Source organism: Chenopodium quinoa, unplaced genomic scaffold (assembly GCF_001683475.1).
Source record: "Chenopodium quinoa cultivar QQ74 unplaced genomic scaffold, ASM168347v1, whole genome shotgun sequence".
Classification (NCBI taxonomy): Eukaryota; Viridiplantae; Streptophyta; class Magnoliopsida; order Caryophyllales; family Amaranthaceae; genus Chenopodium; species Chenopodium quinoa.
Window position 1 is genome coordinate 3566540 of NW_018744662.1, and position 72089 is coordinate 3638628.

The window sequence follows — 72089 nt, forward strand, 5'->3', positions numbered from 1 at the left end:
TGGAGGTGAAGAAGGAGAAAAAATAGCAATCACTGACCGGTGAGCGGTCAGATGAGCTCCGTTCCCAACCGGCTGGAGAAAGCATTGATCTCGTTGTGTATAACAGCCGTCCAGAACGTACTGTTAAGGTTGGGACGGTTGCTCATGCTACTTTGGGTGCAAACTTGCACCTTCTGCTGAAGGAATTCAAAGACATCTTTGCCTTTGAAGTGGAAGAGATGCCAGGCGTCAGCCCGGATCTCGCTGTCCACAAACTCGCCGTGGACCCCAAAAAGAAGCCCATCCGGCAAAAGAAAAGAAACCACGGCGAGGAAAGAAGTCAGGCGGCAGCTGCCGAAGTAAAAAAGCTGCTAGACGCCAGGTTCATTCGGCCTTGTAATTTTCCCGACTGGGTGGCCAATGTGGTCCTGGTTAAGAAACCGAATGGGACCTGGCGCATGTGTGTTGATTACACAGATCTCAATAAGGCGTGTCCAAAGGACAGTTATCCGCTTCCAAAGATCGACAGTCTGGTCGACTCTACAGCCGGTCACGCCTTGATGAGTTTCATGGACGCCTACTCCGGCTTCCATCAGATACCCCTGTGGCAGAAAGATCAAGAAAAGACGGCCTTCGTCAATAATCAGGGGCTATTCTGTTACACGGTGATGCCGTTTGGCTTGAAAAATGCGCCGGCTACATTCCAACGGATGATTAACACTGTCTTTGTTAATCAAATTGGGAGGAATGTAGAGGCATACATTGATGACATGATAGTCAAATCCAAACAGCAGACGGATCACCTTGCTGATCTCCGAGAAACCTTAACCACACTCAGGCGGCATAAGGTCATGTTAAATCCTAAGAAATGCGTCTTTGGTGTTGAGTCTGGGAAGTTTCTCGGATTCCTGATTGATCAAAGGGGGATAGAGGCTAACCCTGAGAAGATACAGGCGGTGATTGACATGAAGTCACCCCGCACTGTCAAAGAAGCACAGAGACTAACCGGTTGCCTGGCCACTCTGGGGAGATTCCTCAGCCGGTCAGGTGACAAATGCCTTTACTTCTTCCAGGCAATCAGGAAGAAAACCAGATTTAAATGGGGGGATGAGGCTGAGGCGGCCTTTCAACGGCTGAAAGAACACCTCCACTCTTTGCCAAGACTTGTTAGTCCATTGCCTAGGGAGGTGTTATACATGTACTTAGCTGTCTCTGATCATGCCCTCAGTGTCGTTCTCCTTGCTGAGAGAGACGGTGTTCAGCTTCTGGTCTATTTCATTAGCCATGTCTTAAAAAATGCTGAGCTCCGGTACCCCATGGTAGAAAAATTTGGCCTTGCCCTGTATATGGCTTTCAAGAAATTGAAGCCATACTTCCTGGCCCATGCGGTGGTAATCTACACCGACCAGCCCCTCAAGCGACCAATGTCTACCCTGAAGCGGCCAATGTCTACCCTGGAGTCATCCGGAAGAATGTTGAAATGGGCTATTGAAATGCAAAGTCTTGAAATCACTTTTGAACCTAGGAAAGCAGTGAAAGGTCAGGCGTTTGCCGACTTCATTGTTGAAATGACCCGACCGGTGCAACCGGAAAATCTTGACCAGGTTTGGAAAGTGTATGTAGACGGAAGCTCAACAAAGAACGGCTGTGGTGCAGGAATTATATATGAGTCCCCATAGGGGGACAAATTTGAATATGCACTGCGGTTTAAGTTTCAAGCCTCAAATAATGAGGCAGAATATGAAGCCCTGCTAGCTGGAATCCGCATGTGTAAGGCGGCAGGGGCAATGAAGATTGACGCCTATTCTGATTCACAGTTGGTCGTTAGCCAGTATGAGGGAACATATGAGGCAACTCATCCGGCTATGATCAAATATCTTCAGGCAATCAAGGAAGAGAGTGGGGCACTTGAGGAATTCCGTCTGAATCAAGTGCCCAGGTCAGATAACAACCAGGCGGATGCCTTGTCCAAATTAGCTTCATTCGCCTGCTCTGATACTCCTCGGTCAGTTTTTTGGGAAGTTCTTGAAAAAAGAAGCATACATGAAGAGCCCATTGGAACCTTAGACCGAGGATCCACTTGGATGGATGCCATTCGGGCTTACCTTTCAGACGGCAAGCTCCCTGATTCACCACAGGAAGTAGCCGTCCTGAAAAAGCGAGCCGCAAGCTTCGAGTTGAAAAATGGAGAACTCTTCAAAGCAGGATTTCTTAAACCCCTGTTGAAGTGTGTCACCCCAGAAAAGGGGAAGGAAGTTCTCGAAGACTTACACTCGGTATTTTGCGCCTCTCATATAGGCGGCAGGTCCCTAGCCGTCAGAACCAGACGACATTACTTTTGGCCCACTCTTGAGGCAGACGCCAAAGAGTTGGTGAAGAAATGTGACAAGTGCCAAAAATTTGGCAAACTTATTCACCGACCGGCTACTGATCTGACGGCCATCCACAGCCCAATCCCGTTTGCAAAATGGGGAATGGACATTCTAGGTCCTTACACGCCTGCTCCAGGCGGAAAGCGCTACATCTTGGTGGCTGTGCATTACTTCACCAAGTGGGTGGAGGCTAAGGCGGTCAAAAACATCAAGACCTCAGACGTAATTTCCTTCATTTGGAAGAACATTATCACCCGGTACGGGGTACCTATGTCTATGGTGTTTGATAATGGTCCTCATTTTGAGATGCCTCAGCTAAAAACTTGGTTGGGAGATCAGGGGATCTCAAGCTATTTTGCATCTGTTGGCCGACCCCAAGCAAACGGCCAAGTTGAAGCCTTCAACAAACTCATCTCAGACGGCATCAAAAAGAAAATAGAAAGAGCCGGTGGCTTATGGGTAGAAGAATTAATCCATGTCTTGTGGGCCATCCGGACAACAGCGAAGGGGGCAACTGGCGAAACCCCATTTCTCATGGTATACGGTGCTGAAGCCGTTTTGCCTATTGAGCATTATGAGCCGACTCTCAGAGTTCTGCTCTATGATGAAGAGGCAAATTGGGAGGCCATGCGGCTGGCATTGGACTCCCTCCCGGAGCGTAGGGGCAATGCTGTCCTGCGCCATGAGATATACCGTCTGAGGATGACCAGAGCCTATAACAAGAGAGTGCACAAGCGTCCTTTGAAAGTTGACGACTTAGTGTTACGGAAAATGGAGGCAACCGGTAGGGCCAATGAGTTGGGAAAGCTAACTCCAAATTGGGAAGGCCCCTACCGGATCTATGAAGAAGTAAGGGATGGCACCTACCGCCTGGAAACTCCAGAAGGCAGGCGCCTGCCTAGAACTTGGAATGTAGACAATCTAAAAAAGTACTACTTCTGAGAATGTAAACTTTTTGTAAAAAGTGAGTCAATTAATGAAGATTCAGACTTTGTTTGCAAAATTGAGTTATCGTTTAATTATCCTTCCGGGTAATATCCAGGCGGATTCCCCATCTACCTAACTAAGTTAGACACTTAGTGAAGGTTACATTTGTTTATCCGCCGGGGTAATACTCGGATCTCTTGTTTATTTAAGTTTAATACTTTGTTTATTCAACTGCCTGACTATCCGCCTGGGTAATACTCAGACGGATTCTCTATTTATCTAACTAAGTTTGATACTTAGTATGATCAAACATTTAAAAACTAAGTTCAATACTTAGTGTAAATTCAATACTCTGACTAAAAACTAAGCGCAAAAACGTTTAGTGGCTATACAACCGGTCTCAAACAAGGCCAGAGGCCAAAATGGTCGGATGGTTGCTCATTTTATAAAATCGCCTGTCCCAACATGGACAAAGGCGTCCGGCGACACCCCTCCGGGTGTAATCGTCGCAGAGAATGGACTATTTGTCGGTTCTACCCATGCAGACGACAAAAATTGAACGACCAAATTGGTCAACTCATAGCCGTCTGACCAAAATAACCTAGGAAGAACGAATAAGTTTCCAGATACCGGATGCCCATAGGCATCAGTATGTCATTGATAGAGATTCTTGGGTTATTTATTCCAAAGTTGCACTCACTTCCCCTATTGGGGCAAAGGATTGTGTAATGGCTACGCGTTAACCCCAAACGGAATATAACTGTCTGGGTAAGAAGCTCAAAGCACCCGCTTTTATGGCCGGCTGTGCACTTGGTTTGGGGCAATCACCATTGTGATTGATTGGCCTAAAAACACTCCATACTTCTCCAAGTATCAAGTGTTTTCAAGCCAATCAATAAGCCTGACATAAAACCAACCACACAGCCGCCCAGGGGCAAGAGCACCCGGATTGCAAATTGCCGCATGCTTATTTAAGTTAGGCAAAATACTATAGAATTGCAAACAGAGGAATAAAAATTCAAATCGAAAAAACTCAAGACGTATATAAAATCCAACTAAGTCTATACTTCATTTATATTTGAAATGGCACAAAGGCCAGAATAATTGTTAACCGGACACATCCGATGAAGGAAGAAAGTGGAAATGTTAATCCAACCCCATGGTTGGTAAAAAGATAAAACAAAACACGGCATGCAAGCCGATAAACAACATTGATTGGCATATTGCCGCAGAAAGGTGGGAGGCTCGCCTAAGGTTGAGGCGGAGTCTTCTCCGGCTGAGTTTGGCTGGCTTGGCCCTCTTGATGATCATCCGCCGACTCCTCATCATCCGAGACTTCATATCCCTGCTCAGCAGCCCAGTCTTGGAAGCGAGGCGGAGGAGCATCACCCAGTTGCTGGGCATCATACACCTCAGTGGCATAATCATACCTCAGCTTATAGACCTCAAAGTCTATTTCTGGGTAGAGGAGGCCCCAGGTGATCTTCAGCCGGGCCAAGTTGTCCCGCTCATTCTCCTCGGTCAGCCGGGTTTTCTCCTTGGCCAGCTCATCCGCCTGCTTGTTGCGCAGGGTCATGAGCTCGAGCTTCAGGCGGTCATTGTCAGTCCAAAGCGGGCATTCTCTTTGTCAGCATCCTCTAATGCCTTGAGATCAGACTTGGCATCCTTCAGCTGCTTGTCAAGGTCATTAGCCCGGCTGTTAGCTTCATCGTTTGCAGCCGTTAAACTTCGGATCAACTCCTCCTATTTCAAATCTACTGCTTTAATCTTTAAATTACACATATAATCAGAATGTTTAGCAAAGTTGAGGTTTTCTAGGGCCCTCCGTTTGGCGTCATTTACCTCTTCCTGTTTCCGCCTGAAGGGGCCCCGAAGACTGTCCACTCTCACCATGGCCTGAATCAATAACAGCTGGTTTATGAGTTAGTCAGAATAAAGATTAAAGGCATCAAGGTAGAGGAATCATGTACCTCAGCCAGAGAGCCCATTATCCGGTCAAAATCCACGACCTGTAGATCAGGTATGGAGGCCTTCTCAGACCGGGTGAGGGTCCTCACCATCCGCTTTGCGAAGCCGGCGAGATCCGGCGGGTTAGGAAGCAGATCTGCATCAAAAGTAGTTCTTTGTGAGATAGAAGCAGCGTAGCTGGCATTCATCCGTTGCCGGCTGCTGGCTGACCCTTTTGAAGAATAAACCTTAGCCTTAATTCTCATAAAATTAAGTGGCCAAGGTATTTTAGTTCGTTCCTTACCCTGAACTTCCGGATGGGTCTCCGGCTTGTCCTCCCCCCCAGCGGTTGCCGCACCGCCTGCAACCTTAGGTGGCTCGCCACCCTTCGAAGCCGTAGAGGCCTCCGGCGCTTTCTGCTGTTCTGAGCTTTCACTCAGTTTCTTCAGAACAGCAGGGGATTTGCCCCTAGTCGTTGGACGACCAGATTGGGCAGAACTTTGCTTCTGGGGGGGATCCTTCCTTGCGGCTTTGGCAGCCGGAGCCTTCTCCAGATCATCTCCCTGCCTTTTGAGAAGCTTGGAGAATGATCGAGGGATTTTCTTGGCGGACTCCTGAGAAAGAAGCAAAATATAAGTATACCCAACCGGTATGTTTAATATATATATATATATATATATATATATATATATATATGCAAACATAAAGTCAAGCGGTCTTACCCCGCCTTTCTTCGTAGCCTCAACGGCTGCCTTTTTGACAAGGGTCGCCTCCTTGCGCAGTAGCGCCGCAGATTTAGCAGGAGTCTTATCCTGGTCAACCATCCTCAGGGCTTCTTCTGCAAAAACAAGAATGTCAAGTTAGAAAGAATTAAGGCAAGTTTGCAATAAAAACAAAATGACAATCATTCTGTATGAGAAGTATTCTACCCCTGGAAAACATCGTACTCAGTCCGCAGGCGGACAAGAAGCACTCATCTTTGAAGAAGTCCGGATGGAGGATCCAGTTCTTGGGAACTATGATGTGAGTCCCATCCCCCATGGGCTCAGTTGTTGTCTCAAAAAATCCCGGCTCCATGATTTGCTCCCGGGCTTTAGTAGATAGTTACGGGAGAGGGCATTTATGCCAAGAAGAGCCGGCTCAGTGTTGTACCGGCGTAGTGTCCGGTTGTGTCTTAGGGTTGGAGAGGAAATCAAATAGAACTTGTCCTTCCACCCGGACCACTTGGACACTTTGTCCAAAGTCATTAGATATTGGGGCAGGGTAGTCAGCGTATACCATGCCCCATGGCCGCTTGGAGCCTTGCTCAAGTAGTGCATATGAGCGAAGGCAGAGAAGCTGGGGTTCAAGTTTTGGAACTCGCAGGCGGCAATGTAACTCAATATGTTCACCCACGAATTAGGGGTGAGCTGCCAAACCCCTAGATCATACCCCTTAAGGATTTTCCTAATCCCGGGGTGGAGGGGGAACCGGAGGCCGGCTTCTATTTCCGCCTCATAGCAGATGAAGTAGTCATCTGCATGGTCAATGTCATTCCCCAGGCCATCACAACATCAGCCGGAGGGACAATAACTTCCCAACCCTTTCCAAATGGATGTTTCTCTTTAAAAGCCCTGAACCCGCTATTAAGAAGGGCAATGTTACTCGGCAGCATCCGGGTTCTTTTGGGGTTGGGATGGTCAGCAACTTTGGGCGGCTGCTGATAGTTAGCCGCGAAATCTCCTTGGTCAGAGCCGGAGGATTCTGCTCTTGGACCCTGGCCGGCTTCAGCGTCGCCGACTTCATTTGAGGAGGCGGCTCCTTCGCCGTCCACCTCTCTTACTCCCGAGCTCCCGGAGGTAGAGGGAGCCTCCTCGTCAGATCCGCTCTCCTCCAAATTCCTCGGATCCCCTTCCGGGAAAACCTCATCGGCAGGCACTCTCATGGTGCGCCGGCTCTTAGACCGCCTGGCCGTTTGTTTCGTTCTGGCCATTGTGTCCTGCACAGACACAGAGAGGGAGGAATTCGGAGATGAGCATATTGGTTCCGACAGTCCAGAAAAGGCACCCCCTGTCCTAGACTCAGCCGTTCCTGGGGATCGGCTGAGTGTCCTAGGCAGTGCCGAGTGGGTGGATTGGGAACTCATTTATGTTCTATTAAGAAAGCTGGGTATACAGGCAAAAAACGGTATGCAAATTGAAAGGGAGAAAAGCTAAAATGGTACAGGCGGTTACCTTGCTTTAACTCTGGAAAATCTGAAAACCGCTACAACCGGTGAGCCGGGTGATGAACTTCTAGCACTCGGAAGCTTGAAAACTCGTTGATTATGCAGGCGAGAGCAGAGAAAAATCTCTCTAGAATCTCTCTTTTTCTCTCTCTAAAAAGTCAATGTAAATGTTAAGTGTGAAAAGGAGGGGAGGTAACTTTCTATTTATATAAAGTAAAAGTGGGGGGGAAATTTTGATTTGAAATTCAAAATTTTACCCCGTTACTGCTCACCTATGAGAGGTGGACACGTGTCACAGGCCCCACGTGACATGCACGTGCGACCTGTGAGGGGCAAATGTTTAGGGTATTTTTACCCTAGACACGTGGACCAATGAGAGGTCGCCACGTGTCGAGCTTAGGATGGCCTATGTGGCTCAACATCCTCTTGACACTTGGCTCCCTCAGATATGTTTCCAAAATGGCGACCTTCATAGGCCCAGATTCCTAAGCACGCCGTAAAACGGCGCAGCCCACTAAAATCTAGGTCAAGTGACCTAGATAGGGGCGCATTTTCCAACGACCCTATAAATAGGGAGATATTTCCCCACTTTGGGGGACACATTGAATCATTAATTACACCCTTGTTCTCTTACATCAGAGAAAGACCTGAGCTTGGAATCCGAGTAGATACCCACCTAAATTTCCGTTCTCTCTATTCCGTTTCAAGTTACTGACTTGTGCGTCGGAGGCGGAGCACCACCCAACCGGTGTCTCCGTTTGTTTTGCAGGTACAGCTCACTGCGGACCAGTCTTCGTGTTGTAACTCTCCCAAGGGACAAAAACACCCAAAACACCTTGTTTTTCTGATATCTCTCTTAAGGCCATGTGTCATGCTCTTAATGGCCTTTATTTAGCTGAGCATGATGCCACGTGTCGGCTTACTATTGGGCCATTAGTTAGCCTCTCATTTGTCTATAAAAGGGGGTAAAAATACCCCGAAACAAAAGTGGCCCTAAAGAGCCAAAAACACTACTAATTATGACCAAGGGACGGGGGTAAAATACTATATAAAATAGACATATCAGTAGACACGCCCCATATTCGCCCTGCCCCGTACCCACCTTATACCCGCACCATATTTCTTTTAGAAAAGTTGAGAATTTATGAAACTTGATACCCATAAGACTCAATAAGCTTGAACAGTGAAAGCTCCAATTTTCTTAACCTAATTTGATATAATTGTCATTAATGTGATACAATAGAGCATCATGGCAAAGGGTTTGGGACGATTTTGAGGCGGGTATGAGGTGGGTATGAATATCCAAGTGGGTGATGGGGCGAAGATGGATCCTATCTTGTACCCGTTGGGGCGGGTATGGATGTGGATATTGTACCCGCCACGGGTGGTGGAGCGGGGATGGGTATAATATTTTTAGCTGGGTATGGGTATGGAGGTACCATCATCCGCATCCGACCCGCCCTATTTCCATCCCTACCATGTTCTTTTGAGATTCTGGGCAGAGCAAATTGCAGAGCAGGGCTAGGCTTCCACACACTGTAGAGCAAAGCAGGGCAGGGCAGATTTTAGCAGAGTAGGACAGAGCAGAGCAGAGTAGCTCTAAAAAACAGGGCATCATTTAGCCAATTTTGACTTATGTTTGTAACATATTCAAGTACTTCTTGAAAAAACATACTCTGTCTTAGACCATCTTCAATGTTGAAACTCAACTTTAAGTTTTAAAATACAAAATGAGTGGTCTCAAAAAAAAATACAAAATGAGTTGTTTTTCATACCCAATAGTGATACCCAGTCGGTTTGTCTACTTCTCAAATTGAGTATCTAAACTTATGGCATGTTCAGATTGATTGAGCTGAACTAAATTAAATTTATTGGAGTTGAACTGAACTAAACTTATTAAAGCTAAATTGAATATTTTATGAGAAAAGAAAATTAAAAACTAAACTGAAAATAAGCTGAAAAGAATAGTCACTTTAGTAATTTTTTGATATCCTCTACACATAAATACTCTTTTTCTTACCATAGAAGATGGTCTCGTGGTCTTGTGGATACGAATTAGAATCAACCGTGATTAAAAAATAGAGATAAGAGAGATGGGGCCCATAAAGACAATGGGGTCCAGTAAGTACCCCACCACCCATGTGCCCTCCTTCCTGTCTCCACCAGCTCCTGCTTCCTACTCTCTCTCTCTCTCTCAATCATTTCTTTCTCTCTCTTCATAACCCCAATATTCCTCCAATTCTTCCTCCCCCACTTCACTCCTCTCCCTTCGTCGGCGGGCTCCCCCTCCTCCTTTCTCCCCTATTTCTTATTATTTCCCTCTTTTTGGGCCCCCTTTTCTTATTTCTTTTTTTATTTTTTCATTATATTTTCAAATTTTACACTCCTTCATCTTTCCCCCATGTCGGCGACAGACGGAGCAACCAACGGCGGCGTTGGCGGCGCTTTAATCGAACACCCTCACTCTCTCTCCTCCCAACACCAACAACAACACCAGCAACCCCAGCAACAACAACAACAACAACAACGGCAGAATAATTCGACAACAACCGCCACAACAGCGCTAGCAGTTAAGAAAGCGCCTGCCAAAGATAGGCACAGTAAAGTTGACGGCAGAGGTAGAAGGATAAGGATGCCTATTATTTGCGCCGCACGTGTGTTCCAGCTCACACGTGAGTTGGGTCACAAGTCCGACGGTCAAACCATCGAGTGGCTTCTCCGACAAGCGGAGCCGTCGATAATTGCTGCAACCGGTACAGGCACAACACCCGCCTCGTTCTCGACTTCTTCTCCTCACTCTTTGGCTTCGCACCATCATCTTCGCACTGCGGGGCTTTCCGCTTCTGTGGACAATAAAACGTCGCCGTCTCCGTCTCCGACACCGTTTTTACTAGGGAAGCGCCTCAGGACTACCGCCGAGGAAAACGAGGCTCAAAACGGCGTCGTTGATAAGGAAGATGTTGTTACAACGGCTTCACTTGGGCCGACTGCTGGGTATTGGGCTATTCCGGCCCGGCCCGATTTCTGGAGCTTTGCTGCTGGGCCTGAGATGGTTGTGGGCCCGGGTGGTTCTCTTGGGCAACAAGCGGCGGCTGCGGCTGCGATGGCGGGGAGATTTCTTACTCATACGCAGCAGCACCAGCACCAGCAGCAGCATGTTACGCTTGGAGAAGCTTCTAGAGTTGGGAATTACTTGCCGATTGCTCAGGGACATCATCTTAATCTTCTCGCTTCGTTGTCGGGAGCTCCGGCTTCTGGTGCTGGTGGGTCTTCCGGTGGTCGGAGAGATGATGATCCTCGTTAATTTGTGGATGAATTGGGAGATTGTATTGTAAGTAAACCAAAAAAAAAATTGTGCATTTGCTGTTTAATTTTGTGTGTTGAGAAGAGCAGGGAATTTTTAGTGAATTTTGTTTAAAATTAGGGTTTATGTTTATTATCGAGTGTGACTGTGTGTTTTCTTTCTCGAAGGGGAGGAAAGAAGAACAAATTAGGAAGTTTGCTGTTTGATTGATTAAATTCAATTTTAGGGTTTTGATTTTTAGGGTTTAGGAATCTCTTTCCCTTTTTTAGGGTTCCTTGTTTTTTTGCTCTGCTGCTGCTGTTCTGTTCAAATTGGAAGGGGGAGGAGAGAGATTGAGGATGAAGAAAGACTGGGTGGTGAATTGAAATTCAATGTAATTTGTCAGCAGAGTTTTTGAATTTGTTCAAATGAAAAACTAAAAATTAATGGGAAAAACCTATGGGAAGGTTTTTTTCCTGTGAATGTCAAGTTGCAATCTATTTGTAATTCTATCTTCCTTGATCAATTGCATAAATCCTTAGCAACCCTTTTCGTTTCGCCTCAGTTCAGTTGAATTTATGGTGTGGAACTCGTTGTGCTTATCGCCATTGGTGTGGCGAATGCCCGAGTTTCTCAGCTGTAGTAGCTCTAGCAGCATGTTTGGGGACTGTTGTGTGGTTAATATGTAAATTTTCTTCTGTTTTTGAGCTACTTAGTGAAGTATTAGAGATTGATTAGATGATAGCCTTGTGCTCTGCTGTTGTGCATGCATGCATTGAGTTGTGGTGGACTTATGCTGTGGATGTTCTTCGCTCTCAATCTGCGTCGCCGTGATACTAGGCTGCTGAATTTACCTTGTTCAGTGATTAATCTGTTATGTTCTTGTTAGCCTATTTCATTTTGTGCAATCAAATTAGCTTGTAGCTAAATTATGTATGTATCTCTTGTATGTAATTGTCTGTAAATTGTAACTTGATTGCTTAGCTTTAATTTATTTTGGTGTGAAAGTAATAAAGGAACCCATCTTTTGCTGTTCCACAAGCAATGTTTCTTATTTCTACTGTTTTTTTTTTTTTTTGTTGTTACTCAACACGAACTTCATATGTTAAGAGAAACCCGAACTCCTACAAAGCATGAACACAAATCAACCCGAGCTGTTATTATTTCATTTTCTTACATAGTCTTAGACATATTTGATGAACAAGTTGAAATTGGCACGAAATCAATCACAAACCCAACCTATCTCTTTGTTTTGCCAGCTTTTACTTTTATGCGAGTTTGTATCATCATCAGTGTTATGAGCTGTTGGGGAAAATGATTGTCATTCTTAGCTCTGGTTTGAGGTAACTCTGTTCCCCCAGTTCTAGTAAAGCTTTAAAGAAAGTTGTGGTTGTTTTCTTGGAAGTTTGTTTCAGTTTAATTCAGCGATTGTTATCGCGTTCTCATTTAGGCAGATTCTATATTGATGGAGAGGACAGAATTGTTGGTAAGATATTACGATTTCCTCTTTTAGGTGGAGTGATGATAAATTGATGATAAGGAACGCTTGGATGCTGTAGTTTCAACTTGATAGTGTGTTGATTGAGTCAACACATATTAGCTGTCAGGTTCAGGAATTGAATGACCTTGTTCCTGGTGGGGTTTTTTGTGGTTGCTGTGATTCTGAAAAATGACACCCCTTTTCTTGCTTCCTTTGAGTTTTCATTACCTTCACTGTACGGGGTAACCGACTTTTAAACCCGAATGTAGCGCGTTCCAACTCTCCGAGGGCCCTGTCCATGGTGCTGTTAATCTGTAATACCTTAAATAGGCTAAACAATGATATATAACCATTTCTGTTTAAGACAATGTCACTGCAATTTACATTGTCAGATGACTTCTACCTCAATATTCGTCGATGACCACCCTCTGGTGGGATCGACGCTTAAAATGGCCAACTTTGATGGATGGCAACATACTCAACACATAAACACACACCCAATATTTTTTTTAATGATTTTAGAGTTAGTAGGAATAATAATGAAGTTGCATGGAAACTTCTTCATCTATCAACTTTTGACGACAGTAATATTGTAGCTTTATTTAGGAAATGTTCATATTATGATGTGACCAAATCCCTAATGAACCCAATAAGTGGCTACTAATTATATGCCAGATTTGCACTATGTGTGTTTATATGATTATATTAATCATGTCATTAGAACCTTTTGTGTCCTGTCAATTTGTCTGTTTCAATTAATGTTATCTTGCAGTTTTAAGAGATTAGTGCTGTACTTGAGCCTAATTATACTAGTATACTATTACCAACATTCCACTGTAATTGATATATGCCAGTTTTTAAAACCATATAGCAGCAACATCTACTAAAGTGATCGTTTGGTTGGCATGAAAAGCAAAGTTAACACATTTTTCCGTTCAAAATGTATAAGTGCTTGATTGAGAGACATCTGCACTATGATTCAATCAAGGCCAAAACTGAGGGAAGTTATTTACCTAATCCCCGACCCTCTACATTTACCATCGAACAAACTAATTTTCACAAAGCGGAACTCAGCTCGTTACAAGAAATTCTTAGAAAACGCAACTTCTTAAATTTAATCAAAGGATCACTTACTAAAAGGATCGACGGTAGGGTATCTATCAATGGGTGTAAGTGTATAGTCAGTGAATGAATGGTATGTTTGATTCAAAAACACGAGGCATGCCAAGAATGAGCAGGCAGAAAGTAAGTTGAAGACTAAACTCTGCAATGTAAGTGGCAAAATTTAGTGGTGAAAACTGAAAAAGAGAAGGATGGGAGAAGAGAAAAGACATACATGCAAAGATACAGTACAAGTACTCCATACTCTGCCTTTTTTTTTTACTTAGTTTATTTATTCTGGGCTCCTCATAATCAATGCCAATGATTTTTCACCAGCTCATATTACTTAAGTTGTTGGTTCCCCTTTTTCCTACTTTTGGATCGATTTTGTATTCATTTCTTTTCCCACTCTTTAAAGTTTATACTAAACTTGGAAACAGAATATGAGAAGAATAAATTTGACTAGTTTTTTGTGCTTTTAAGCAAGAAAAAAAAGAGTTCTATTCAAACAAAAAAAAGGAAATTTTTATTAGAAAATAATGTGCATGGTTTTTAAACATAGGATTTTGAATAATAAATAAATTCTGAGCTTCTTAACATGTTAATTTTGATAATTGATTTGATGATTCTACCATACATAATTTTTTTTTTTAAAAAAAATACCATATAGCACATATAAAGAATATGATTACAAGTTTTGATAAGCCTAGCTGTGTATAAAATTAAATTATACTCTTAGTGTTTTCTTTTGGAAAGTAAGATGGTAAAATTTGTTAAAAGTAATTAGAATAAAGTAAAATTAAGTACGTCAAATAAAAGCACCTCAAAACGAAAATAAAATACATCAATAAGAAAACGTGAGGGGTTATATGAAGTAGGTGTCATTATGACGTTGCTTGACAGTTGGTTGAATGGTGATTGTTCTTTTTATTAGTTAAATGTACCCACTAACCTCAACCGACTCGATTGTCTATCTCTAATAATTTTATGAGTAACACTCAATAGTAATGAATAATATACTCAAATATGAAACCAAATTAGAGTTTGATTGGATAAATGGAGCTTAGCAATAGAAGAATTAAACTCTATGGCACGAAAGCACACTAACAATCACAATGAGTGGGGCAGTAGTAAAGAGCAGAAAAACGTCAGTTCTCTATCTATCCCAATACAAGTTGGCAGTTGGCAAGCACTTTACTGTGTACATTTAGTGAGTACTTGTAACTAACATGTGTTGTGTACTGGGTCTTATGTCTTCATGTTTGTCCTGCTTTTCACATCTTTCTTGGCTGCTATCATGCATCACAGCCACACACACCCATCACTAACGCGTACCATCAGGATTCAGGAGACGTTGGTTCGTGGCTAAATTGACTAAATTGATTTGTATCCGATAATTTAGCTCAAGCTAAGGGTCTGTTCTGTTTAGCTTAATTTTAGTTCAGTTCATTTCCTAATTTTCTTATATCATAAACAGTTCAGTTCAGTTCAACCTCAATCAATTCTTTTTAGTTAAGTTGCTCGAAAGAGGCCCTAACTCAAACCCAAATGAGCAATTATTTTAAGAGTTACACGATCCGAGCCCGAGAATTAAAGTGACTTAAATTGTTCATTAGTAATGGACCCATACAACATAGATAACATAAAACTCTAAATGACTCATCCATCGAATACAACTAGAGTACAAGAACCACAACACCAAACATCTTCGGGGTTTTTACTAATTTTGTCTCATATAATTTGCAGCTAAGGGTATTAATTGTGAGATATAAAATACCTTTGTTATAAATAATACGAAACGAGGTAGTATATATGAAAAGTGGAGTATGGGCTTGGGTTTATTTAGTCATGGTATATGGATTGATACCTTTCTTTGACTTTTCAAAATTATATGAAATTGTAATATCCAAATCCAAAGGCTGATAAAATCCAGATATATATGGGCCTAACCCAATCAATTAGCATCTTTTTCATTCTAAAAAGAGATGTGGAGTCTAAAGTTTCAAAGACGAGGGAAATTGTGTGCGCGTGTGTTTGGGAGCGAGAATTAAATGACAGTGCCACAACAAAGTTTATTAAGAATAACTAGTTTTGTGCCCGTGCGATGCCGGGTTGTTTATTGAATTTAAAGATAAATTTTTAATCTATATTTCAAATTTTAAAATATACCATTGATACAAAATTAGTTTATTGATGTGGTTTTGTAACGATTTGCTATCTAGTAGGCATGTAATGACTAATACTAATATTGGTGATAATGTTCGATTTAATACATTAAAAAAGTAAACAAATAATAATTTAAATGTTCAAAACCCGTTAGGTTGACCCGAAACCAAAACTTTGGGCAAGGGTTGAACATTTCTTGACTCGTAACCTAAAGTAACCCAACTCGAGATGACTCATGACTTAACCCTAATTGACATGTCTATGTAGTAATAAAATTCTATTAGTTGTAAATTATATTATTTTAACTGATTAATATATATTATAAGTACATTTACACTTTAAACTAATTCTTTCGCTCCAAAAAAAATTATGACATAAAAAATTAAATTTATATGATAGTTTTTGAGAATTATAATTTAATATTTTTTTTGAATAAAATTATAAATCATTTTGTATATCTGAAATATTGGTCTTTTATAGAAAATAAAATTCTAAACTTAAAATTTTATCCTAAATTTTTTTTTTTTTTTTAATCTTATGAAATCTATTTAAATCGCTACAATGTAGCACAACACTTGGCGAAAAGTTGGAACGCCAAGTGTCGCAACGTCGTGACCTGGCTAAAAGTTTAGCTTTATATATTAGTTATATGATTTTCTTTTTGGGGGTGCAATCCGAAGTTCCATTGAAGAAGCTTCTGAGGTAAGATGTTGGTTTCTTTTTTAATCATCGAATTTCTATTTCACAATCTAGGGCTTTTCGTTAATTTAATTCTCAGTATACTCAATTTATAGTTCGATTATAATTTAGGGTGCAAACTAGTTTATAATTAAAGTAGAGGAAATACAAGTGAATACCTGATATCAACTTGGATTGTTGATATTAGGGGCAATACAGTCTTTTAGGAAGTTAAATGAAGGGCACGATGGTCCATGCGAATAAACCAAGTAATTTCCCGTTCTATTAGCCCCGTTCTAAAAGTGTTGACGGGTAACAATGTATTGACGGAGAGAACAATGTTAACCCACTTAATTCCACCTTCCCACTCGCCATCCACCACCTTCAACCATAAGACTAAGTGTAGGATCCTAATCGGAACAAAGGAAATCGCATTTTCTAGATCCGTCTATTTTTTCAAAGAAAATCCCAAATTCAGCGAGTCGCGGATCCACCTTTTCCTAGAATCGGAGTGAGGTTCATATTCAGATCAAACCTACCACAACAAATTCAGCTCAACTTTTTCTATTGGGTTTTATGTTTCTTGGAAAATTGGTAGTGTTTTGGGTGTTTTTGTCCCTCGAGAGAGTTACGACACGAAGACTGATCCGGGGTGAGCTGTACCTGCAAAACAAACAGAGACACCAGTTGGGTGGTGCTCCGCCTCCGACGCACAAGTTAGAAACTTGAAGGGAGAAAAAGGTGCGGAAATTTAGGTAGGGATCTGCTCGGATTCCAAGCTCAGGATGTCTCTATCAAAGAGTAAATGTGTAATAAAATGGTCAAAAAAACCTCCCCCCAAAAAGAGGGTAATCTCCCTATTTATAGGGTCGTTGGGATTTGTGCCCCTGATTAGGTCACTGTACCCTAATCAGTGGTGGGCTGCGCCGCTTTGCGGCTTTCTCGGGATTTGGGCCTGAAGGCCGCCCTTTTTCCCTTATTTTCTGGAGCGACACATGTCGAGCAGAGATTGGTCCACTTTGGGCCATCCTGAGGCTGACACGTGTCGTCCTCTGATTGGACCACGTGGCGGGGTAAAATTACCCTAAACATTTGCCCCTCACAGATGTGACGTGGCACGCCACGTGGCATCTGTGACATGTGTCACGCTCCGATTGTCGGTAATTTTACCATTAAAGAGTAACCGTTCACCTTCCGGGTAAATTACGGAAATGCCCCCGTTTTAACCCTCTATATATAGCCGTTTACCCTCATAATTTTGGGTACGTTTACAAAAAATTTTCTAGAGAGAACTTTCAGAGAGCAGACGTCACCCGTTTGAGTCAGGTGCAAGCAAGAAAGCTCGTCTTCCAGAGACCCAGCCGGACCCGCCTAGTTTCAGATATCTCTTTAAAAGGTACCGTCTCTGCCTCTTTCAGCTCTTTTTCTTTTTTCACCGCTTGTACATATTTCTTGCAATAAATGGATGCATCACCAACACACACGGCACAACCTAGGTTAGAGTCCAGCTAGTCACCAGGGACGGCTGAGTCTAGGACTGGGAGTGCCGTCTCGGGGTGTTGGGACCACCTTTTGCCACAGATTCCGACCAGTTACGTGTCTGTGCAGGACACAATGGCTCGGATAAAGTAGACAGCAATTGATCCAAATTACAAGAGCGAAGGCTCAGGCGGCCAAACGCCTGAGGGAGAAACGTCTGGTCAGGGAGGCGAGACGGCTCTGGAGAGATCCCCTCCGCGCGCCTCTTCAACTCCTGTTGATTCCTTCTTGTAGGAATGCGACCAAGGCGACGACGAGGCCGCCTCTGCCCCCTTGAATCAAAGTGAGGAGGAGACGGAGAGCGACAGCTCCGCCTCTACCTCTGAGAGCAGTGACGACTTACCCCCGCTTCCGGATAGCGAGGAGGAAGAAAGGAAAAAGTGGAACGAGAAGGATGATCCCTTCAACATCCACGTCTCCTCCAAAGATCGGATCCAAATGGAGGAGAACTTAAAGAATTTTACCCAAATACACCCGCTAGGAGACGGGTATAGAATCCGGGTGCCGCCTGAGAATGGCACCATCGCCTGGGAGAACGATGAACAGAACGCCAACAGCTATTTTGGCTGTTATGAGGCGACGTTCAAGGCTGGTCTCCGCTTTCCCCTTCACCAGGCGGTGAAGGCAATTTTGAGAGGCTACGACCTCGGAATCTGGCAACTTACCCCCAACTCTTGGATAAACATTATGGGGTATGTTGCCGCCTGCGAGTTTCAGGGGCTTAACCTCAGCTAGGAGGCTTTTGCTAGTATGCACTATCTTAGCAGAAGCCCAGGCGGCTGGAGGGCGTGGTACACTCTAACCACGCAGCCTCAATATATGATGACATTGGACAAGGTCTCGAAGTTTGATGGCTGAAAGCACAGGTTCTACCTGATGTCAGCCCTAACCAGACGGGAAAATTATGAATTCCGTATGTAAAATAAGAAGCCGACTTGTTGGGCAGGAAGTGCGCTCTTCCCCGGATCCCAGAGGAAGATTTTAACAAGATAATTGAGGCAGACTTTTTCGGCCTCACAGATGTAACTCTGTCAACCGGGGAAACAATAAAATTTCCAAAGAACTGGATCCCCAAGAGCGCCTGGTTCAGGGATGAGTGTTTCCTAGCTGCCTGCGGGCTAGGGCACATGTTTACAAAACGTATGCGCCTGAGTTTATATCCGTCTGTAGTATTTTTCTATCGAAATTGATTTATGATATTTGACCAATTTCTTTCTTTTTTGCAGAAGAAGCATTAAACATGTTGCAGTCGAAGAAAACTCCCAAGCGGTCTTCTGCAACCATCCGCAAAGATCTTGCGGAGAAAGCTGCGACTGAGGTCAAGGACAAGGTATCAAACGCCTGACCCTTTCAAAAATTGATCCTTTAAAATCATTTTTCCCGGATGCTAACCTTAACTTTGGTTATTTTTGCAGGGAGGAGAGGTTGGGAAGTTGTTTGAGAAACAACTCAAACGGGCTAGGGAGGAGAACCCTGCCGTTCTCAACAAAATCAAAAAATCCATCTCTGCATCAACTCCTGGTGCCTCAGCCGGGCATCAGCAGATGCGGATAGCGGGGCGACTTGAGAAGGTAGGCGGCAGCCTGTGCCTTGATCTTGTCAATCCCTTATCAGCAGCCGCAGGGTTCACCACGCCTGCAAGCGGTTCCCGCTTGGCCGGCTCTGAAGGTAAGAACCCTTTTGAATCCCCGCTTGAGCTGGGGTGGCCTTTACGGGTGAAATCCCACTCTCAACAGACGTCATCTTTAGTCGACCGACAACAAATAGGTGCCGCCTTAGTCTCGCACTCATCACGTATTGATTGTGGTGAAGATCAATCTCCCCGCTGGCCAGACGTCCAGAAGCATGCCAAGGCCATGCTGGAAGCCGTCCGGAAGAGGGATAAGGACAATATCCCTGGGATAGAGACGTTCAATCTTGAACGCATTCTATCCCTTCTAGCTGAGGTAAGAAGTCAATTCAATTTTGTTTTTTCCAAGTGTTTTATCCCGCCTGCAATACTTATACCGCCTGTCTTTTTGCAGGCCATGCTGCGGGTGGACGGACTCAAACGTGCTTATTCCCGCAAACGGGAAGAGGTAAAAAGGGCCAAGAAGTCCGCCATAGATGCTGATAATATTGCTTTACACTCGACTATCGTAAATGAACTTGAAACTAAAGCAATAATTATGACACAGGCGTCTAGAATCCAGCAGCTGGAGTCAGATATGAAGACGGCCAATCAGCGGGCGACGGATGCTGAGACGGCTAAGAAGGAGGCGGAGGAGGCCCAAAAGAAGGCGAACGAGAGCGCCAAAAAGGCTGGTGAGGTGCTCAAGAAGACCCAGACGGACCTTGGCACACTTATAGGTGTTTCCGAAGAGAACACCAAACTGAAGACCAAGGTTTAGAGGCTGGAGAAGGAGGCTGCTCAGGCTCAGATAAACTTTGCAGCAACCCTGGAGGCGGAGCAAAACCGCCTTGTTGCTGAGAGTGACGCTGACAATGACGCCCGGATGAAGATCGCTTGGGCTGCCCTGTACCCGGACGTGGACTATGGCGTCTAGGCATTGGCTCACAGGTACACCGAGGACGTGGTGTACTTGAGAGAACAAGGTGAGACAGAGCCTGCCTCTTTCGAAGCCTGGGTCAACTCCAACAACGAGCCGCCCGCGCCTGAGCTTCCTGGTCCTGGTGAAGCACAGGAAATACCCTCAGATGACGAGGAGAAGGAGGACAAGGAGGCACCGTCTGCAGGCCAGAAGTGACCATTCAGCGGCAGTATGCCAATCTCTGCTTTTTTATTTTTTCTTTTATTCAGCGGCTGTATGCCAAGACTTGCTTTTTCCGGCCTGCGTGCCGAGTATCCTTATATTTACCGGCTGTGGAGCCGTGTTAATTAACAATTTCTTTATTCCGGACGAGGTCCGGTTAACATTTTAATCCACTACGACCGTTTGGTTGGGTGGACTTAAATGCACCGACTGAGTCGGTTTTGATCATTTTGCATCTGAATTTTGTGCAAATTTTAATTTTTCATTTTTGCCTAACTTATCAAAGCATGCGGCGATTTTTCATTTTTGCCTAACTAATTAATAGTCCGGCTGTCCTTGCCCTTGGACGGCTGTGTGGTTGGTTTCAAGTGGAGTTGGTTGATTGACTTGAAAACGTCTGATGCTGTAAAGAGCATGATATGTTTGCAAGTCAATCAATCACAATAGTGATTTCCCCAAACCAAGTGCACAGTCGTACACCAACAGGCGTTTCAGTCACTACACAGACGGCGTTTGTCCGTCTAGGTAGAGATTTCATAGCCATTGAACAACTCTTTTGCCCCAATTGGGGTGAGAAGTGCAATTTTGGAATAGATAACCCAAGTGAAACCTTCAGCTGGTGACCGATTGATGCCCCATGGCATTCGGTATTCGGCAACTTGATCATTCTTCACAGGTCATTTTGGTCAGACGTCTATGAGTTGACCAATTAGGTCGTTCAATCTTTGCCGTCTGCATAGGTACGTAGAACCGAAAAATAGTATGTTCTTTGCGACAATTGCACCCGGAGGGGTGTCGCCGGATGCCTTTGTCCATGTTAGGACAGGCGATTTTATAAAATGAGCAACCATCCGGCCATTTTAGCCTCTGGTCTTGTTTGAGACCGATTGTATAGCCACTAAACGTTTTTTGTGCTTAGTTTTTAGTCAAAGTATTGAATTTACACCAAGTATCGAACTCAATTTTTTAAACAAACGAGTCTGTCTGGGTATTACCCAGACGGACATGCAAATATTTGATCGTACTAAGTATCAAACTTGTTTAGATAAATGGAGAATCCGTCTGAGTATTACCCAGGCGGATAGTCAAGCAGTTGAATAAACAAAGTATCAAACTTAAATAAACAAGAGATCCGAGTATTACCCAGGCGGTCAAACAAATGTAACCTTCACTAAGTATCGAACTTAGGTAGGTAAATGGGGAATCCGCCTGGATATTACCCGCATGGATAATCAAACGATAACTCAATTTTGCAAACAAAGTCTGAATCTTCATTAATTGACTCACTGTTTACAAAAAGTTTACATTCTCAGAAGTAGTACTTTTTTAGATTGTCTACATTCCAAGTTCTATGCAGGCGCCTGCCGTCTGGAGTTTCCAGGTGGTAGGTGTCGTCCCTTACTTCTTCATAGTTCCGGTAGGGGCCTTCCCAATTTAGGGTTAGCTTTCCCAGGTCATTGGCCCTACCGGTTGCCTCCATTTTTCGTAACACTAAGTCGTCAACTTTCAAAGGACGCTTGTGTACTTTTTTGTTGTAGGCTCTCGTCATTCTCAGACGGTAAATCTCATGACGCAAGGCGGCATTGCCCCTGCGTTCTGGGAGTGAATCCAATGCCAGGCGCATTGCTTCCCAGTTTGCCTCTTCATTATATAGCATGACCCTAAGAGTCGGTTCGTAATGTTCGATGGGCAAGACGGCTTCAGCACCGTAAATCATGAGAAATGGGGTTTCACCGGTTGCCCCCTTTGCTGTTGTCCGGATGGCCCATAGGACATGGATTAACTCTTCTGCCCATAAGCCACCGATCTCTTTCTATTTTCTTCTTAAGGCCTTCTGAGATGAGTTTGTTGAAGGCTTCAACTTGGCCGTTTGCTTGGGGCCGGCCAACAGATGCAAAATAGCTTGAGATCCCCTGATCTCCCAACCAAGTTTTTAGCTAAGGCGTCTCGAACTGAGGACCATTATCAAACACCATAGACATAGGTACCCCATACCGGGTGATAATGTTTTTCCAGATGAAGGAAATCACGTCTGAGGTTTTGATGTTTTTAACCGCCTCAGCTTCTACCCACTTGGTGAAATAATCCACAACCACTAAGATGTAGCGCTTTCCGCTTGGAGCAGGCGTGTAAGGACCTAGAATGTCCATGCCCCATTTTGCAAACGGGATTGGGCTGTGGATGGCCGTCAGATCAGTAGCCGGACGAAGAATGAGTTTGCCAAATTTTTGGCACTTGTCACATTTTTTCACCAACTCCTTGGCGTCTGCCTCAAGAGTGGGCCAAAAATAGTGCCGTCTGTCTCTGACTGCTAGGGACTTGCCGCCTATGTGAGAGGCGCAGAATCCCGATTGCAAATCTTCGAGAACTTCTTTCCCCTTTTCTAGGGTGACACACTTCAACAAAGGCTTCAGAAACCCCGCCTTGAAGAGTTCTCCATTTTTCAACTCGAATCTTGCAACTCGCTTTTTCAGGACAGCTGCTTCCTGTGGCGAGTCAGGAAGTGTGCCGTCTGAGAGATAGGTCAGGATGCCATCCATCCAGGTAGAGCTTCGGTCCAGAATTCCAACGGGATCCTCATAGATGCTCCTCTTTTCCAGAACTTCCCAGAAGACTGACCGAGGCGTATCATGGCAGGCGGAAGACGTCAGTTTTGACAATGCATCCGCCTGATTGTTTTCCGACCTAGGCTCCTGATTCAGCCGGAATTCCTCAAGTGCCTTGGTCTCTTCTTTGACTTCCTGAAGATATTTGATCATAGCCGGATGAGTAGCCTCGTAGCTTCCCTCATACTGGCTAACAACCAATTGAGAATCAGAGTAGGCATCAATTTTCATAGCCCCTGTCGCCTTACACATGAGAATACCGGCTAGCAGGGCTTCATATTCCGCCTCATTGTTAGAGGCCTGAAATTTAAAGCGTAGTGCATACTCAAATCTGTCCCCTTCAGGAGACTCGTAGATTACGCCTGCACCACAGCCGTTCTTTTTAGAGCTCCCGTCTACATACACTTTCCAAACCTGATTAAGATTATCCGGAGCCACCGGACGGGTCATTTCAACAATGAAGTCGGCAAACGCCTGACCTTTCACTGCCTTTCTTGGTTCGTAAGTGATTTCAAGACTTTGCATTTCAATAGCCCATTTCAACATTCTCCCGGATGAGTCCAAGGTAGACATTGGCCGCTTGAGTGGTTGGTCGGTGTAAATCACCAACGGATGTGCCAAAAAGTAGGGCTTTAGCTTTTTGAAAGCCATATACAGAGCAAGGCCAAAATTTTCAACCATGGGGTACCGGAGTTCAGCATTTTTGAGAACATGGCTAATGAAGTAAACCGGGAGCTGCACGCCGTCTCTCTCAGCATGGAGAACGGCACTGAGAGCATGATCTGAGATGGCTAAGTACATGTACAACGTCTCCCTAGGTAAAGGACTGACCAACCTAGGTATAGAATGTAAATGCTCTTTCAACCTATGGAATGCCGTCTCAGCATCACCCTCCCATTCAAATCTAGTCTTCTTCCTGATTGCTTGGAAGAAGTAGAGGCACTTTTCGCTTGACCAGCCGAGGAACCTCCTCAGGGCGGCCAGACAGCCGATAAGTCTCTGCTCTTCCTAGACAGAATGGGGCGACTTCATGTCTATCACCTCCTGTATCTTTTCAGGGTTAGCCTCTATCCCCCTTTGATCAATAAGGAATCCGAGAAAATTCCCAAACTCAACACCAAAGACGCATTTCTTAGGATTTAACATAACCTTATGCCGCCTGAGGGTGGTGAATGTTTCTCGGAGATCAGCAAGATGATCCGTCTGGAGCTTGGATTTGACTATCATATCATCAATGTACGCCTCCACATTCCTCCCAATCTGATTAATGAAGACCGTATTAATCATCCGTTGGAAGGTGGCAGGCGCATTTTTCAAGCCAAACGGCATCACAGTATAAAAGAATAACCTCTGATCAGTGACGAAGGCCGTCTTCTCTTGATCTTTCTTCCATAGGGGTATCTGATGGAAGCCGGAGTAGGCATCCATGAAGCTCATCAAGGCGTGACCGGCTGTAGAATCGACCAGACTGTCGATCTTTGGAAGCGGGTAACTGTCCTTTGGACACGCCTTGTTGAGGTCTGTGTAATCAACACACATGCGCCAGGTCCCATTCGGTTTCTTAACAAGGACCACATTGGCCACCCAGTCGGGAAAATTACAAGGCCGGATGAACCTGGCGTCTAGCAGCTTTTTGACTTCGGCAGCTGCCGCCTGACTTCTTTCCTCACCGTGGTTTCTTTTCTTTTGCCGGATGGGCTTCTTTTTAGGATCCACGGCGAGCTTGTGGACAGCAAGATCCGGGCTGACGCCTGGCATCTCCTCCACTTCAAAGGCAAAAATGTCTTTGAATTCCTTCAGCAGAAGGTGCAAGTCTGCACCCAAAGTAGCATGAGCGACCGTCCCAACCTTTATAGTACGTTCTGGACGGCTGTCATCCAGAACGAGATCAATGCTTTCACCAGCCGGTTGGGGACGGAGCTCATCTGACCATTCACCGGTCAGTGATTGCTATTATTTCTCCTTCTTCACCTCCACCAGCAGAGGTGCCTTTCTTTTCTTTCCGGCTGCTGGTGGGGCAGGTGCTGGATTAGCATCCTTGACATTGTCAAGGTCAATTGGTTCCTGATTGCCTGGGGCCACAGTGTCCCTGACGGCTGAGAGATAGCACTCCTGGGCCGTCTTCTGATCCCCATTCAAGGAACCAACAGAGCCGTCATCCCTCTCATATTTGATGAGCATCAGAGACGGGATGATTACTGCCTTGGCTACGTTGAGAGTTGGCCAGCCAAGGATAATGTTGTAGGCGGTTAGCTCCTCAACGACTAAGAATCTAACGACAATATGTCGTCCCTGGCCTTTCTCTCCCAGCCGGATGGGCAAGTCAATTCTTCCGGCTGGGTAGACCATCCCACCCCCAAAACCAACCAAGGGGTGGGTGACCGGATGCATACTGCTGACATCGTATTTCAGCTTTTACAGGCACTGGAGGCTGATGATGTCAGATGAGCTGCCGGTGTCAATAAGGATCCGTCCAACCAGCTGGTTGGCAACCTTACATTCAATGACAACCAGGTCATCATGCGGACGGCGGACGCTGCCCCTATCCTTCTCAGTAATCAAGACGTCTGGGAAGGAGGTGCTTGCAGACGCCTGCTCATCCTCATCTTTGTCCATCTTTCGTAGATGGATTTTGGTGCCCCGGATGGTAGGGCCACCACAGGAGAACCCGCCTGCTATTGTGTAGACCGGCTCCTTGTCGGTATCCGAGCTACTAGCAGGCTGGGGGGTAGTCTTGGAGGACTGACCCTTGTTTTTATTTTTTGCCCCGGCTGGGGACTTAGAAATGTAGGACTTCAACAGCCCTTTGTCAGCCAGACGGTCCAACGCCCGCTGAAGACTGAAGCAGTCGTTGGTTTCATGGCCGACCTCTTCATGGAACTGACAGAATTTATTTTTGTTCCGTGACTGGACATAACTCTTCATAGGATTCGGCTTCTCAATGGACAGCCGGTCCTTTACCTCCATGAGGATGGAGTTGCAGTATTTGTTAAACTCGTACTTGGGGACGTACGGTTTAAACTCTTTCTTCTTCTTCTGGGACGGCTGGTCAGAATCACTAATCGCCCAGATTTCTTTTCTCTTCTTGTTGTCTTCTTTCTTTTTGGCCGGCTGGGCAGGCCGGCTGTCTTTCTGTTTGTCGGACTTCCTGGAGTCCAACTGGTTACCAGGCGAGCAGAGGTCGGTAGCCTGGATGTAGCTTTTCGCCTCCCTTAGGGCCGCCTGTAAGGTGAAAGCACCTTTTCTGACTAGGTCGAACTTAAAAGTCGACCCGTCTCTCAGACCCTTGAAGAATTCTGTAAAAGATACCTCGCTAGACAGTCCTTGGATCTGAATTCTGATCAGATTGAACCGCCTGACATAGGAGCGCATCCCTTCTCTCTCTCCCTGCTTAACAGTGCTCAAATAAGGCTTGTTTCCTAGCAGGGATGTTCATTGAGAAGTTGGAAGCAAACAGGAAGGCGAGCTTCCTGAAACTATCGATGGACCTAGCCGGCAAGTTGCCAAACCACAATTGGGCAATGCCCTTCAGTGTAGCCGGGAAGCACCGACACCAAGTGGCATCATCCAACCCCTGCAGATACATGAGGTTGGTGTAAGCCATGAGGTGGTCTTCCGGATTGGTGGTACCGTCATAGGTACCAACCAACACATTCTTAAACTTGGACGGCTGAGCCGCCTCAGTTATCTCCCGGGTGAACGCAGAAGGTTGTTCACCCAGGCGTAGCAGACGAAGCTGCCAGTCCAATGGCTGGACATTTAGATATGCCGCCTGACCTCCAAAGAGGGCCGACTGCATAAAGTGAGGAGGATACTATCCGTAAGCCTGAGTAGGCACATATGGTACAACTCCAATCATGTGAGGGCCAGAATGGATGGTATTACCGCCTGTCTGACTCTCATGCAAGGAAGATGCATTCCCGGCAGAAGTATTGTTGAAGCTGTCTGGAAAGTTCGATGTTGAAGCCGACTCAGACAACGACTGATTTCTCTTCCGGTTAATGATCTCCCGGGCATCAAGAGTTGATTTTTTACTTCTCACCGGCTGTTGAGTCCAGCGGGAGTTATTGTTATTCCCCTTGGGGAGAAGAATTTTGGACCAATCAATGGTCCCGGCTGCCTTCTCCTTTGGATGGGGAGTTGGCTGCCGATTTTTGACTTACTTCCCCTTTTCCAGAGGAGTCTTCTTGGTCGACTGACCTCTACTTGGACCAGCCCGGCTCTGGGTGACCAGCTCTTTAATTTCACCCTTCAAACTTGTCATGAATCTCATGAGCTCGTCCCGGGTGACAGGCGCTGATCCAGCTGCCGTTTGGGTTTCCCCTTCCGGCTGCCCAGGGGTCTACTTGCACCCGCCTGGGAGGCACCCCGCTCAAGAGTCTCTCTGGGCCGAATGCGCTTGATTCTGGGAGAGTCGTCTTCGGCTGTAAAGGTTTCGACTTGAGGATCTTCATCCTCATAGTCTGTAAAGACTTCTGGGTCTTCACCCAGACGATTAGGGGGTGGTACAGAATCTTGAACCATCTTCGAGGTACTCTCCCTACAGACGACGCCAAATGTTTTGGGTGTTTTTGTCCCTCGGGAGAGTTACGACACGAAGACTGATTCGGGGTGAGCTGTACCTGCAAAACAAACGGAGACACCAGTTGGGTGGTGCTCCGCCTCCGACGCACAAGTTAGAAACTTGAAGGGAGAAAAAGGTGCGGAAATTTAGGTAGGGATCTGCTCGGATTCCAAGCTCAGGATGTCTCTATGAAAGAGTAAATGTGTAATAAAATGGTTAAAAAACCTCCCCCCAAAAGAGGGTAATCTCACTATTTATAGGGTCGTTGGGATTTGTGCCCCTGATTAGGTCACTGTACCCTAATCAGTGGTGGGCTGCGCCGCTTTGCGTCTTTCTCGGGATTTAGGCCTGAAGGCCGCCTTTTTTCCCTTATTTTCTAGAGCGACACGTGTCGAGTAGAGATTGGTCCACTTTGGGCCATCCTAAGGCTGACACGTGTCGTCCTTTGATTGGACCACGTGGCGGGGTAAAATTACCCTAAACAGGTAGTGTAGGGAATAATTTCAAGCCTTTGAATTCCCAGTAGCTCGAACCCCACTGTGATCATACACTAAAGTACGGGTGGCGTCCAAAAGGGAAGAAGATAGAGCAAAAGAGTCGCCAAAAAGTTTTTAAGGAACTTGTAAACCGTTCACGAGGTGAAGGTTACACCCCTTAACGATCCAAGAGATCGTCAACTCCATAAGGTCATGAACCAAATAAGGGTTCGGGGATGATGGTACAAATCCAACCTAAAAGAGATTGAACCTGCCTAATAATGGGCCTCTACTTTATTCTGATCGTATTCATGTGCGCTTTCTGATTAACATGCAATCAATAGGATTAACTCTAAACCTGTTTAATCTATGTTGGTTGAACATTAATGCCCAAAAAACTATTATTGGCGATCACTTGAATTATAATCACAATTAAACCTAACAAGATTATTAATTATCTTATTAAGCGTGATTGCAAATACCAATTCCCTTTAAGCATGCATGAAAGGTGTGATCAAGCAATAAAAATAATAAGCATCAAGCTACATAATAATAATCATAATAAATATCATGAATAAAATTACAATCATAAATAAGATAATCATCATCAAAATAATAATAATCATAATCACAATCATATTCATGTTAATATTAAAGCATAATAAAAATAGCAAGATCCTAGGCATGATACTAACAAGATTAATAACTAACCCTAGCATGTCACTAAGCAATAAAAATCAAATCTTTAACCCTAACATGATACTAACATGAATTAATATTAGGAAGAACATAGGAAGCATCGTACTTTTAATCATACTTGATATTAAATTTACCCTAGACATGATACTAGGAATCAAAATAACAATCTAAGCATGATATCTACATCATAATATCAATTAAACAATTAAAGTACTTACTTTGATGCCTCGTACCTCTTTCTAATAACAAAATACACAGGTTAGTAACTTCAAGGAAAATAATAATCAAAACAATTAAATTAAATAATTGAAAGAGAGATTTGGGACCAAACCCTCAAAAATTAAACCTTTCACGTCTAGGGCGAAGGAAACTTCGAATATGGCTAGGTGTTTCTAGATCTAATGAATGCGGAATTTTGTATTTGAAAAGCAAGAAAGAATATTTATTCTAAAGAATGAATGAAAGAGATGAATGATTTGATTGTAGATGAATGAAAGAATTGATGAATGAAAAGAATTGAATATTGATAATTGGTGAATAAAGAGAATTGATTAAAACTTAAGAATAAAGAGAATTGGTGAATGAAAACGGAGTTTTTAATACGATATTTATAGAGAAAATCATCCAAAAAAGATAATTTAACAAAACAGAGTCTGAAGATCGCAAAAACACATTGGCGCCAGCCCTGGCTAGTTGGCGCCAGGCACCAGTGGCTAGCTCCAGGCGCCAATGGCTAGCGCCTGGCGCCAATCTTGGTTCCAGGCGCCAAGGCCTGGGGTTGGACGCCAAAGCGGTTTTCAACGCGTTTTCGAAAATCTGATAAATTTCCTGTACTGGAAGATAAAATAATATAATTTCCATCGAAAATGCTATTTGATCTTGATTAAAACTCTGAAGAGTCCTGATTGAATTAGGAATGATAAGAAACCTTCTAGAATGTTCTAGAAGACTAAAACCATTCCTAATTGCATTAGGAATGATAAATTATATTAGGCCCTCCCCTAGATCATTAGGCCGTACTTAAAGCTCAAACCGGGCCCAGTTTTGTAAATTGGCCATAACTTCCTCAATATTCATCGGAATTGGACTTATAATATATCGTTGGAAAGGTCTTTGAAAGCCCCATCCAACTACACCACTATTGGACCCACATCATGGACCAACCAAACTGGATTGGCTGTTTTCTTACAAAAAAGTTTTCAAAAACAGGGAGAAGAGAAAAGAAATAAAACTTTCCGCAACGCTAGACCTTTCCACACTTTCGTTTCATTCGATTATGATTCGACGTGAAAGGCACTCATCACCGGGTTTGGTTTTGGGGAGACACAAATGGGTGTCTACAGAAGCCCCCACTTTGACTGAGTTTGGAGAAACGCAAGTTTCGAAAACGAAAGCTAAAGTAGCGATAGGGACGGAGAATGATTCAGAACGTTCTGCGATCCTAAATCATTCTTGTAACGCCGATACCTGCAAAACTAGCATTAGTTAAACAGATAGAAGAGTTAAGAAACACGTATCTTGCACCGTCGAGCACACGTCTCTAAAAGTAACCGATTGTTGCCACTTTACTGTTGTTTTGATGACCTCCTACAAGCTAGAGAATGCCATCCCGCTTGAAAACCGCTACGCCTGTAACTGCTTCCAAATAGAAGATCGCTTCGCCTGAAACTATCCTTCCTGCCATGATAATATTCCACATCCAAGGGAATACTATCAAAGATTGCTTCTCTTGAAACAATCTTCAGTTGTTTTTGACAACTCTCCATAATCTAGGGAACACCACCTTGCTGTTTCGGTGTTCACTCGTCTCCAAACAAAGAGCTTCTGTTTTATATGTTCTTTTGAATGATGTGTCCACGCGTCTCTGAACGAAGAGCTTGATAATAGGATGCCCACGCGTCTCTGAGCAAAAGAGCTTGAATGAAATGTCCACGCGTCTCTGAACAAAAGAGCTTTAGTGAAATGTCCACGCATCTCTGAACAAAAGAGCTTTGATGATATGCCCACTCGTCTCTGGAGCAAAAGAGCTTCTGATGAAATGTCCACGCGTTTCTGGAGCAAAAGAGCTTAAATGAAATGTCCACGAGTCTCTGGAGAAAAAGAGCTTGAATGTAATGTCCACGCGTCTCAAGAGCAAAAGAGCTTCAATGAAATGTCCACGCGTCTCTGAACAAAAGAGCTTCAATGAAATGTCCACGCGTCTCTGAACAAAAGAGCTTGAAAAGGATTGTCCACGCGTCTCTGGAGCAAAAGAGCTTGATTGATAGGAAATGTTCACGCGTCTCTGAACAATAGAGCTTCGGTGCTTGAATGTTTGTTGCGATAATGTTTTGAAGAAAAATTTCCGAAGACCAACGTTTGTCGATCTCTAAAGCTCGCCTTAACTTTATTCCGCTAAAACCAGTATGTCGGTGTCTCCGTGATTAGGCGCTTTAAGCTAAGTGAGACGATCTTTCATCAGGTCGATCACTTATTGCAATTGTAATCAAACTGACTACTTAATCATATCAAATTGCTTATAGGGGCTAACTGGCGTACCAAAGAACCCGAAGTTGTTGTATGAGGTCAAAATCACCTTTCTGAGAGGCTTCGAGCTCCGTCGTTGCTGAAATATCTCTGGCGCCAAGAATTGACTCTGTCACTGAACACTGTGATAGGGTCTTCCCTGTTCTGCTACACCTGTATTTATTTTTTACTATAGAACTTTGGCAATTTCTTTAATTATCTTAGGGTTGACCTAAGGCTTAGCATTGCTTGACTCATCGACTTGACACGACTCAAGGTATAAACTTGACTCGATATGTTTGACTGACTCGAGGTTGACTCGACTCGAAGTGTAATGACACATGTGTTAGACTCAAATCAAAGTGATATGGCACGACATGACTCAATGTGCACATGACTCGTGTGTGCAAAAATTTTCCGTCAATTTTGTGGAGGGTACCGACTTTCTCCCGAAAAAGAAAGACGTGAAAAAGAAAATCAAAAGTTTGAAGATGCATGTTGAATGAGCTTAATCAAATGTCATTTGATACTATCTCTCAAGGTGCAAGGATTAATCCATCCTAGGCTATCTCAATGATTGACTCAATGATGAAAGTATTTGGGTAACTTAGGCACGGAGGCTAAGCACTTCATACTTCGTGATGCAATGACAATTATGAGTGATGAGTGATGTGACAAGGCATGCTTCATCGTTGTGTTAAGATTTCATGACAAAGGGTTCCTAAGGGAAATATATTTGGTCATGTATCTGTGATGTGTGTGAAAGTGACACTAAAGCTAGGCCGCAAGAGCTAAATGTGTGAAAAAAATATATTATTGAAAAGAGTCAAATGGTGGTGACTCTTAGGCTAGGTAAGCTAATGATATAAGGATCAAGCCCCCAAGTCTAGCTCTAAGTAAATAGGGATGAGCATTGGAGATCCCTTGATATGATCATGGTGTAAGTGTGTGAATGTGGATATGAATGCATGTTTATTACGGCCGCACCTCGATGTGAGGTTGCCTACGTATCCGTTAGGAATCAAGCCGAACGTAGCTCTAGCCAAACCTCGCACAAGTGTGTATATACCTCAAAAAGGTCTTTTAAGGGTTGTAAAATGGTTAGGCTAAAGGCTGAAGAAGAAGGGGATAAAGGCTCAAGACCCTAGATAAGCCCCCAAGGTGTGCAACCCTGCTTTTGAATATTTGTATTTTCATGCTTGAGGTTTTCTACTCTTTTTTTTTAGCTCTTTCTTTTGCTTTAGCATTTATTTTATTTTAATAAGTGTGGGCAATCCCGATCATGCAGTCTATCACTCACTTGGCATTCATGTTTCTTTGGCACGGTACCGAGCACTCGATAAGAGACGCAATCTGAGACGTATTCTTATCGAAGATATTTTCACATCAAAGACATTGGAACACTTACCCTTTTGTACACTTGTTTTATTTTTTTATCATTGCTTATTTTTTGCTATTGCTTTCTTTTGAATTTTCTCAAGCTTTCTTTAGAATTGCGTAAGTTGCACGCCATCCCATCCCAAGGTTAGGTAGATGTAGGTTGAAAAAGGAAGGGTCTATCGTTAGACGAGGCTCAAAGTGGTTTATGAAGAAAGGATTGTATAATTGAAGGGAGAAAGGAGACATGATGTGGCTACAAGGGGTGCCTCAAATCATTGGTATACCTTGTGTTTAGCTCGGCATGGATTTTTTTTTTATTATATTTTTTTTAAATGCAATGTAATGAAATGATCATATGCAAGGAAATAAATGCTCATTTTATTAAAAAGGGAAAAGAACAGAAAAACTACAAAAATAATCTAAAGGAAAAGAAAAGGTGCCTATGCTAGACTTATTGGGGAAAGGAAAAAATGAAAAAAAAAGAGGTCATGAAATCCTGTCGTTGAAGCTCGCCTCTTGTCTTGTGTTGTTTCCTTTATCATCACTCATTCTTCTTGTTAACTGGAGGTATGGGAAGCTTGTTATTATCAATCAAATGTTGGATAACCTCCTTTAGCTTCCAACAGCTCTCAGTAGTATGACCCCTACCTTGGTGGTACTTGCAGTGTTCGTCTGGATTCCAACTAGGCGATCTTTTCTTAAGTGGGGGATCTTTAGTAGGTCTAATGGGAGTAATGATTCCCTTGGCATGGAGTCGATTGAAAGCATCATCGTAGCTAGTTCCTATAGGGGTAAATTCCCTTTTCAGTTGTTTTCGATTATCCATGGCTAGGATCTCACTAAGGTCGAAAATACCAACACTATTACTAGAGTAGGTGTTTTCGGAAGAAGAAGGATAGTCGTTCTTCTTCCCTTTACAGCCACTGTTACCATTGTTACTAATCTTGGCCTTCTTGTTGCGCGGAGGAACATGAAGGATATTTGGAGCAATGAAGTCTTGAACACGATCCTTGAGGGCGAGACACTTTTCAGTAGTGTGACCGCGACCTTTATGGTATCGACAATAGGAACTTGGATCCCAATTAGGAGAACGTTTTTCAGATGGAGGGTCTTGACTGGGACCAATGGAGTGAATGAGACCTTGATCATGGAGACAGTCAAAAGCTTCATTGTAAGTCATTCCTATTGGTGTGTATTCTTCAATGGTCCATTTTGCTTGTGGCTCAGGAGCATTGAGTTCGTCATTAAACTCTTGGCGAGAATTTTGTTCGATGGCCATCACCCGATTTGCTAATCCTTCTACCACATTCAAGAGCATGGCAACGACGTCTTGCAGTTTTCCAATTTCCTCTTTTAGACTTGACGAGTCTTCTAAGTCGTATCCCCTAATAAAAAATAATTACCTAAATCACTAACTACAGTAGATAGGGAAGTAGGGTCGATCTCCACAGGGAAACAAGTCTTTTTACTTCCAATTAATTATTATAATCTAAATTATTTAAGTAACCAATATTTATAATTAAGTATGAGACTAAACTACAAATAATAAGAGTAGGGAGAAAACAATATATAAAGGGATCTAGGGTATAGGTTCACCAATAAATAATACTCCAGGGTAAAACATAGTAATTAATCATTGACATTGCATAAATAACATGATTAACAGGCTCTCACAATTTATTAATCAACATAGATCTAACAGGCTCTCGCAATTTACTAGATCTAAGTCCTCATTGAAAATAGCCTTTAATATCAAATTAACATCTGCTCGATTCATCAATTTAATATTGCTATACTTTTACAAGCCGCAATTGTAAAACCTTAAAACAATCTAATAAGAAATTATCATGAAATACCAATAATCAATAATAGTCAATCATCAATGCATCAATTAACCAGATTGTAAAGGGCTCTCGCTACTTATTACAATCACACAATTAATTTACCGGTATTAAATCTCATCTCTCGAATCTTGACTTAACCATTTATAAATTAACTTGCCTATTGAAACTAGACCTAAACATTAATTCTCATCTCTCGATTCTTGAATCAAAATTGTCAAACTCATGCATAAAAGATAGGCCTAATCTAGTCACAGAGCATTAAATCAATCAATAGGAAATTAATCTAGCATAGATAATTAACAACAATAATTTACCCCTTCATATTATTTATTAGATCCCCATAAACCCTAGAAATTAAACTACTCACACATATTAAAAACTAAACTAATCAAAATAATAAAATAACTCATGATCAAATGAATAAAATAAATAACTAAGATTAAGGGAAGAGAAATCGTTACCAAAATAAATCTGGAATTAAAAGAAAGAATTAAGAACAAAGGTTTAGAGAGAGTTTAAGAGAGAGAAAACTAAGTAGAGAGAGAAAGTCTAAGAGAGAGGATTAAGAGAAAAAGAAGAGATGATAAAAAACGTATTACGGAGGAGTATTTATATTCCGTACAAAAATCCTACGCTAAAACAAATTAAAACTATGTTAATCATCTACTAAGAAAACAGCGCTCGATCGGGCGAAGGGCCGCTCGATCGGGCCCGCCTTTTTCACAACGCCTATACTGATGTGCCGCGCCCGATCGAGCCTACGCTCACCCAATCGGGCCCGGTCTTCTTCTTCGAGGCTTGGACTTCGATTGGGCTAGATTTTTCGGCCCAAACCATATTTCCTCTCGGGTCTCGAATACATGGTCCAAATGCCTCGTGATCCCAATTACCGAGCCCTTAATCACCGGCTCTCACCGATCTTGGGCTCCAAAAGTGGTCGCGTCCTTCTAGCTTCCGTAGTCGATCCAATAAAGCCCGGGAAAATGCTCCAAGAGTGCAATTTCCTGTAAAATACAACTAAGACTACGAAAACACTAGAACACACAAATTAGTAATAAAAGTGGCCCGAAGGAGCCAAAAACACTACTAATAACGACCAAGGGACGGGGGTAAAACACTATATAAAATGGACATATCATATGGGTTTTAAGAAAAGTGAGAAAAATTCAATCAGGAAGCAGGATCGAGCAAACAATACGAAAAACCGGTCGAAATTAGAACGTATATTTCTGGCTCGGTATTGGGGGAAATTGGCGCCAGAAAACAGAGACTGGCGCCAACTTTTAACTGTAGCGCCTGGTGCCAATACTGGCGTCTGGCGCTACGGCTAGAAGTTTGGCGCCAAGCTCTTGCCCCTGACGCTACTTCCCACATGCCTTAGCAGCTTTCTGTGCTCAATAAAATTATCCAGTTTCGCGCGGTGTTATTTCAGTCCTAGTTGTGAAAGATATTTCTCAAATTTCCTACGTGTAAAATCCTATGTTTTTTACTCATTACGGATGGTCTTTCCTATGAGAACCTTTTTATGCATATGACACAATGTTAATCAAAATTACGCACATGAAATACTTAGAACTTTTCGAGTCTCATCCACTCATTCTAAATCATTGCCGAAAAAAATTCAGGAATTAAAATAGAAATCCTCCCCAGCGGAGTCGCCAAAAACTGTAGGGAATAATTTCAAGCCTTTAAAATCCCACTAGCTCGAACCCCACTGTGATCATACACTAAAGTACGGTGGCGTCCAAAAGGGAAGAAGATAGAGCAAAAGAGTCGCCAAAAAGTTTTTAAGGAACTTGTAAACCGTTCACGAGGTGAAGGTTACACCCCTTAACGATCCAAGAGATCGTCAACTCCATAAGGTCATGAACCAAATAAGGGTTCGAGGATGATGGTACAAATCCAACCTAAAAGAGATTGAACCTGCCCTAATAATAGGCCTCTACTTTATTCTGATCGTATTCATGTGCGCTTTCTGATTAACATGCAATCAATAGGATTAACTCTAAACCTGTTTAATCTATGTTGGTTGAACATTAATGCCCAAAAAACTATTATTGGCGATCACTTGAATTATAATCACAATTAAACCTAACAAGATTATTAATTATCTTATTAAGCGTGATTGCAAATACCAATTCCCTTTAAGCATGCATGAAAGGTGTGATCAAGCAATAAAAATAATAAGCATCAAGCTACATAATAATAATCATAATAAATATCATGAATAAAATTACAATCATAAATAAGATAATCATCATCAAAATAATAATAATCATAATCACAATCATATTCATGTTAATATTAAAGGATAATAAAAATAGCAAGATCCTAGGCATGATACTAACAAGATTAATAACTAACCCTAGCATGTCACTAAGCAATAAAAATCAAATATTTAACCCTAACATGATACTAACATGAATTAATATTAGGAAGAACATAGGAAGCATCGTACTTTTAATCATACTTGATATTAAATTTACACTAGACATGATACTAGGAATCAAAATAACAATCTAAGCATGATATCTACATCATAATATTAATTAAACAATTAAAGTACTTACTTTGATGCCTCGTACCTCTTTCTAATAACAAAATACACAGGTTAGTAACTTCAAGGAAAATAATAATCAAAACAATTAAATTAAATAATTGAAAGAGAGATTTGGGACCAAACCCTCAGAAATTAAACCTTTCACGACTAGGGCGAAGGAAACTTCGAATATGGCTAGGTGTTTCTAGATCTAATGAATGCGGAATTTTGTATTTGAAAAGCAAGAAAGAATATTTATTCTAAAGAATGAATGAAAGAGATGAATGATTTTGATTGTAGATGAATGAAAGAATTGATGAATGAAAAGAATTGAATATTGATAATTGGTGAATAAAGAGAATTGATTAAAACTTAAGAATAAAGAGAATTGGTGAATGAAAACGGAGTTTCTAATACGATATTTATAGAGAAAATCATCCAAAAAAGATAATTTAACAAAACAGAGTCTGAAGATCGCAAAAACACATTGGCGCCAGCCCTGGCTAGTTGGCGCCAGGCACCAGTGGCTAGCGCCTGGCGCCAATCCTGGTTCCAGGCGCCAAGGCCTGGGGTTGGACGCCAAAGCGGTTTTCAACGCGTTCTCAAAAATCTGATAAATTTCCTGTACTGGAAGATAAAATAATATAATTTCCATCGAAAATGCTATTTAATCTTGATTAAAACTCTGAAGAGTCCTAATTGAATTAGGAATGATAAGAAACCTTCTAGAATGTTCTAGAAGACTAAAACCATTCCTAATTGCATTAGGAATGATAAATTATATTAGGCCCTCCCCTAGATCATTAGGCCGTACTTAAAGCTCAAACCGGGCCCAGTTTTGTAAATTGGCCATAACTTCCTCAATATTCATCGGAATTGGACTTATAATATATCGTTGGAAAGGTCTTTGCAAGCCCCATCCAACTACACCACTATTGGACCCACATCATGGACCAACCAAACTGGATTGGATGTTTTCTTAAAATAAAGTTTTCAAAAACAGGAAGAAGAGAAAAGAAATAAAACTTTCCGCAACGGTAGACCTTTCCACACTTTCGTTTCATTCTATTATGATTCGACGTGAAAGGCACTCATCACCGGATTTGATTTTGGGGAGACACAAATGGGTGTCTACAGGTAGTATCCTGGGAAAGATGCTATCAAAGTATGTTGTTGGAGTCAAATTTATCCGGAATTTTTCTGGAAAAGGGGATAAATATAATGTGATTTATGTGGGTTTCTTTGACTGATAGTTTATCTCTCCTCCTACCACAATTTCAGAAAATTAGAAGACGACGTTAACTTCCGATTAGTTTGGTACCGTTGTAGCATTTATTATAAAAATTGGAAAAAGGAGTCCAAATCACAGTGCCAATATTTTATTATTACTTTTTACAAAAGTGGCATGATATTAACAACATGCGTTTATAACAGATATCAATGGGTTGTGCCTCTATGTGAAGTATATATCTATTTCCTTTTGCTGACCAATGAGTGACCTTAAATTAATTTTATATTATAACATTTTGCTCCTATATAAACCTTCTTTTGACAAACATATTTTCCATCACCAACTACATACCATTAGCTTCAATTCATCTTTACTTTAAGAGAAAATTCTAGTCTTATCAAGAGTTAAAAGTCATTTATTCACACTAATTAAGTTAGCAAAAATGAATGTTTCAAAGGCATTTCAGTCATCAAGGAGCATGTAGAGTATGCTCGGAGATCACTTACTCCGAAATGGTTTGCCAAGAATAACTTATGATCGAACAAGAAAAACATCATCGATCAAATTATTGCCTGGACCTTCTTCTGATGGCCAAGTGGATGGGGCTTTGATCACTTCTGTCAAGATAATCTCCAACTCTCAATCTTCTCATTCATCAACAATCAAATATTTATACACATATATTAGAAACCTAATTATCATAGGAATCTAATTAATCTTATCTTAGGAAATATTATCCTACCTAAAGATAACACAAGATAATCACAATGATATAACAAATATATTCCCTAAGATATACTAAGATATACTATCTCATCTTAACATCCCCCCTCAAGTTGGAGCATGTAGATCTCGAATGCCCAACTTGGAAAGTAACGTCTCAAACTGAGCCTTCCCCAAGGCTTTGGTAAAAATGTCTGCAAGCTGCTCCTTCGTGGGTTGAAATAAGTCCCTCATGAATCGCATCTCTTACAAAATGCAAATCAATTTCAATATGTTTCGTTCTTTCATGAAATACCGGATTTTTAGTAATGTACAAAGCTGACTGGATATCACAAAATAACTTCATGCCCTGCGGATGTTGTACACCCAAAGCTCTTAGTAGTTGTTTCAACCACTTTAATTCACATGTTGCAGCCGCCATTGACCTGTATTCCGCATCTGCAGATGATGTAGCAACCGTGGGTTGTTTCTTGGTCCTCCAAGATACTGGGGAAAAACCAAGCAACACAAACCAACCTGTCAAAGACCTCCTAGACAATGGGCAACTAGCCCAATCAGAGTCACACTAACCCTCAAGTTGCAATTCACTATCCGAGCGAAGAAGTATTCCTTGCCCTGGATGTTTCTTCAAATAACGCACCACTCTAAGTGCGGCCTCCCAATGTGCTTTCTTCGGATTCTGCATAAACTGTGATAAAATATGAACAAAATATGCAAGATCCGGCCTAGTTACACATTAATAAATTAGACAGCCGACAAGTCGTCTATATTTCTCCACATCCTCCAATACTCTGCCTTCCGCAAGAGCTAATTTATGATTTTGTTCCATCGGGAAATCTGCAGGCTTAGCTCCCAATAATCCAGTTTCAGAAATAATATCCAACGAATATTTTCGTTGACAAATATAAATTCCCTGCTTACTTCTTGCAACCTCGAGCCCTAGGAAGTATTTTAATACTCCCAAGTCCTTCATCTTAAAACAATCTCCCAAGTATGCCTCAAATTTTGATAAGGCTACTTTATTGTTCCTTGCAACAATCAAATCATCAACATATATCAGCACATTCAACTGCAATGTTCCTTTGGTCAATGTGAACAAAGAATAATCCGAGTAGGATTGTTTAAATCCATATTTCTTCAATGCTGCAGTTAATTTTGCAAACCAACATCTAGGAGCTTGTTTCAAACCATACAATGATTTTTTCATCCTGCACACATAATCAGAGTTATTTTTATTGAAACCTGGAGGAATTTTCATGTAAATTTCCTCCTCCAAGTATCCATGTAAAAATGCATTGTGCACATCCTTCTGATGTACTTCCCAATTCTTCACTTCTGCTACTGCTAGGAATGTCCGAACTGTAGTTATCTTTGCAACTGGCGCAAATGTCTCATTGTAATCAAGGTTTTCCACCTGATGATTGCCTAATATTACCAATCGTGCTTTCAATCTCAACAAGTTCCTGTGCTCATCACGTTTTTCTGTATACACCCACTTACTTCCCAAGGCTTTCTTCCCTGGTGGAAGTTTATGAAGTACCCAAGTACCTTGTTCTTCTAAAGCTCTTATCTCTGTAGCCATTGCATCTCGCCAACCTTCATGTTTCACTGCCTCTTTGAAAGATCTAGGCTCATTCCCTGCCGTTATAGCTGCAATATACTTTTTATGTTTCTCAGAAAAACGTGAACAATTAACAAAATATGTGAGAGGATACGGAGTACCTGAGGAGGATGATAATGTAGATGATGTGCGTGATGATGAGCTGTATTTCCGTATAGTATGCGTCACAAAATCTCATTTTTTGTCTTTTACCTTTCCCGAACCCATCTGCTTCTCCCTCATTCTCACACCTGGTCTGCTGAGTTGCGGCACTCCCCCCTGCATCCTCTAACACTGCTGCGCCAGGCTGGGAAGTGCGCTGCTGCTGTTGTTCTTCTCGGCGCCCAGCACCGTGTTTAGGGGGCTGCTGCTGTTCAGCTCGGCACCCAGCATCCACCTGGTCCTCAGCGTGGTGGTCAGGGACAGCCTCGATGTGGGGCTGCAAAGCATCCCACTCCTCATCTTCGCCCCCAATAACCTCACTCAATCCCTGTATACTCAGGTCCTCTGTCAAGGCTTCCTTAGATGCCTCATCAAACGGGAAAGTAGTCTCAAACGGGAAATTAGTCAAGTAGGCACAATATGATGCAATGAGTTCGCAACCTAACCATGGCTCTAGTTCTCTAAAGTTCGGGATATGGTTTAGTCCAATAGGGTCCATGGTTAATTGTTCAGATGCACCGCGTAGAAGCCTAACCGTGAAGGGTTAACGCGTGTGGATAGAACACCGCGAGTTTCTTTTAGAAAAAACTCACTTCTATGGTTTGGTGAATTCAACATCTCAGATGTACCCTTTGTTGCCAAGAGCGTTCAATCGGATAGATAGAGCATGAATTCCCAGAGGGTTATGTCCATATGTAGAACACATATGGGTTTTAGAAAAGTGAGAAAAAATTCAATCAGGAAGTAGGATCGAGCAAACAATACGAAAAACCGGTTGAAATTAGAACGCATATTTCTGGCTCGGTATTGGGGGAAATTGGCGCCAGCAAACAGAGACTGGCGCCAACTTTTAGCTGTAGCGCCTGGCGCCAATACTGGCGTCTGGCGCTACGGCAAAAAGTGTGGCGCCAAGCTCTGGCCCCTGACGCTATTTCCCACATGCCTCAGCAGCTTTCTGTGCTCAATAAAATCATCCAGTTTCGCGCGGCGTTATTTTAGTCCTAGTCGTGAAAGACATTTCTCAAATTTCCTACGTGTAAAATCCTATGTTTTTTACTCATTACGGATGGTCTTTCCAATGAGAACCTTTTTATGCATATGACAAAAATGTTAATCAAAATTACACACATTAAATACTTAGAACTTTTCGAGTCTCATCCACTCATTCTAAATCATTGCCGAAACAAATTCAGGAATTAAAGTAGAAATCCTCCCCAGTGGAGTCGCCAAAAACTGTAGGGAATAATTTCAAGCCTTTAAAATCCCACTAGCTTGAACCCCACTGTGATCATACACTAAAGTACGGTGGCGTCCAAAAGGGAAGAAGATAGAGCAAAAGAGTCGCCAACAAGTTTTTAAGGAACTTGTAAACCGTTCATAGGATGAAGGTTACACCCCTTAACGATCCAAGAGATCGTCAACTCCATAAGGTCATGAACCAAAATAGGGTTCGGGGATGATGGTACAAATCCAACCTAAAAGAGATTGAACCTGCCCTAATAATAGGCCTCTACTTTATTCTGATCGTATTCATGTGCGCTTTCTGACTAACATGCAATCAATAGGATTAACCCTAAACCTGTTTAATCTATGTTGGTTGAATATAATTCACAAATAAACTATTATTGGCGATCACTTGAAATTATAATCACAATTAACCTAACAAGATTATTAATTATCTTATTAAGCGTGATTGCAAGTACCAATTCCCTTTAAACAAACATAAAAGGTGATCAAGCAATAACAATATAAAATAATATGCATATCAAGCAACATAATAAATAATCATAATAATTATAATCATAAATATTAGAAAGAACATAGGAAGCATCATATTCTTAATCATGCTTAATATTAAAAACACCCTATACATGATACTAGGAATATCATAATAATAATATAAACATGATGGCTACATCATAAAATCAATTAAAATCAATAAAGTACTTACTTGGATGCCTCGTACCTCTTTCTAATTACAAAATACACACGTTAGTAACTTCAAGGAAATTAATGAACAAAGCAATTAAATTAAATAATAGAGATTTGGGACCAAACCCTCAGAAATTAAAACCTTTCACGTCTAGGGCGAAGGCAACTTCGAATATGGCTAGGTGTATCAAGATCTTACGAATGCGGAATTTTGTGTTTGAGAAAAGGCTAGTTAGAAAAAGAGAGAGAGAGAGAATAATCAAGAAAATCTTGATGAGAGTTGATTAAAAGCCTTGATGAATGAAGGGAATTGATGAGAATTGATTAATAGATGTAGATGATGAAGATAGTTGGTGAATTCGTCCATGAAAACGGAGTTTTGATACGATATTTATAGAGAAAAACAACCAAAAAAAGATAATTTATCAAAATAGAGTCTGAAGATCGCAAAACCAACTTGGCGCCAGCCCAGGGTCATTGGCGCCAGGACCAGTGGCTAGCGCCAGGCGTCAATGGCTGGCGTCTGGCGCCAATCCTGATTCCAGGCGCCAAGGCCTGGGGTTGGACGCCAAATTGGATTTCAACGCGTTTTCGAAAATCCGATAAATTTCCCGTGCTGGAAGATAAAATAATATAATTTCAGTCGAAAATGCTATTTGATCTAATTAAAACTCTGAAGAATCCTAATTGAATTAAGGATGATAAAACCTTCTAGAATGTTCTAGAAGACCAAAACCATTCCTAATTACATTAGGAATGATAAATCATATTAGGCCCTCCCCTAGATCATTGGGCCGTACTTAAAACTCAAACCGGGCCTAGTTTAGTAAATTGGCCATAAATTCCTCAATATTCATCGGAATTGGGCCTATAATATATCGTTAGAAAGGTCTTTGCAAGCCCCATCCAACTACACCTCTATTGGACCCATATCATGGACCAACCAAACTGGATTGGCTGTTTTCCTTAAAATAAAGTTTTCAAAAACAGAGAGAAGAGAAAAGGAAAGAAATAAAACTTTCTGCAACACTAGACCTTTCCACACTTTCGTTTCATTCGATTATGATTCGACGTGAAAGGCACTCATCACTGGGTTTGTTTTTGGGGAGACACAAATGGGTGTCTACAGAAGCCCCCACTTTGACTGAGTTTGGAGAAACGCAAGTTTCGAAAACAAAAGTCAAAGTATCGATAGGGACGGAGAATGATTCAGAACGTTCTGCGATTCTAAATCAATCTTATAACGCCGATACCTGCAAAACTAGCATTAGTTAAACAGATAACAGAGTTAAGAAACGCGTATCTTGCACCGTCGAGCACACGTCTCTGAAAGTAACCGATTTGTTGTTGTATTGACGACCTTCTACAAGCTAGAGAATGCCATCTCGCCTGAAAACCGCTACGCCTTGTAACTGCTTCCAATTAGAAGATTGCTTCGCCTGAAACTACCTTCTTCGCTGTGATAATATTCCACGTCCAAGGGAATATCATCGAAAATTATTTCTCTTAAAACAATCCTCAGTTTTTTTTTATGACAACCCTCCACAATCTAGGGAACGCCATCTTGCTGTTTGTTTTGACGATCTTCCACAATCTAGGGAACGCCGTCGATCAATGTTGCTACATCTTGAGCCTTTTCTTGAATCATAGTGACAACCTTTCCAATCATAGCAAAAGTCGTCGAAGACTGCCCATCTCGTTTTATCTTCTCAAATCTCGGGTGACAACCTCCACAATCTTAGCGAATGCCGTCGAAGACCGCCCATCTCGTGCTATCTTCTCAAATCTTTGGTGACAACTTCCACAATCTTAGCGAATGCCGTCGAAGACTGCCCATCTCGTGCTATCTTCTCAAATCTTTGGTGACAACCTCCACAATCTTAGCGAATGCCGTCGAAGACCGCCCATCTCGTGCTATCTTCTCAAATCTTGGGTGAAAACCTCCACAATCTTAGCGAATGCCGTCGAAGACCGCCCATCTCGTGCTATCTTCTCAAATCTTTGATGCGATAATTTCCCAAAGGAAAATACCGAAGATCCATGCATGTCGATCCTTAAAAGTTCGCCTGAACTTTGCTTGTGCTATGCCTGTATGTCGGCGCTCTTTGCTCTTGAACCTGTATGTCGGTGCTTTTTGCTAATGAGCCAATGCTTAAGCGCTTTAAGCTAAGTGAGACGATCTTTTCATCAGGTCGATCACTTTATGTAATCAAGCCGATTACTTAATCATGTCAAATTGCTAAGAGGGGCTAACTGGCATACCAAGGAACCCAAAATATATTGCAGAAGGCTAGCACAACCCCAACAGGTGGCTGGCTGCTTTGGCGTCGCTGAAAATCAATCAGCGCCAAACATATGGCATTAGCGCCAGGCGCTGGAATTGGCGTCTGGCGCCAAGCACAGAAAGTGACGCCAATGCCTAGGGACTGGCGCCAGCACGGATTCTCCTTTAAATTTAATTTTCCGTTTTATTTCTTGCTCTGTTCGTCACGAACGCTGCGATAGGGTCTTCCCTGTTCTGCTGCACCTGTGTTTATTTTGACTATAGAACTTTGCTAATCTCTTTAATCATCTTAGGGTTGACCTAAAGCTTAACATTGCTTGACTCATTGACTTGACACGACTCAAGGTATAAGCTTGACTCGATATGATTGACTGACTCGAGGTTGACTCGACTCGAAGTGTAATGACACATGTGTTAGACTCAAATCAAAATGATATGACACGACATGACTCAATGTGTACATGACTCGTGTGTGCATTGTAATGTGATCGTACGACTCGAAAAAAGCAAAAAAGCAAAAATTTTCCGTCAATTGTGGAGGGTACCGACTTTCTCCCGAAAAAGAAAGACGTGAAAAAGAAAAATCAAAAGTTTGAAGATGCATGTTGAATGAGCTTAGTCAAATGTTGTTTGATACTATCTCTCAAGGTTCAAGGATTAATTCATCCTAGGCTATCTCAACTGTTGACTCCATGATGAAAGCATTTGGGCAACTTAGGCACGGAGGCTAAGCACTTCATACTTCTATGTAATGACAATTATGATTGATTCTGACGAAGCATGCTTCAGCGTTAAGATTTCATGACAATGGGTTCCTAAGGGAAATATATTTGGTCATGTATGTGTGCAGTGTGTGATAGTGACACTAAAGCTAGGCCGTAAGAGCTAAGTGTGTGGAAATATATTATTTATTAAAAGAGTCAAATGGTGGTGACTCTTAGGCTAGGTAATCTAATGATGTAGGGATCAAGCCCCCAAGTCTAGCTCTAAGTGAAAAGGGATGAGCATTGGAGATCCCTTGATATGATCATGGTGTAAGTGTGTGTGAATGTGAATATGAATGCATTTTTATTACGGCCGCACCTCGATGTGAGGTTGCCTACATATCCGTTAGGAATCAGGCTGAACGTAGCTCTAGCCAAACCTCGCACAAGTGTGTATACCTCAAAAAGGTCTTTTTAAGGGTTGTAACGTGGTTAGGATAAAGGATTGAAGAAGAAGGGGATAAAGGCTCAAGACCCTAGATAAGCCCCCAAGGTGTGCAACCTTGCTTTTGAATCTTTGTATTTATGCTTGAGGTTTTCTACTCTTTTTTTAGCTCTTTCTGCTTTAGCATTTATTTTATTTTAATAAGTGTGAGAAATCTCGATCATGCGGTCTATCACTCACTTGGCATTCATGTTTCTCAGGCACGATACCGAGCACTCGATAAGAGACGCAATCTGAGACATGTTCTTATCGAAGATACTTTCATATCAAAGAAATTGGAACACTTTCCCTTTTGTACACTTTTATTTATATTTGCTTTTATTTTTGCTATTGCTTTTTTTTGAATTTGCTCAAGCTTTCTTTAGAATTGCATAAGTTGCACGCCATCCCATCCCAAGGTTAGGTAGATGTAGGTTGAAAAAAGAAGGGTCTATCGTTAGACGAGGCTCAAAGTGGTTTATGAAGAAAGGATTGTAAATTGAAAGGCGAAAGGAGATATGATGTGGCTACAAGGGGTACCTCAAATCCTTGGTATACCTTGTGCTTAGCTCGACATGGATTTTTTTTTTTTTTTTTTTTGTGCAATGTAATGAAATGATCATATACAAGGAATTAAATGCTCATTTTATTAAGGGAAAAAGGAAAAATCTACAAAATTAATCTAAAGGAAAAGAAAAGGTGCCTATGCTAGACTTATTGGGGAAAGAAAAGATGAAAAAGAAATAGAAAAGAGGCCATGAAATCTTGTCGTTGAAGCTCGCCTCTTGTCTTGTGTTGTTTGCTTTATCATCACTCGCTCTTCTTGTTAACTGGAGGCATGGGAAGCTTGTTATTATCAATCAAATGTTGGATAGCCTCCTTTAGCTTCCAACAGCTCTCAGTAGTATGACCCCTACCTTGATGGTACTTGCAGTGTTTGTCTGGATTCCAACTAGGCAATCTCTTTTCAGGTGCGGGATCTTGAATAGGTCCAATGGGAGTAATGAGTCCTTTGGCATGGAGTTGATCGAAGGAAGTATCGTAGCTCATCCCAATGGGGGTGAAGTCTTTCCTTAGTTGCTTCTTAGATCTTTGGTTATCTATGGCTAAAACTTCACTGAGATCAAAGGTACTAACAGTGTTACTAGAGCGGGCGTTTTCGGAAGAAGAAGGATTGTCGCTCTTCTTTCCTTTCCAGCCACCGTGGTTGCTATTGTTAGTAGCTTTTTGCTTTGCGAGGTCATCTTCGATCTCGATACCTATGTCATAGACGGCCTTGAAAGTATTCAAGTTGTGTTGATATTTTAAGTGCTTTGAATACTTTTCTTGGAGATTCTTGATAAACATCCTCACGGATTCCTTTTCGGTGGGAACTTCAATCATCTTAGCGGAAGTTTCCCTCCACTTATTAAAGAAAGAAGTAAAGCCTTCATTTTCTTTTTGTCTTAGCATCTCAAGTTGTCTATGATCGGTTTCAACTTGGATATTTCACTTGTACCTATCAACGAAAGCATTCACTATTGATTCCCAGGTAGAGGTTTTCTCCTTGTCAAGGGAGAAGAACCATTGTTGGCAAACGGTTTCAAGAGATAGTGGGAACAGAGAGGGAAAAACCTTCTTATCGATACCCTTAATGGTCAATATAGTTTCAAAAGCTCTTAGATGGAAGTAAGGGTTATCTGTTGCCTTGAATTTGGGGATGTCAGTGGCGTTGAACTTATGCGGAAGAAGTTCTTTGTCCACCGAGACCCCTTGTGATATAAGCTCTTGAAACTTGTAATCGCTAGACAACTTGCTTAGGCTCTCTTGCATGAGGTCCATCTGTTGTTGCTTCACGGGATCATCGACCTTAAGTGTGAGTAGCTTCAGTGTTTCAGTCATGGTAACCAATTGGTTCCTAAGCTCATTGACTTCTTCTTGAGTTGCCATTATCTTCTTAGCCTTCCTCTTTTGACGAATCGTTTTATCAAAAAGCGAAACTTGAATAAAGAGGTTGTCCTTGATTAATCGCCCTTCTCTCCTCGACCAAGTACTGTGGAAAAGGAATTTGGGGATGCTTATTGTTAATTATTTGACTCAAACTTTATTTAACATGCAATGGGTGGAGGAGGTGAAGAAAGATGGAAGAATGTGAAGAAAGATTTAGATGGAGGGATATGAAGGATTAGGAGTAGAATGTACCCCAACTCAAATGACGGAAAAGACCGACTCATGCATGAACCTAAGACATGGCCATGGTGGTGTGTACTCAAAGTGTGTGCTAAGACTAGTGAGTGTAGGTGACATGTTAAGACTCGTGTCATGACCATGTGACTAGACTATATGACCAAGACTCGATTAATGACCTGACAAGGTGTTATTGACATCGGGAATTGACCGAATTAATTAGCAAACTGGTTAATTAGACCCTAGGTGTTGACTCGACCAATAATCCAAACTGTCGGCCAAGCGACAAGACTGGCGTCACAATATGGTGGTTGGCGCCAGACTTTTTAGTAAATGTCTGGCGCTACACACCATATAGCGGCGCTACAGCCCAGATTTTGGCACCAACATTAGAGCCTCGGTCTGGGACTGTTTTTGATATTATTAGTCAACTTGGGTATGCCTAAAGTCGTACTAGGTCAATTCCGATTAAAAGAAGAAAAATTCAGGAATTCAGGAATTAAAGTAGAAATCCTCCCCAGTGGAGTCGCCAAAAACTGTAGGGAATAATTTCAAGCCTTTAAAATCCCACTAGCTTGAACCCCACTGTGATCATACACTAAAGTACGGTGGCGTCCAAAAGGGAAGAAGATAGAGCAAAAGAGTCGCCAACAAGTTTTTAAGGAACTTGTAAACCGTTCATAGGATGAAGGTTACACCCCTTAACGATCCAAGAGATCGTCAACTCCATAAGGTAATGAACCAAAATAGGGTTCGGGGATGATGGTACAAATCCAACCTAAAAGAGATTGAACCTGCCCTAATAATAGGCCTCTACTTTATTCTGATCGTATTCATGTGCGCTTTCTGACTAACATGCAATCAATAGGATTAACCCTAAACATGTTTAAGCTATGTTGGTTGAATATAATGCACAAATAAACTATTATTGGCGATCACTTGAAAATATAATCACAATTAACCTAACAAGATTATTAATTATCATATTAAGCGTTCAAGGAAAATAATGAACAAAGCAATTAAATTAAATAATAGAGATTTGGGACCAAACCCTCAGAAATTAAAACCTTTCACGTTTAGGGCGAAGGCAACTTCGAATATGGCTAGGTGTATCAAGATCTTGCGAATGCGGAATTTTTTGTTTGAGAAAAGGCTAGTTAGAAAAAGAGAGAGAGAGAGAGAATAATCAAGAAAATCTTGATGAGAGTTGATTAAAAGCCTTGATGAATGAAGGGAATTGATGAGAATTGATTAATAGATGTTGATGATGAAGATAGTTGGTGAATTCGTCCATGCAAACGGAGTTTTGATACGATATTTATAGAGAAAAACATCCCAAAAAAGATAATTTATCAAAATAGAGTCTGAAGATCGCAAAACCAACTTGGCGCCAGCCCTGGCTCATTGGCGCCATGACCAGTGGCTAGCGCCAGGCGCCAATGGCTGGCGTCTGGCGCCAATCCTGATTCCAAGCGCCAAGGCCTGGGGTTGGACGCCAAATTGGATTTCAACGCGTTTTCGAAAATCCGATAAATTTCCCGTACTGGAAGATAAAATAATATAATTTCAGTCGAAAATGCTATTTGATCTAATTAAAACTCTGAAGAATCCTAATTGAATTAAGGATGATAAAACCTTCTAGAATGTTCTAGAAGACCAAAACCATTCCTAATTACATTAGGAATGATAAATCATATTAGGCCCTCCCCTAGATCATTGGGCCGTACTTAAAACTCAAACCGGGCCCAGTTTAGTAAATTGGCCATAAATTCCTCAATATTCATCGGAATTGGGCTTATAATATATCGTTGGAAAGGTCTTTGCAAGCCCCATCCAACTACACCACTATTGGACCCATATTATGGACCAACCAAACTGGATTGGCTGTTTTCCTTAAAATAAAGTTTTCAAAAACAAAGAGAAGAGAAAAGGAAAGAAATAAAACTTTCCGCAACACTAGACCTTTCCACACTTTCGTTTCATTCGATTATGATTCGACGTGAAGGGCACTCATCACTGGGTTTGGTTTTGGGGAGACACAAATGGGTGTCTACAGTAACACAAACACCCAAAAACACGAATGGACTCATACGACGGTGATTTATTAAATAATATTTCAAAAGGAGTTTTATTGCCAAGTAATGGGGTTGGAGTTCTATTAATGAGATGACATGCTGTTAAAACACACTCTCCCCAATATTTTATAGGTAAATTCCCTTGAAACCTTAATGCCCGTGCTACATTTAATATATGTTGATGCTTTCTCTCTACTCGTCCGTTTTGTTGTGGTGTACCTACACAAGATGTTTCGAAAATCATGCCATTATTATTAACATATTCTTTCAAGGAATTAAATTCCGTTCCATTATCACTCCTAACAATTTTAATAACATGATCAAATTGTCGTTTCACCATAGCCACAAAATTCTAAAACATCAATTCAACATCGGTTTTATTTTGTAACAAATAAATCCAAACACCTCTTGAAAAATCATCAACTATTGTCAAAAAATAACGAGCACCACATGAAGATGGTATTTTATATGGACCCCACAAATCTATATGCACAAGTTCAAATATACAACCTGCTTTATTCTCACTTACTGGAAAACTAGACCTAGTTTGTTTTGCCCGAGGACACACATCACAAACTTTATTTTCTCTGCTATAATTACTACTAATATGCGGAATTAATTTTAATACTGACTCTGAAGGGTGCCCCATCCGTTGATGCCATAAGTCGAACGGAGAATCTCCATCCACCGCTAGAACCTTCACTTCAGGAACACCTCGAAAGAAATACAATCCATCTTCACGTTCACCCACACCAATCACCTTCCTCGTCTGCGGGTCCTGTATAACACATATTTTATTAGTAAATTGCAAAATACAATTTGATTCATCGCTTAATTGAATCACTGAAATTAAATTGCAAGTCAATTGAGGTACATAAAGCACATTATCAAGCTGTAATCCTCCCGGCAATATCACTGTTCCCAATTGATCCGCATTAGCCGACTTGCCGTCTGGCAAGCCTACGGGACAATTTTGGATTTTCTTCACATTTTTGAGCAATTTAAAATCACTTGTAACATGATTTGATGCTCCCGTATCCACAATCCAAGGTATTAAATTTGTCTTACCATGCAACTGACGATTTTTGGGATTTAGAATGTCGATAATCTGCTGCACCTGGGCTGCACTCACGCCAACTAGGCTGGCTGCTGCATCATCAGTAGAAGAGGAAGCCTTCGATTGTGACTGTGGGGAGCCAGCCACTTTATTCGCCCTCACCGGTTGTTGCTGGGTTGTGTGTGCTGCCCAAGCATTGCTGCTATTGCTACGTGACCCACGACCAGCCCCACGACCACCACTGCCTCGTCCCCTTCCTCTACCACCACGGCCACGCTCTCCCCACCACTCGGGGTAGCCTATAATTTGAAAACAACCACTCTCATCATGACCCACTCTATTACAATGGGTACAAAACTTATCACTGTTATCTTCATATTTTTGCTTGGCTTTTAAATCAACCTTGAAAGCTACTGTCGTCTCCACCTTCGCACTCCCTTCACGTAGGCGTTCCGCCATTGCTATATTTTGATAAGCTATATCCACAGTAGGAAGAGGAGTTTGCGCAAGGAGTTGAGATCGTATCGCGGCATAGTGGACGTCCAAGCCTATTAAAAAATAGTGCAAAAAATCTTCTTCTCGAATATGGTCGACCTGTGTAACAATATTACACTCACACTTTCCACAACTACACTTAGGAACCCGTACATATAGCAAGAGTTCCTTCCAGATTTTCGAAAGCCGACCAAAATAATCAACTATAGATTCCGTAGTGGCATGTTGGCACGCACCAAGAGCTGTCTTTAATTGACATACTCGCGTCCCACTCACCACACAGAACCGGTTCTTAAGGTTCAACCATAACACACTTGCATCATCATAGTCGCCAATTGTTGCTCGTACTTTCGGATCAAGCGTGTTAGTAATCCACGAAACTAAGATGGACTGCACCGCAATCCTGTCCTCCATCTTCTTTTCATCCATCTTCGGTATGGCAATAGTTCCATCCACAAAGCCAAACTTACGCTTAGCCATTAAAGATCTTCGCATAGCTTGAGCCCATTCATCATAATTTTCACCACGCAATTGTATAGGCGTAATGATATTACCCGGACCATCACTCGATCCTAGATAATACGTCAAGTCTACAGTTTTTTCACCCATCTTCGTTCTTCTTAATTTGTGTTTGAATTATTTAGTTTGTGTTTAGAATTTCTGAATTATCTCACGGCAAAAAAAAAAAAAAAAAATTTGAAGTCTTGCCTTGGCTCATGATACCATGTCAAGATAATCTCCAAATCTCAATCTTCTCATTCATCAACAATCAAATATTTATACACATATATTAGAAACCTAATTATCATAGGAATCTAATTAGTCTTATCTTAGGAAATATTATCCTACCTAAAGATAACACAAGATAATCACAATGATATAACAAATATATTCCCTAAGATATACTAAGATATACTATCTTATCATAACAACTTCCAAACAACGCAATAAAGGGCGATCAGTCTTTACCACGATGAACAAACTTGGTACGTACAACCAACCTTCAATTTATATATGTGTAATAATACTATATTTGGTAGTTTCCTATATAATTTATACTTATCATTAATTATGTACAATATTAATTTTCGTCGTTTATTTTACTTAATGCAGTGAAAGGAAAATTGAGCTTGGTAGGAGGGTTGACAAAGTGTTTAGACGAGTATTTAGTGTACGAGAAGGAGAGCAATTGCTAAGGACTTCTCGTTGCAGCTTGTATACCGCGGCCGGTCCCATAGTAGGCCGCCTATTCATCTCTTCGGAAAAACTTGCCTTCTGCAGCGAAAAGACCATCGCGAAAGTCTCCTCCCTTGCCAGAGAACCCCTTAGGTTCCACTACAAGGTAATACCACCCTTAATTAAATTAATGCCCTTGCTCAAGCCTAAATTATTTATACGTACGTTTGTACATGTTTGGTATCGAATGAATCAAATTTTAACGCGAATGAAACTGTGTTCGTGCAGGTTGTTATCCCGTTAAGGAAGATCAACAAAATCAATCAAAGCGAGAACTTGAAAAAGCCATCACATAAGTATCTAAAAATAGTAACCGCGGATGAGTTTGAGTTTTGGTTCATGAGATTCCGATCATACAACAAAACTTTGAAATTCTTACAACAAGCAGTCTCCCAAAGCTTAATCTGTTGACTTGTGAAGAAGAATTTTATTAATTAAGGAAGATTTATATCTAGTTGTAATGTACATATATAACTCTGTAAATACTAGTAGTAGCTAGAGTATATGCACTTGTTTGTCTAGGATTGATAGTAGCGGAACTTGTACATAGTGATTTGTTTGAGACCATCCAATTCAAATTTTATATTATTATGTATAACTATTCAAATTCTAACACAAGTTGATTGCTATGATTCAAATTTCAATTAGGTGAAATATATAATTACATTGATAACAAATACCTAGATCATATAAACAGATTTTGCGATCAACTAATGCAACGTTTTTGATACATGAAATACGTATAATCTCTTAATCTCATGTTAATAAAGTTGCGCAATTAGCTATCCAGTGGAACAAGAAAATTAAAGTAAATTAAGGCCCGAGCTGAGCTAGCATCAACAAACCTTTGCTGCATACAATATACAATACAAGAAAGAACGGAACCATGCATCAAAGGCCACCCCTCGATCACCACAATGGTCATCATTGATAGAGTATACAACATATTTCTGGGCGTCAACCAAAAGCTTAAGCTTTTGGTTGAAATGGTCCTCTAACATGGTATCGGAGCCAGCGTGACACAAAGGTCACAGGTTCGAATCTCATCCGCCCTCCTTTAAAGTGGAATTAATTCGCACCAGGTATTGAACGTTAACTCGCCATCCTCTTAGTCTTCCCCATAATCCATTCAAAGTCAACACTATCAATTGTGTAAGAGGTAATCGGAATCAGCCTGAAATTGCTTATAAATTGCCTAACCATTGAGGTTATTGACTTTAAAGAAGAGCTTCGTTGCAGCTTCAAGTTTCATGATTCCCCCCAAAAAGGTAAACTTCTGAATTTAGCTAAATTCGCTAATTTGAGGTGAATTGGTTGTATTACCTGAATTAATTAAGTATGTGAAGATTATTTTTTATTGGCATTATTAATATTACTATTTTCGATTGGGTATAATTAATGAAGTAACAGGCGTTTCGTAGTTAATCGCTGATTTCATAAATCGAATTTATGTAGGAATTGAACATGTGAATTGTTTAAATTGTATGACGGTGGTGTCGAGTTATCCACCGCCGACCATCATCGCTCTCTCATGAATTTTTTTTTTTCTAGGTTGTTAATCTCTCTCCTCCATACTTTAATTTTACCCACAGTTCATGAGTACAGCACACGACATCAAATGTTCTGTCAATTTCGGAACGGTAACAATATTGGAATAAAATATTGTAGGAACGGAGTCCTAGTTAGCATTCCACTACATTTCACACACATTTCAGAATAACTTCTAATTATTTACGATTATGCCATGATATTAACATGGCATGTTGATATCTGTTATCAATGGGGGTTGGCTCCTGGCAGTCATGCTTTACGCACGTTGGTCTAACATTATCGACAATCTCAAGTGTCAATTTAGAGCATTAGGTATACTTTCAAAAACCGCGTTGCATGAATATGAATCCATGTGGCCTGCCTGTTGTTACGTGACTAGGATCTGATCTTCCTTTGACTATAATATATATGGCAATATACTAAGGAACTATAGTTTATCATTTAGGAAGATAATTATCTTCTTTGACCATACAACAAATACATATTACATTTAACTCTTTGAGGATGATGCTCCTTTCTTTTGCTAGCCTGGACCGACTTGGTCTCTCTAGACAAAATGTTTCGATCAACAATAATAAGGTGGTCTAAATTGCATTTAAAGTGATTTGAAATCGGGTTAAGAACAATTTGGGTTGAATTTAGGTCGGGACAATAACAAGTCGTATTGATTTCCAATCGGGTTAGTAACATATCAAGTTGAATTTTTGGGCCGGGTTAGTAATAGGTCTGGTAATTAAGATTCGAGTCGGGTCAATCAGTAACGAGTCAGGTTGATTTCGGGTCGGGTTTGTAATAGGTTGGTTAAATTCGGGTCGGGTTGAATTCAGGTCAGGTTAGTAACTATTCGGGTTAAATTTGGATTTTTACGGGTTAAAACGGGTTTGGGTAAATTTCATTTCAAGTCGGTTTTGGTGCAAGTTAATTGAATTTGCCGTTGTAAACCGGTAAATCGATGCAAGTTATAAACCGGTAAATTGGTCGTTTAAAAGCAAATTGAATGGTTCTACACACCCAATTGGACTCCCGGAGAGTATTAGGAACCATGGTAAACATTTCGGCAATTTTTATTTCTAGGCGAAAAAAAAGTCAAAAAATTCCAAAATTGAAGGCTAATATCCACGCTTTTTGAGAAATTTTGGATGTTTCGGAGACCGGTGTCGAAAAGTCTTGAAATTCTATGGGATACATCTCGGGGTCATATGATGCCGTTTGGAACCATATATGATCATTATTTGTTGCCATAAATGTTGATGGTAGGCTTAAATTAATGAAATCGGTGCAAGTTGTAAACCGGTAAATTGGTCGTTTAAAGGCAAATTGGATAGTTCTACCCACCCGATTGGACTCCCGGAGGGTATTAGGGACCAAGGTAAACATTTCGACAATTTTTATTTTCGGGCAAAAAAATATCACAAGATTTCAAAATTGAAGACTAATATCCACTCTTTTGAGAAATTTTATATATAGGTTTCAAGACCAAATGTAGAAAAATATTAATATTTTAGGGGATACATCTCGGGATCATATAATGCAATTTAGAACAATATATGATCATTATATGTTGTCATAAATGTTCGTAGTAGGCTTGAGTTAATGAAATCTGTGCAAGTTGTAAACCGATAATTAAATTGGCCGTTTAAAGGCAAATTGGATGGTTCCACCAACCCAATTGGACACCTGGAGGAAATTAGGGACCATGGTAAACATTTCGGCAATTTTATTTCCGAGCAAAAAAAAGTCAAAAAATTCCAAAATTGAAGACTAATATCCATGTTTTTTGAGAAATTTTGTAGGTTTCGGGACCCGGTGTAGAAAAGTCTTGAAATTTTAGGGGATACATATCGGGGTCATATAATGCTCTTTGGAACCATATATGATATGTTGTCATAAATGTTCGTGGTAGGCTTTAGTTAATGAAGTTGGTGCAAGTTTTAAACTGGTAAATTGATCGTTTAAAGGCAAATTGGATGGTTCCACCCACCCAATGGGACTTCCGGACAGTATTAGGGACCATGGTAAAAATTTCGACAATTTTTGTTTCCGGAAGAAAAAAAAATCAAAATTTTCAAAATTAAAGGCTACTATCCACGCTTTTGGAGAAATTTTGGAGGATTCGGGGCCCGGTGTCGAAAAGTCTTGAAACTCTAGGGGATATATCTCCGGGTCATTTAATGTCATTTGGAACCATATATGATCATTATTTGTTGTCATAAATGTTTGTGGTAGGCTTGAGTTAATGAAATCGGTGCAAGTTATAAATCTGTAAACAAAGGCAAATTGGATGGTTCCACCCACCCAATTGGACTCCCGTAGGGTATTAGAGACCATGGTATATATTTCGGCAATTATTATTTCAGGGCGAAAAGAAGTCTAAAAATTCCAAAATTAAAGGCTAATATTCATGTTTTTTGAGAAATTTTGGAGGTTTTGGGCCCGGTATCGAAAATCTTTGGAATTCTAGGGAATACATCTTGGGGTCATATAATGTCGTTTGGAACAATATGATCACTATTTGTTGTCATAAATGTTCGTGGTAAACTTGAGTTAATGAAATCAGTGCAAGTTGAAAATCGGTAAATTGGCCGTTTAAAAGCAAATTGGATGGTTCCACCCACCCAATTGGACTACCGAGGGTATTAGGGACCATGGTAAACATTTCGGAAATTTTTATTTTCTGGCGAGAAAAGGTCAAAATTTTCCAAAATGGAAGAGTAATGTACACGCTTTTTGAGAAATTTTGGAGGTTTCGGAACCCAATATCGCAAAGTCTTGAGAATTTTTGAAATACATCTGGGGGTCATATGATGCCGTTTGAAACCATATATGATCATTATATGTTGTCGTAGATGTTAGTGGTAGCGTTGAGTTAATGAAATCGGAGCAAGTTGTAAACCGGTAAATTGGTCGTTGAAAGGCAAATTGGATGGTTCCACCCTCCCCAATTGGACTCCCAGAGGGTATTTGGGACTATGTAAACATTTCGGCAATTTTTATTTTCGAGCGAAAAAAAGTAAAAAAAATTCCATAAGTAAAGGCAAGATCCATGCTTTTTGAGAAATTTTGAAGGTTTCGAGGCCCGGTGTCGAAAAGTCTTGAAATTTTAGGTGATACATCTCGGGGTCATATAATGCCATTTGAGACCATTTATGATCATTATATGTTGTCATAAATGTTCGTGGTAGGCATGATTTAATGAAATCGGTGCAAGTTGTAAACTGGTAAATTGGTCGTTTAAAGGCAAATAGAATGGATACACCCACCCAATTCGACTCCCAAAGGGTATTAGGGACCATAGTTAAAATTTTGGCAATTTTTATTTCTTGGCAAAAAAAAAGTCAAAAAATTCCAAAATTAAAGGCTTATATCCATGCTTTTTAAGAAATTTTTGAGGTTGGGTACGGTTTCGAAAAACCTTGAGATTTTAGGGAATACATCCTCCCGAGGTCATATAATGTCGTTTGGAATCATATATGATCATTATATGTTATCATAAATGTTCGTGGTAAGATTGAGTTAATGAAATCAGTGCAAGTTGTAAACCGGTAAATAAGCCATTTAAAAGCAAATTGAATGGTTCCACCCACCCAATTGGACACATGGAGTGTATTAGTTACCATGGTAAACATTTCGGCAATTTTTATTTACGGGCGAAAAAAAAGTCGAAAAAAATTCAAAATTTGAAGGCTAATTTCCACGCTTTTTGATAAATTATGGAGTTTTCAGGGCCCGGTTTTAAAAGTCTTGAAATTCTAGGGAGACAACTCAGGGTCATATAATGTCGTTTGGAACCATATGTGATCATTATTTGTTGTCATAAATGTTTGTTGTAGACTTGAGTTAATGAAATCATTGCAAGTTGTAAACCAGTAAATTAGTCGTTTAAAGGCAAATTGGATGTTTCCACCACCCAATTGGACTCCTAGAAGGTAGTAGGGACCATGGTTAACATTTCAGCAATTTTTGTTTCCGGGCAAAGAAAAGTCAATAAATTCCTAAATTAAAAGCTAATATCCACGCTTTTTGAGAAATTTCAAATTTTGGACCAGGTGTCGAAAAGAAATGAGATTTTATTAGATACATCGCGGGGTCATATAATGACATTTGAAACCATAAGTAAATGACCATAATAAGTAGTCATAAATGTTCGTGGTACGCTTGAATTGATGAAATAAGTGCAAGTTGTAAACTGGTAAATTGGTCGTTTAATTGCAAATTGGATGGTTCCACCCACCTAATTGGACTATCGAAGGGTATTAAGAACCATGGTAAAAATTCCGGCAATTTTTATTTTCAGGCGAAAAAAAGTCAAAAAATTCCAAAATTGAAGTTAACATATCCACGCTTTTTGAGAAATTTTTGAGGTTTCGGGGTCTGGTTTCGAAAAGCTTTGAGATTTTAGGGAATACATCTCGGGTCATATAATACTGTTTTAAATCATAAATGAACATTATATGTTGTCATAAATGTTCATGGTAGGCTTGAGTTAATGAAATTGGTGTAAGTTGTAAACCGGTAAATTCACCATTTAAATGCAAATTGGATGGTTTCACCCTATTAATTTGACTCTCGGAGGCCGGGTATTAGGGACCGTGGTAAACATTTCGGCAATTTTTATTTACAAGCGAAAAAAAAGTCAAAAAATTCCAAAATTTAAGGCTAATATCCACGCTTTTTGAGAAATTCTAGAGGTTTCGAGGCTCGGAGTCGAAAATCCTTGAGATGTTAGAGAATACAACTCGCGGTCATATAATGCCATTTTGAACCACATATGGTCATTATATATTTTCATTAATGTTCATGGTAAGCTTGAGTTAATGAAATTAGTGCAAATTGTAAATCGGTAAATTGGCCGTTGAAAGGGAATTTGGATGATTCCACCCACCCCAATAAGACTCCCGGACGGTATTAGGGACCATGGTAAACATTTCGACAATTTTTATTTTCGGGCGAAAAAAAAAATCAAAAATTTCAAAATTGAAGGCTAATATCCACGCTGTTGGAGAAATTTTGGAGGATTCAGGGCCCGATGTCTAAAAGTCTTGAAATTCTAAGGGATATATCTCGGGGTCATTTAATGTCGTTTGTAACCATATATGATCATTATTTGTTGTCATAAATGTTCGTGGTAGGCTTGAATTAATGAAATCGGTGCAAGTTGTAAATCGGTAAATTGGTCGTTTAAAGGCAAATTGGATGGTTCTACCAACCCGATTGGACTCCCGGAGGTTATAAGGGACCAAGGTAAACATTTCGACATTTTTTATTATCGGGCGAAAAAATACCAAAAAATTTCTAAATTGAAGACTAATATCCACGCTTTTACAGAAGTTTTGTAGGTTTTAAGGCCAAGTGTAGAAAAGTATTAATATTTTAGGGGATACATCGATCTCGGGGTCATATAATGTAACACCCCCAAAATTCGAGTCTTTAAAAACAATAAGAGTAACCTTTAACTTTCAAAAACCCAACCATCGAACTCTGGGAATGTTACTGCTACACTTATTTTCCGTAGAAAATAAATGCAAGCAAAAATAACATAATATTTAAAATAACTAAGTGGTCTAAGTTGTGGCAAAATAAAATAGTCATTACGTTAAAACTGCAATTATTTGAAACCAATAATTGAGAGGAAATAATTAAATTCGGGGATAAACTAAATTGTCTTAGCTACGTGATTATTCTAACGTCTCCTCACACGTAACCGAGTACCCTTTTTACCAACCTGAAAAATAAATCAGAAACAAGAAAAGAGAGAAAACTCCCAAAAATAAGATAAACTGAGTAATTCCAACTCCATCCCGTAAAATAAATAAATTTTAGTTCAAAACAGTTTATACATAATATAGTCTCATAAATATTTTAATACTCAACCAAGTTCAAATAGTCACATAACATATTATTAGTTTATTTAAGAAAGGGAAAGAGAACGCCAGTAAGCCGGGACTAGTCCCTGTCACCACCTACTTTAAAGAGGGTCGCGCGTAACCCCAATTGGCCATAAAATAAAACAGAATATCCTTAGTGTGCACACCCCTCACTAATACCCAGTGATTAGGAGGAAGACTAACAGCAATATACAATAAACTAAACCAACTAGTAGCAACCATAACTACTAGTGGGCAACCTGTTCTTTAACCTTTCGGGTTTCATTTCCCTTCTTAAGTTAAATTTTACTGTACATTTTATTAGATTAAATCATCTGATTACACTATACACAAGTATTGCACAAATCAATTTAATCCCAAGTATCAATACTTTAATTTCAGTATAATCCGAACATAGTCATCCTACATGAGACATAAACTATTAATCACATATAAGTAATCAACCAATTCCCAAGATCTTATTTATTTACTCAAAACTCATACGATATCAAATAATCAAATTTTTCGAAAATACATATAGTAGTACACAAAATAGAAAACTAGTAAATAATTTGATTCCATAAGGTCATACGATAGCACACTTATAATATATAATTGCATAAGCACGTAGTTGGCACACATTAATTCGAAATAATTTCCTAACGGGATTCTAAAGATGATGGACATTGAAAATTACCTTGATTGTGCGTAAAAATTCAAGGTAATTAACTCCGGAATGATCACCTAGTAGCCTGGCCTCCGTCTACAAATAAACAAATAAATAGCCTAAATTAGATAATTGTACGACTAACGGAAAAAAGAATTGAGCGTAAAATTGATTGTACCACCCATAGTCTAATCACCCCAAAAATAGACAACTAGATGAACTAATTGATGAGTAAAACGTGAGATATTATATCATCATCATCATAATCACCTACCAAACTTTCGAACCCAAGAGCCAGAACATCAAACACAAAGTCTAATTAAGCGGACCAAGGAGAAGATCGATAAGTAACGTAATTAAATAAAGTAGATAGTAATGATCAATTATCAAACCCAACAATGAGGAAAGTGACGAGTTGCTTTCCAAAGTCGGTATTTCGGCTTCGAAACTTTTGTTTTTTTTTTTTGAAATCGTAATGACAGTATTAGAAAGATGAAACATATATTTATAAATCAATCTTGAGAGTCTAGAAAGTTCATGGGATAGGATCAAAATTTTAACTGATTTTGTTATCAGCCTTTATCCACCTTTGCCAATTTTTTTCCAGTATGCAAAATCAGCTTTTGTAAATTATCCAAAGTCAATTTTTTTTTTAAATACTAAACCGAAAATATTAAATAATTAATATATATATATATTTTAAAATAATAAATTTAAAAGATTATACTAGCAAAGGAAATTTTGGGGTATTACATCTACTCCCCCTTAAAACGAAAGTTCGTCCTCGAACTTTAAAGTTAGCTTTTAAATAAGGCTCACACTATGACCCAAGGTAAGTTAGTATTACATTCTACCCCCGTTAATAGTTTCGACCTCGAAACTCAGCGTACCTGCTCAAAAAGTTCTAGGTAGCGCTTTTTCATGTCATGTTCAGCTTCCCAAGTTGCTTCTTCAAAATTCTGATTAGACCATAGGACTTTAACTAACTTTACCGCCTTATTTCGAGTACTTCTCGTTTTGGTGTCGAGAATTTTCACAGAGTGTTCTTCGAAAGTTAAGGTCTCATCTAGCTCAATAGTCTCGGGTTGGATAACATGGGTAGGGTCATGAACATACTTTCGGAGTTGGGAAACATGAAAAACATTGTGAACATTGGCTAACTCCATGGGTAAGGCTAGTTGATATGCTACCTCTCCAACTCTCTTCAATACTTCATACGGGCCAATGTATCTAGGACTCAACTTCCCTTTTCTACCAAACTGCATGACTCCCTTGGTAGGTGAAACCTTAAGTAAAGCCTTTTCCCCGACTTTAAATTCCACTATTCTCCTATTCTGGTCTGCATATGACTTTTTTCGATCCTGAGCTGCCTTCATGTTTGCCTGGATAAGCCTAACTTGCTTTGTTGTTTCTTCGATCATTTTTGGCCCCAATGTTAAAGACTCAGTGATATCGCTCCAACATAAGGGACTCCTACATTTTCTCCCATACAACGCTTCATAAGGCGCCATTCCTATACTCGCATGATGGATATTATTGTATGAAAATTAGATCATAGGTAATCTTTCGTCCCATGCTCCACCAAAGTCCATCACACAAGCTCTCAACATTTCCTCCAAGGTCTGAATTGTTCTTTATGTCTGTCCATCTGTAGCAGGGTGAAACGCTGTGCTAAACTTCAAGATAGTGCCAAATGCTTGCTAAAACATTTCCCATAACTTTGATAAAAATCTTGGATCTCTGTCTGAAATAATATCTTTAGAAACTCCATGTAGCCTCACAATTTCCTTCACATAGGCAGCTGCCAACTGATTCACATTCCAAGTATCCTTTATTGCTATGAATCTTGCTGTTTTCGTTAAACGATCAACTATGACCCAAATAGCATTCTTTGTTGCCCTTGTAAGTGGTAATCCCATCACAAAATCCATAGAGATAGACTCCCACTTCCATCCTGGCACATCAAACGATTGCAGCTTCCCTCCAGGTCTCATATGTTGTATCTTCACTTTCTGACATGTAAGGCACCTTGCCACAAACTCGGCTACTTCACGCTTCATGTTTGGCCACCAAAAATGTTTCATAAGATCCTTATAGAGCTTATCTCCTCCTGGGTGTACAGAGTACGGGGTGTTGTGAGATTCTTCTAAAATCTTCCTTTTGAGATCTTCATTTTTAGGAATACACCATCTCCCTTTGTATTTCACTGTTCCACTATCATCTACATCAAACTCAGTTGTCGCTCCTTCTTCTTTCATCTTCCTCACCTTGGTCAACCACTCATCTAACATTTGCTTCTCACGAATCTCATCATATATGGATGGTTTGACTGACATTGCATTCAACTGAGCATTCACCTGACCATACTCTACAACCTACAAGTTCAACTTCCTAAATTCTTCACAAAGTTCCTTGGCTAAAATCATCAAGTTCACTATATGACTTGTCTTCCTACTCAAAGCATCAGCTACCTTGTTCGCCTTTCCTTCGTGATACAGAATGTCTGGATTGTAATCGGTTAGCACCTCAAGCCATCTCCTTTGCCTCATGTTCGAATGAGTCTGTGTGAATATGTATTTAAGACTCTTATGGTCCGTATACACCTTACATCTCACACCATACAAGTAGTGTCTCCAGATCTTAAGAGCAAACACTACCGCTCCTAGCTCCAAATCATGAGTAGGGTAATTCTGTTCATGTTGCTTGAGCTTCCTTGATGCATAAGCTACAACCTTCCCATGTTGCATAAGTACACACCCAAAGCCATTCTTAGATGCGTCACTATAGATTTCAAACCCCTCAGTCCCTGATGGTAAGGTTAAGACTGGTGTTGAGGTGAGTCTTCGCTTCAATTCTTGAAAAGATTGCTCACACCTCTCATCCCACTGAAACTTAGTAGCTTTCTTCATCAAATTTGTTAAGGGTTGAGCTATCCTCGAAAAGTCTTGTACGAATCTCCTATAGTATCCAGCAAGCCCTAAGAAACCTCTCACTTCGGTCACACTTTTGGGTCTTGGCCAATCAGAAACTGCTCGAATCTTAGATGGGTCCACCGCAACTCCTTCCTTTGAGATCACATGGCCTAGAAATGCTACCTTCTCTAGCCAAAATTCACATTTTGTAAATTTGGCATATAACTTCTTCTCTCTAAGAATCTCCAACACTTTTCTTAGATGTTCTTCGTGCTCTTCTCTATCCCTCGAGTACACCAAAATATCATCTATGAACACCACCACAAATTTATCCAAATATGGCTGAAAAGTTCTATTCATGAGATCCATAAAAGCTGTCGGCGCATTAGTGAGTCAAAAAGGCATAAGAGTGAACTCATAATGTCCGTATCTTGTGCGAAATGTTGTCTTTGGTATATCTTCCTCAGCAATCCGCAACTGGTGGTATCCTGTCCTCAAGTCAATTTTTGGGAATATCCCAGCACCTTTAAGCTGATCAAACAAGTCCTCGATCTTAGGCAATGGATATTTGTTCTTTATAGTGACATTATTCAACTCTCGGTAGTCAATACACAACCTTAAGGATCCGTCCTTCTTTCTCACAAACAAAACCGATGCTCCCCAAGGTGAAACACTTGGCCTTATATAACCCTTCTCCAGCAACTCCTCCAACTGTACCTTCAACTCTTTCATCTCTGCTGGTGCCATTCTATATGGTTCTTTAGAAATAGCTCCAGTCCCAGGCATTAAGTCTATTTTGAAATCCATCTCCCTAACCGGCGGCATCCCTGGAATTTCATCTGGAAACACATCTTGGAATTCTCTCACCACTGGGATGTTCTCTATGGATTTTTCTTCTACACTCACATCTTGCACATGGCATAAATAAATAGGGTAGCCTTTTCGGATATAAGAATGAAAAGTCATGGCTGACACAATATTGATCCCTGGTTTTAACACAACCCCCTGGTAAGAGATTTTATTCCCCCTTGGCCCCCTAAGAGACACCTTTTGGGTATGACACTCAATTCTAGCCTTATATTTACTAAGCCAATCCATCCCCAAAATCACATAAAGTCAGTTAGGTCAAACTGAATAAGGTTTGCAAGCAACTCAGTTCCAGCAATGTTAACTGGAATGTCTTGGTATATGGATCTACAAGGAACTACCTCCCCTGAAGGAATTGTTATGTTGGTTTGACACAAAGATGAAGGTTTTAAAGCATGTTTATTCACGAAAGAAATGGCGACAAAAGAATGAGATGCCCCAGAATAAAAAAGTAAATAAGCAGGTTTTGAGTTCACGAGAAAAGTACCCGTCACAACGTCGGCATTAGAGTCAATCTCGCTCTGGTTCATGACATAGATTCTTCCATTACTGGTCCTACCATTGCCATTGTGGTTGCTTCCTCCGCCATTGTTGTTGCTTTGGCCATTCCCTCCTAGAGCATTGCCATTTTGGCCCTGAGAATTGTTGTTGTTGAAGCGGTTGTTGTAGTTTGAGTTCCTCCCATAACCACCTCCCTTATTGCCATTGTTGTTACCTTGCCCATTCTGAGCTTGATTATTGCCATTCTGCTTCTTTGGGCACTCAAATTTCTTGTGACCAACCTCCCCACATTCAAAGCAAGTAAGAAAATCTCCATTGCAGTTGCATCCTGGATGGCTCTTGTCACATTTACGGCATAGTCGGTTGCGAGATCCTTGCTGATTCTGTTGCCCCTGGCCTCGGTGATTATTTCTTTGATTGTTGTTGTTACGGCCTCCCTGTTGACCATTTCCACCATTCCCATTGCTATTACCCCCTAGGCGTGGTCTCTTGTCATAACCTTGAGGGTTCGATGAACTCTCACCATTCCCTTTCCTCTTATGTCTATCCTTGACCTCCTGCTCACGTTTCAAAATCCTCTCAATATTACAAGCTCTATCATAGGCCTCTTTATAAGTAGCAGCAGTACCAGCCCCGATCACCTTCTTTTGGATCCTAAAATTCAGTCCATCTTCAAACTTATGAGCCTTGGATCTCTCATCAGGCACTACATTAGGACAAAACATTGCGTACTTATTAAATTTCTCAGCATACTCCTGCACACTCATACCAGCTGTTTGGTTAAACCTACTAAACTCACTGTATTTCTGCCTCTTGATATGCTCAGGAAAGAAACGGTCCCTGATTGTTGTCTTAAAAGCCTCCCAGTTAAAATTCTGTTGAGCTCTTATGGTGGCTCCTTCATTTTCCCACCAAATATCAGCAGCCTCACGTAAATAGAATGTGGCTTGATCCACCTTCTGAGCATCAGGGGTACCAGCAGCAGTGAAAATCTTGTCAAAGTCACGTACCCAGTTCTCAACCAACATGGGATCTTCCTTCCCCATAAATAGCGGAGGTTTCAATGTAGCAAGTTTCTTAGCCATAGCAGCTTGAGGGTCGTTGTCATTATTGTTGTGGTTGTTTTTGTTATTCAGCTGGTTTTGCAACAACATTCCAAGGTTCTGGTTCATTTGCTCAAGAGCTCTTAACCTAGCAGCAAGTTGTTCAGGAGTCTCAGCCATTTGTGCAATTCTTCTCCAACGAGACCTGGTGTAAACGTGGTAATTTTGCATACACAATCTGCACAATTTCAACACTAGTGTTACCACCATACACATTTTAACACGACTTATTTAGATCGTGTGAATTGCAATTAAATCATCAACCACGACATGCTTTCATGTAACACATCAGCACATATAGAGACAAGAATTAAGCGATTTATTAAATCTCATAGCATTCAAAGAGTCGGCCAAATTCCAGACCAAATAATGCATCATCTTAGCATTAGACTATAGATTCGCGCATTGCTTTGTGATTTCACTATCACCCGACCAAGTCAATACTAGTCTTGACTAAAGTAAGCATAAGAAAATAAGAGCTTTGTCCTATATAAATACAATAGATAGAAAAAAAAATGAATTGATTTTTATTAATAATCATAAAATAGCAAGGTATAAATATATTAATCAAAATTATTTTATTGCAAAACCAGAAGAGAATGAAACTCGTCTTTGAAATAAAATACTAGTACTAAATAGCTCAATAAACTACTAGTTACAAATAAACCAAAACTATAGTTTCTAGTCATAAGAAACTAGCTTTTATTTGTAAAACTAATATATAAAAATTTTAACCAAATAAACTAAACGTAGCTTTAAAAAAATAAATGGATAATTCAATTACTATTTTCCCCTTGACTCTCACGAGCTTCACTTTCCTGGGGCTCATCCTCCTCCTCATCATCCAGGTTATAGTCAAAGTCTCACTTGGCTTCCATCATTGCCTTCTCAAGGTAGTCCACAGTAGGGATCCATTGTTCATCATAATAATACTTATCATTCGGTTTACCATTAATGTATAAGTCAACATACTTCTTTGTAAGTTGAGCATATGGTCCCTTCCCAATTAACGTGTGTAGAAGGATTTGAGATCGCCTCTCTGGAGTGAGAAAATTAGATTGGCCCCCAAGTATATTGTAATGAAAGTGCTCAATGCCGAGATTTAAGCGGTGCACGTAATGTCGAATATTTTCATTATAATTCATACGAATCCCATAAGGAGAATCAGGTAATAAATGTGTAGGCTTCCTAGCACTCGACTTTCTTGCAGTTTTAAGTACTCGTACCATCTAATAAAATAAAGTAAATAATAACATAATAAGTATTAAATAAAAGTACTATAAAACACATAAATCCCTTATCGTGATTCCCACACTCACGGCTTTCCTAAGCTTAAATCAATTTTAAACTTATGTACAAATTTTAAACCTAAATCTTTAATTTAATTCATTTTACTCCCTAAATTTTTGAAAAACCTGGGCTCTGCATACCAATTTGTAACACCCCCAAAATTCGAGTCTTTAAAAACAATAAGAGTAACCTTTAACTTTCAAAAACCCAACCATCGAACTCTGGGAATGTTACTGCTACACTTATTTTCCATAGAAAATAAATGCAAGCAAAAATAACATAATATTTAAAATAACTAAGTGGTCTAAGTTGTGGCAAAATAAAATAGTCATTACGTCAAAACTGCAATTATTTGAAACCAATAATTGAGAGGAAATAATTAAATTCGGGGATAAATTAAATTGTCTTAGCTACGTGATTATTCTAACGTCTCCTCACACGTAACCGAGTACCCTTTTTACCAACCTGCAAAATAAATCAGAAATAAGAAAAGAGAGAAAACTCCCAAAAATCAGATAAACTGAGTAATTTCAACTCCATCCCGTAAAATAAATAAATTTTAGTTCAAAACAGTTTATACATAATATAGTCTCGTAAATATTTTAATACTCAACCAAGTTCAAATAGTCACATAACATATTATCACTTTATTTAAGAAAGGGAAAGAGAACGCCAGTAAGCCGGGAATAGTCCCTGTCACCACCTACTTTACAGAGGGTCGCGCGTAACCCCAATTGGCCATAAAATAAAACAGAATGTCCTTAGTGTGCACACCCCTCACTAATACCCAGTGATTAGGAGGAAGACTAATAGCAATATACAATAAATTAAACCAACTAGTAGCAACCATAACTACTAGTGGGCAACCTATTCTTCACCCTTTCGGGTTTCATTTCCCTTCTTAAGTTAAATTTTACTGTACATTTTATTAGATTAAATCATCTGATTACACTATACACAAGTATTGCACAAATCAATTTAATCCCAAGTATCAATACTTTAATTTCAGTATAATCCGAACATAGTCATCCTACATGAGACATAAACTATTAATCACATATAAGTAATCAACCAATTCCCAAGATCTTATTTATTTACTCAAAACTCATACGATATCAAATAATCAAATTTTTCGAAAATACATATAGTAGTACACAAAATAGAAAACTAGTAAATAATTTGATTCCATAAGGTCATACGATAGCACACTTATAATATATAATTGCATAAGCACGTAGTTGGCACACATTAATTCGAAATAATTTCCTAACGGGATTCTAAAGATGATGGACATTGAAAATTACCTTGATTGTGCGTAAAAATTCAAGGTAATTAACTCCGGAATGATCACCTAGTAGCCTGGCCTCCGTCTACAAATAAACAAATAAATAGCCTAAATTAGATAATTGTACGACTAACGGAAAAAAGAATTGAGCGTAAAATTGATTGTACCACCCATAGTCTAATCACCCCAAAAATAGACAACTAGATGAACTAATTGATGAGTAAAACGTGAGATATTATATCATCATCATCATAATCACCTACCAAACTTTCGAACCCAAGAGCCAGAACATCAAACACAAAGTCTAATTAAGCGGACCAAGGAGAAGATCGATAAGTAACTGTTGAAGCATAAAGGTTTTGATGATGAGGAACTTAAACCAAAAGCAAACTCATCTAATGAAGATTCTCTAGTGTGTGATTAGTCAAGGAGCAGAATAATCTTGGTGATTGAAGAACTGTCTAACACTAAGAAGACATGAAGAAGATCTTTATTGAAGAAGTTAAATAAATCAGAGGAAGAGTTCTCTAACAAGAACTAAGTTCCCTAACAGGAACGTTCCCTAACAGGAACTCTAAGACTAGTAGTTAAGTTCTTTGGTGGAACTTAATATGCTTGAAGCCCAAGTAATTCATCAGTTCAGAATGCGGCGCAGCAATAATTGTTAATGTTTATTCTTAGTAATTATTGTAAATATGGCAAGTAGGTTAGTGCACGAGATTTATTAGAAACGTGATAAGTTTGCTTGGTAAATAAAATAAATATGGAAGATAATAAAAGATAGACTTTAGGAAAAGATTTCGTAACAAAAGATTATTTCTTATCTAAAGTCGGTTTATTAAGAAAGATAAGTTTTCTTTATAAAAATCTTTTATTCTTATTTTCAGAAAAGATTTTATTCTACTTGATTTACAAAAACCGTTTTTAATAAAAGATAAGTTAAGTTAACATGTTTATCTTTTAGAAAACCTACTTTCTATACAAGTGTTACTTGTATAAATAGTAGAGAGCAAAAATGTTTTAGGTTTTTGTGAGTTTATGCGTGAAGAAATCTAAGTGCTTTAAACGAGTAAGTTTACCAAGCTTTTAACTTATCATATTAGTTTTGGATTTTGTGCATTGCTTACCTATCATAATAGGCATCGTGTATTTTTATTGGTTGGGTTATTTGGGTGATTTCATGGTTTGATTGTTACACAGTTTTGTTTAAGTCTTTTGGTGAGACTGTGAGTAGTTTTGTACTTAAGTGGTACAAGTAAATTGTACTTTGGCAGTACGTGTAGTACTTTGGTGGTACGAGTGAATTTAAGTGTGGTACTTAGATTGGGTAGGATAGGGTCCTATCAAGTAGCAAGTCCAGTGAGGAACTTGTGAAATAAAGGTCTGTGTCTAATAGGTTGTAACTTGGTGTTTGCCCTATTATAGTGAAGTGATTTGTGTTTGAAATCCCTAAGGTAGGGTCGAGGTTTTACTTCCAGTTGGGCCTAGAAGGTTTCCTCGTAAAAACTGTGTGTTTGCTTAAGTTCCTATACGTATTGTTTATTTATCCGCAAAAAGTAGTCACTAGGAACTCAATACAATTCACCCCCCTCTTGTATTAATCGTCTCAACTAACAGTAACGTAATTAAATAAAGTAGATAGTAATGATCAATTATCAAACCCAACAATGAGGAAAGTGACGAGTTGCTTTCCAAAGTCGGTATTTCGGCTTCAAAACTTTTGTTTTTTTTTTTTTTTTTGAAATCGTAATGACAGTATTAGAAAGATGAAACATATATTTATAAATCAATCTTGAGAGTCTAGAAAGTTCATGGGATAGGATCAAAATTTTAACTGATTTTGTTATCAGCCTTTATCCACCTTTGCCAATTTTTTTCCAGTATGCAAAATCAGTTTTTGTAAATTATCCAAAGTCAATTTTTTTTTTTAAATACTAAACCGAAAATATTAAATAATTAATATATATATTTTAAAATAATAAATTTAAAAGATTATACTAGCAAAGGAAATTTTGGGGTATTACATATAATGTCGTTTGAAACCATAAATGATCATTATATGTTATCATAATGTTCGTGGTAGGCTTGAGTTAATGAAATCAGTGCAAGTTGTAAACCGGTAAGTTCGCCATTTAAAGGAAAATTGGATGGTTCCGCTCACCTAATTGGACTCCCGAATATTTTTAGGGACAATGGAAAACATTTCGGAAATTTTTATTTACAGGCGAAAAAAGTCAAAACATTTCAAAATTTAAGGCTAATATCCATGCTTTTTGAGAAATTTTTGAGGTTTCGAGGCCAGGTATCGAAAATCCTTGAGATTTTAGGGGATACTTCTCGGGGTCATGTAATTCCGTTTGGAACCATATATGACCATAATATGTTGTCATAAATGTTCATGGTAGGTGACTTATTCTTTTCAATGTAAAGTTTATAACAGTTCCGTTTTCAGAGGTGTAGATGAGTATTGGTTGTGCGTAATATTGGTGTTGGTTTCTTTTCTCTTGCAACAGTCTTGTGAGAGTATGTGACAGCCCTTTTTTTTATGCCCTCATATGTGATAACAGTGTTTATGCCTTCAGTCATATGTTGAGATCATATTGTTTAAAGAACAAAACAATACTATATACTTGGTGAATTAATGAAATCGGTTCAAGTTGTTAACCGGGAAATTGCCCCTTTGAAAATAAATTTGATGGTTCCACCCAACCAATTGGACTTCCGGAGGGTATTAGGGACCATGTAAACATTTTTGCAATTTTTATTTCCGAGCGAAAGAATTCAAAAAATTACAAAATTGAAGTCTAATATCCACGCATTTTGCGAAATTTTGAAGGTTTCGGGACTCGGTATCGA

General features: G+C 40.4%; 2 protein-coding genes and 1 pseudogene across 2 annotated transcripts; 2 read left to right on the forward strand and 1 right to left on the reverse strand.

The window, feature by feature from the left end:
• Positions 1-9594: 9594 nt before the first annotated feature.
• Positions 9595-11752, forward strand: LOC110702108 (transcription factor TCP7-like). The gene has a single exon (XM_021879764.1). The coding sequence runs from the start codon at positions 9833-9835 to the stop codon at positions 10733-10735; it is 903 nt and encodes a 300-aa protein (XP_021735456.1). The 5' UTR covers positions 9595-9832; the 3' UTR covers positions 10736-11752.
• A 26965-nt stretch (positions 11753-38717) lies between these two features.
• Positions 38718-53685, forward strand: LOC110701855 (annotated as a pseudogene).
• An 8471-nt stretch (positions 53686-62156) lies between these two features.
• Positions 62157-62786, reverse strand: LOC110701826. Its single transcript, XM_021879448.1, has one exon. The coding sequence runs from the start codon at positions 62784-62786 to the stop codon at positions 62157-62159; it is 630 nt and encodes a 209-aa protein (XP_021735140.1).
• Positions 62787-72089: the final 9303 nt, after the last annotated feature.

Excerpts from the sequence above, each read along its gene's own strand:
- LOC110702108 (XM_021879764.1), top strand. The coding sequence starts at position 9,833 with ATGTCGGCGACAGACGGAGCAACCAACGGCGGCGTTGGCGGCGCTTTA.
- LOC110701826 (XM_021879448.1), bottom strand. The coding sequence starts at position 62,786 with ATGGCGCCTTATGAAGCGTTGTATGGGAGAAAATGTAGGAGTCCCTTA.